This window comes from Carya illinoinensis, chromosome 7, assembly GCF_018687715.1.
Source record: "Carya illinoinensis cultivar Pawnee chromosome 7, C.illinoinensisPawnee_v1, whole genome shotgun sequence".
Lineage (NCBI taxonomy): Eukaryota > Viridiplantae > Streptophyta > Magnoliopsida > Fagales > Juglandaceae > Carya > Carya illinoinensis.
Window position 1 is genome coordinate 39,751,484 of NC_056758.1, and position 70,156 is coordinate 39,821,639.

At 35.0% G+C, this 70,156-nt stretch overlaps 3 protein-coding genes across 6 annotated transcripts; all 3 read left to right on the forward strand.

Moving 5' to 3' along the window:
* Positions 1-3,574: 3,574 nt before the first annotated feature.
* On the forward strand, positions 3,575-9,077 carry LOC122316826 (afadin- and alpha-actinin-binding protein). Of its 4 annotated transcripts, none has more exons than XM_043133629.1 (16): positions 3,575-3,729; positions 3,807-3,838; positions 4,020-4,131; positions 4,224-4,321; positions 4,873-4,969; positions 5,048-5,137; positions 5,214-5,300; positions 5,447-5,521; positions 5,609-5,674; positions 5,749-5,826; positions 6,064-6,174; positions 6,260-6,337; positions 6,441-6,560; positions 7,172-7,215; positions 7,312-7,339; positions 8,800-9,077. In XM_043133629.1, the coding sequence occupies exons 1-16, from the start codon at positions 3,697-3,699 to the stop codon at positions 8,812-8,814; spliced, it is 1,164 nt and encodes a 387-aa protein (XP_042989563.1). In that variant the 5' UTR covers positions 3,575-3,696; the 3' UTR covers positions 8,815-9,077. The 4 variants fall into 4 exon arrangements, with proteins under 4 accessions (XP_042989563.1, XP_042989566.1, XP_042989565.1 ...); XM_043133632.1 differs by having other exon boundaries at positions 7,335-7,339; XM_043133630.1 differs by having other exon boundaries at positions 3,576-3,729; positions 5,238-5,300.
* A 17,204-nt stretch (positions 9,078-26,281) lies between these two features.
* On the forward strand, positions 26,282-30,762 carry LOC122315895 (replication protein A 32 kDa subunit B). Its single transcript, XM_043132187.1, has 10 exons — positions 26,282-26,482; positions 27,029-27,139; positions 27,228-27,325; positions 27,432-27,473; positions 27,965-28,042; positions 29,574-29,652; positions 29,763-29,852; positions 29,935-30,014; positions 30,185-30,253; positions 30,342-30,762. Exons 1-10 carry the CDS (start codon positions 26,381-26,383, stop codon positions 30,424-30,426), a joined length of 834 nt encoding a protein of 277 aa, XP_042988121.1. The 5' UTR covers positions 26,282-26,380; the 3' UTR covers positions 30,427-30,762.
* Positions 30,763-33,895: 3,133 nt separating this feature from the next.
* Positions 33,896-37,515, forward strand: LOC122315894 (AP2-like ethylene-responsive transcription factor AIL5). Its single transcript, XM_043132186.1, has 9 exons — positions 33,896-34,344; positions 34,476-34,824; positions 34,990-35,072; positions 35,490-35,498; positions 35,707-35,795; positions 35,921-35,994; positions 36,178-36,228; positions 36,334-36,410; positions 36,509-37,515. Exons 1-9 carry the CDS (start codon positions 34,227-34,229, stop codon positions 37,186-37,188), a joined length of 1,530 nt encoding a protein of 509 aa, XP_042988120.1. The 5' UTR covers positions 33,896-34,226; the 3' UTR covers positions 37,189-37,515.
* The last annotated feature ends 32,641 nt before the right edge of the window (positions 37,516-70,156 follow it).

The following is a 70,156-nucleotide window of genomic DNA, read 5'->3' on the forward strand; positions in this document are numbered from 1 at the left end:
TTGTTAGGACTGTTAGTATGATCTGTCATTTTATTCTTTATTCATTATTCCATATTTGTCATATATATAGTAGCACACGTTGTGCGTGTAAGAATATTATGAGTGAATACAATTCAATCATTCAACCTCGCCTTTGGTTCGTCTTCTTCATTGAGTCAGTGTTAATAAGTTTCAATCTATAGATACGACGAATTGAGAATAATGAAATGAGCTGAAAATTATGCAAATAATGATGAAATGGTTTATGAATAGTAATAAAATGATTTGAGTTAAGATTTTTTATTAAATTTTGAAAAATGAAAGGCAAAAAGTTGAATACAAATATTATAAAGTTAAATATTTTTATAATATTGTTTTTGTTTTAAAATTTGATTTTTTTTTTTTTTTTAAGTTTGAGAAAGTTATCTGATTGAGTAATAACTAAATGAATAAATTGAAATTTTGAAATCGAAAAATATTTGGGTGTGATTGATGTTTGAGAAAGGAATTAAAAAATGTTTTAAAATAAGACAAGATCATATCACTTCCCAAACAATCCCTAAGATTAATGTTGAAAGTTGGAGAGTTACAATTGAGAAATGTTGTTCTCAATTTTAAATTTTATTATTTATTATATATTTTATACAGTCTCATTCATTAACTCATTATATAAATATAATTAATAATTATTGAACCCAAGATTTTAAGTTTTGTATAATTATATATCTACACATGAATTTTAATGATAACAAATGAATTCAAAGAATAAAAGAGTTTCAAACTTAAGTTGTCTACACAATGGAGTCAAGCACATCAAGGAAACAAGTATGAGCAAGAAGGGAACAAATTCACATTAAAGTGATAGAGTAATGTTATAAATCTCTTAAAAATTTGAAATTAGGATTAAGGCTCAAAATTAATATTTTATCATAAAGCATTAAAATACATTTTTAACATGTGCATGAATATTTTTTAAAATTAAAATTGAAAATTTTGAAAGATGATTAATTGTCATCTTTCACATGTGCATACCTTGATTAAAGGGTTGAACTTTGAAAATATTAAAAATGATTGATTGTCATCTTTTACATGTGCATGTTTTATTTGAATATTTTTAAAAGTGATTGATGCTTTTTTAGACTTATACAAAAAGTAGATGATTTTGTTTGAAAAATTTGAAAAGTAAAGTGTGCTCCTTTTGTCATATGCCAAAAGTAAAAGATTAGGTTTGATTTTTTTGAAAAAGTGAATGATGTTATCTTTGACATGTGAATCTTTTTAAATTTGAATATGAAGTCTCATATGTCTATAAATAGATCATTTGAGAGTTTCACATTGACAACACCAAAAGCATACAACATTCATTCAAAACTTTCATTATCTCTTCTCTAAGCATTGAGCCTTAATCCTTGTTCATTTTGAGAGATATAGTTTACACTGTATTATTATTATTTCACTCATTGAGGAGTGTTTTCTGATAACCTACCCACTATCAGTTCTTGTATCAGAAAAATGGTGTGTATAACCCTTGTGCGTGTAGAAAGTATTCTACACGGGAAATAGTTGAATCACCACGTGTAAGGTGATTGTAAGTGTAGAGGGTGTTCTACACGGATCCTTTGTAGCGGTGTTGTTCAAAGATGTAATAGATTTCTATCTTCACCTGAAAGAGGTTGAATAGTGAATTTGGGAATCCTCAAGGGGTAGCTTGAGGCGAGGATGTAGGCAGTGAGACTGAAGCTCGTTAACATACTGAGTTTGCTTCTCTCATACCCTTACTCTTTATATTTATTGTTATTTCATATTTTGTTTATATTTTATATTATATATTTGATTTATAATTGTTATTTTTTTAATACAACTCAATTCACCCCCTCTCTTGTGTTAGTCATCTGGGCAACAATAATAATAAATTTAAGATAAATAAATAGTATTGTTATTTTAAAATTTCTAGAACACATACTATTCATATAATATAATTATATTTGTAATATTAAAATTATAAAATATATATTCAAAATCAAATTATGTCATAGAGATATTTTTAAATGGGCCTTTCTACCTTTCTTTTCTTTAACGTTAAAAAAAAGAATTAATTGTAAGAATCGATGTATTTCTTAGTGCATATTTGAGATTGCGGTGAAAAATATAATTTATAGTTTTATAACTTATAAATTATAACTTATTATATTATTAAATTTTTTTTACTGTTTGGTAATTATATGTTTAAAATAAGTTCAAACATATTAAATTTATTTAGAAATAAATTAAAAAAGTGATTTCTGATGTAAAATTACAATTATTTAAGTTTTTAAGAATTATGATCATATATTTAAAATTTTAAAAATTATAATTATTTAAAAGTTGTATGTGCATTTTCTTCCATCGATATTTTTTTTAAGTTATGTTTCATAACATCTGAAAAAACACATGTGAGGAAAAATATAAAGATGATACTTTTTGTCAAATGTATATTTTAATTTCTTTGAGATTTAAAAATATTTTAATATATAACATACAAATAATCTGATTTTGATATTAAAAAGTTTTTAAAATTATTTAAACATTTTTAAAACTTATGCTGCAATCCAAAGTTGTCATTATTAATTTAGTAGACCTCTCGTAGCATTTTTCTTCTGAACTAAGTAGCATCGTTCGTTACAATAATGTTGCTAACTTAGTTCAGTGGCTTGCGGCGCCATTCCCGAGTAAGCAACAAGTGCCACGTAGACACCATTCGTCCAAATTTCCCAAGGTTCCAATAACATAGCATATTTTAAAAAGAATCCTAGTTATATTCTTAGGATATGTGCAAGTCTCATGTATTTATTTTATAAAAAAGTAAAGAGTATTATTTAAAAAATAATTTTTTATATAAATCTTATATTTATTTAATTAAAATAAAAAACACACAAGACTTATATATTCTAATAAATATTAATAGATGTGGCCATGGGGATACAAAAATATATGCGAACCGAAATGTGCAAGTCTTTATATTTTATAATAATGTTAATCTCACCATAAAAATGTAAAATAATTATTTTTTATTTTATTTATGAGTTTATATTTTTATATTTTACAAAAGAACTATATAAAACATATACATTCAGAACTTATCCCTCCAAAACTTTTTAACTTTAACCCATCATTTGTCCTTAGTTATTTGGATTGAGAAACTTTTAATTCGCCTTCTTTAATCTTTATAATCCTCTCAAATTTTGGTATTAAATAGAATAAATAATTTAATTTTTTAAAATTTTAAAATAAAAATAATATTTTATTTTATTTTTAATTTTCATTTCATATTGTTTCATCTTAACTCGTTATCTAAATCTATTAAAGAAGTTTAATTTTTCTTTTTTCTTTCTGGAAATAATTTGTTTTCTAATTTTTATATTAAAAAATGTTATATTTATCGAGAGTTGGGCTTCGATACTTTTTTTTACTTAATTATTAAAGAAATGTATATTAATAATGTTATAATTTTTTTAAAATATTTATGATGATTTAAAAAATACATCAAACAGATAGAAGAAAAAAAAAAAAAATACACTTAACCAAACATTTTATTGGGACATTTTATCGGTGGCTAAAGTGCCAATCTTTTAAATTTCCCCACCGCTCAAATCTCAGATCTACCCGACTACCCGAGGGAGACTCCAGGTTCACACAGTAGACGCGCGCTCACTCCTCTCTCTGAGTCAAGTCTCAAAAATGCCGGCGACTGACGCGGAGTTCGATCACAAAGTACAGTTCCTCTACACATTAAAAATGCGCTTTGAATTCTCTCTCATTTTCTCTTTAACACTCTCACTTCTTTGCAGCCGTCCCCTCATTCCGCTTCCTTCACGATCGGGTTAGCTTTTCTTCAATTTAGGGTTTATTTTGCTCTATATACATTTACGTTCAGTTATTCACTTCCATATTCCGATCTCGAGGATTTTGTTGTCATGCTCGTACTTCGGAGAGTATACATTATGCGTGTGTGCCCTGCTGTGAGTATGCCTTGATGTTTAGGGTTTTGATTTGTGCTTTAGAGAGTACGCATTTGCTGATGTTGGGAATCTGGAGCACTGCACCAAGTACTTGAACCAGACGCTTGTTACTTATGGATTTCCGGCTTCTCTCGATTTGTTCGCAAATGATCCGGTGCGTTTTGATGTTGATCGCGGTTTGGCTTGGCTTGGATTTTTACATGATATTGTTTCTTTATTTTTATCTGTGTTTGTTGTGCTGTGTAGGTCTCCGTTGCGAGGACTTGCAATTGTATATACTCGTTGCTTCAGCAGAGGCTGCGGGACGTCGAATTTAGAGACTCTGCTAATGAGCAGAGACAGCGGTAACTGAATTTACCTCAATTTCTGAACAATTTTGTTGTTTTAATTTGTCTGATTAATTATCGTTTAGTGGATCAGTGATTCTTAAATAGTGCATTTTTGTTCATCCTAATTGCGTTGATCATTTCCAATTAAATGGTTATTTCACTTATAAATCTATCATCTAATGCCACATCATGGGATGATGAGAAAAGAGATGATGAATAGTTTTTTTCTTTCTTAAATGGAGTTAATGTCTTTAAGTTCAATTCATTCATTTGGCATATAAAAGTAACTTGCCATGTTTACTCACTACTTGCATTTAGAACTTGTAGATTTTTTAAACTTTTGTAATGAACTTTAGGTAAATTTGAATTTCGCATGTGTGCTTGATGGAACCCACAGATTTTTGGTTCATTTTATAGTGGCATCCCTGAAACAATGCATTTTAGAATGGCATGGTTGATGTAATTAAAAAAATTACAGTGTAAATCCTTTTTTTTTTTTTTTTAAATTATTACCGTGTAAGTCTAGGAATTCTGGAATTCCAAACTTATTGTTTTTCATGTTGTAGCTTACTGTCGGACATATCAAGATTGGAGGCCAAAGTTGAGAGGCTTGAGACACAGTTGCAATCCAAAGATAGGGAGATAGCAACCATTACCCGAACGGTTGGAGCCTCGCATTCAGAGTGAAGTTTTTAAATCAGTTGATCTTGTTGATATCTTTTGTTTGTCTTGCATGATTAGGAAGCTAAAGCTACAGCAGCTTTTAAGGCTCAAATTGAAAAGCTACAGCAGGAGCGAGATGAGTTTCAAAGAATGGTCATTGGCAATCAGGTTAATATTTTGTGATTTAGTGGGTGTGGTTTTGATATGTACTCATTGAAAGCAAATGAATCCTGATAAGTATCAGTGTCATATTCTGATGTTCCAAAAGCAAGCAAGAACTCAACAAATACATGAGATGAAGAAAAAGGAAAAAGAGTACGTCAAGCTGCAGGTAGACTATTTTCTAAATGTTTTTTTATTTTATTTATTTATTTATTTTAACTTGTGGGAGTGGGATAAATCGAAGGTTTACATGAGTGGTCGAGAACTTGAGATGACAGATTTTGTAATGTGGGAATCATTTTGTTTTGTCTCCAGGAAAGGCTAAACCAAGTGTTGATGGAAAAAAAGAAGGAATCTAGATCGGGCATGGAAATAATGAATTTGCTTCAGGTATTTACTGGCCAATGCTAATAGTCATAATATGATTGGTTGATTTCAATGTTATCTACCTCATGAATTTTGTGAATGTGTAAACAGAAAGAAGGGCGGCAGCGTGGAACATGGAATGGGAAAAAGGCCGACAATGATTTCTATAAAAAAATCGTAAGCTGCCTGATTGAATTTTATCATATTCTTCACAACGAGTAGTTAGCTTATACCTTGCATACTCATTGCAGGTAGATGCATATGAGGCAAAGAATCAAGAGTTGATGGCAGAGAATGCTGATTTAAGGGCATTATTACGATCAATGCAGGTATATTCTTAGAAATGGTAATGATATACTTTACAAATTTATTACATCAAACACATATTTGTCTATGCTTTAGTGTTATTCGGACAACAAAATGATTCCATTTGACAAAATTAAAATAGTAGTTTTATTTAGAAAGAAGTTTTCCCCTTCCTTCTAAACCAACCTCCATATGAGAAGCTTCCATTTCTGTTGGTGGTCTGGCAATGAGTTCTTACTCGAGGCATGATCTGCTCACAGTTGGACATGCGTGACTTTTTTAATGCTCCTAATGGATTGTCCAAACAATCAACGGCTGTCAATGAAGGAGTTGAAACTGACCCCTCAAAGTCCCCATTGGGAGGGAGGACGGTATGATGACTTTCTGAATGATTAAAGTGTGTTATTTTGCGTTGGCTATGGTGCTATATGTAAGATTTAAGAGGAATGCTAGCAGGATGTCTTTGACTTGCCCTTTCGCATGGCTAGAGATCAAATAGAGGAAAGCCTCCGAACTAAGATGGCTTCCATAAAGGTACCTCTTTTTTTTTTTTTTTAATCGGTTACAGATCATCTTGTGGTTACTATGTATGATAAGGTGTTCACGTGTTTTCTTGGTCATGCTTTGAAATTTGAAGGAGCGTATGGTTCAATTGCAAGATGCACAGAAAGGTGCTGAAGTTACTTCTGAAGCAACTGAGAGGGAGCTTGAGCTTGAAGCTCAACTTGTCGAGGCTAGGAGCATAATACAGGAGCAGGTACTATACTCCTCTAATGCTTATCATAATGCATTTTTTTAATGATGTGGATCACCTTCCAATTGAAACCAATATGTTACTGAGTTGATGGTTCAGTACCTATTTGCATGGTGATCCCTGAAAATTCTCTCCATTCAAATGAGTGCTAGAGTGTTGCTTGCTTTCTTCATCTTATAGCTTCACATTAATTATTGTTTATGCGGATCACCTTATATTTCTTGTTTCACAAGCAAGCTTTTAATCTAAGAGTCTGAATACTTTACACAGTGCAAGATCAGGTTTGGTGTATTGTTGTTGCTCCTTTTGGGTTATTTAGTTCAGAATATAAATCTGTAAAGCATTAGCTTTTGTAGAAGTTGTTCAATGATCCCTAAAGTATTCTATTACTTCCCAAATGAAGAAGTAAAGTGCGACTATAAGAGGCTTGCCAGTGGAGTTAAAATTGTAATTTAGAGTTGGCAAAACATGTTTCTTTTTCAAACAATGTATGCTTACCTTCCAGTTCATATAACTAAAACCATGTGGTCTTCTAACTGCTCGCATTTAAACATCTTATCTTTTTCTGTTTTGGGGGGGTTACTATTAACAGAAATACAATAATTTGTTCACAGGCATCGATAATGTCTAAACATCTTGCTAAGTCTGAGAGGCCAAGGTATTTCCAACATCCCTTACATATTTCGGTGAAGTTCATATCAAATATTTAGATATTTATGCTGGAGAGAGTAAATGGCCATATTAATTCTAACAGGGATTCTATCATTTCATCACCAGTTGAGGTATAATTATTTCTATCCGTGATATTTCTTATTCTTTTAATTTGGACTCCAGCAATGAATCTGTTAAATTGATGCTAGTTACATATTGACATTGTCTTGCATTGTACTAAGTGCTTGTTGTTTCTGTTTGAAGTTTATGGGATCAGGCTTAGATGAAAGAAAAGTTCATTCTAAATAATGCTATGTTAGGAAGTATGGAGTCGCTGCATGGGGGATGTTAACTTCTTGTCTTTGTTTGAAAGTTCTAATTAAAATGATCAGATATCAATTGCTTTCTCCATGTATTTTGACTTTGACATTTGAAAGCCATGCCCACATATCTAGAGTGTATGAAATGAAACAAATACTGAGATGTTAAATGATTGGTTTCAACTTTCCTGCAACACTTCACCACAACCCTGAAATATGAGGCTAGGAGTTTGGGTCGTAAAGATATTCCAGAGGATATCTATATTTTATGTGGTCATCTCTATTTAATCTCGACGTTAGCCTATATGCTTTCGAGGTATAATTAATTATGCTTTTTAATTATCTTTAAGTTGTGTACTTATAAAAAAAAAATTATCTTTAAGTTATGTTCTCTATTCTTGTAATTTTGTCAAGTGTGCTCCCTGCCGTGCTTCTCTCACAGCAACAGTAACTATTTGGCTAGCATCAGTGGCTTTTCACCTCTGAGTTCTATTAGTTACCTAATTTAACCCTTACGGGCCTGGAGTGTTTACAAAGATAATGAAGATGGGGCTGAGATGGCTGTTGTTGGCTGTTCAACAAATTGTTGATCAATCCCAGCCTGTAGATATTGGCAGTATAGATTTTCCTAATAGCCCTTATTAGGACTATTTAAGTGCTAATTTCATTATACGATACAAGGCAATCCCGATAGGTGTGCAACTGGTATGGGTTTATAAGGGTGGCTAATGCACTCAATCTAGGTACCCAACAATTGGGTTTTGTCGCGAAAGAATGCAACTTTGCCCCCACAACTCTCTTCGCTCCCTCTGTGTGCTTGTGTCTGATGTAGGCTTCTTATATGATGATTGCCCTTATTAGGACTATTTAAGTGCTAATTTCATTATACGATACAAGGCAATCCCGATAGGTGTGCAACTGGTATGGCTTTATAAGGGTGGCTAATGCACTCAATCTAGGTACCCAACAATGGAGGTTTTGTCGTGAAAGAATGCAACTTTGCCCCCACAACTCTCTTCGCTCCCTCTGTGTGCTTGTGTCTGATGTAGGCTTCTTATATGATGATTTACATCCCTTCTATGTTAGTTATTATTTAATTAAAATCCTTTCCTAGTAATAGAATACATCTTGTATGATAAGTAAACTTTGTGCTGTCAACAATAACAGCCACATTTGCAGTGGCAGTGGCGTTAGTCTGACTTGCTTCTTTTTTTTTTTTTTTTAATAATTTTATTTTTATGAGTAGTCTGACTTTCATGCTTGATGTTCAGGGGGTAAGAAATTAACAAGCACGTGAGAGTTTTGGCCCGCATCGAGAATCAAAGTGAGCTGTATGCAGAGATGAATTGCAACTAGCAATCCTGTAATTTTGTATATTTATTTCGAACCGGTGAATACACATCATATTGTTCATTCGGTTTGTAAGACCTAGTAGCCGCAGTTTTCAGCTGCGATGTTATTATGTAATGGAAAGTAGCTTTCGCTTAGTGTTGTATGCTTACAAAGTTGCGAGTTGCAAGCTCCTTAATGAAATTATATTCATGCTGTACGCACTATTTGTTTTCGTGTTTTTATTTATTTATTTATTTTTAGCAAATGCAATTCCGTTGCATTTGTTTTAATTTATTATGCAAATCTGTTGCAAAAGCACATATAATGAAATCTCTCATTGTTACGCGCAATGTATGGGACCTATACGGGTAAGCTCTGGTTTAAGATATTTCTGTGAGATGATTGAAGGAAGGATCAGCTTCAAGCGATTGGCCAACATCTTGGTGATGATTTTATAAAGAACATTGCATAGATTTATAGGTATGTACTCAGTAATTTTCACTGGATTCTTGTTCTCTGGTATCATAACCAGGCATGTAAAGTTTATGGCTTAAATATCTTGATTTGAATTTAGAAAGGAAAGGATAGCTTCACATACCTCATCTCCTACTACAGACCAGTATTTTTGATAAAAACAAGCCCCATATCCATCACGATCACACGCTTTGTATGCACCCATTTGAAAAACTGCACTCCCAACCTCATCTTTTGTGAAAGGTCTTATGAGATCGTCATTTATTTTTTGAGTGACCTCTTTTTCAAGTGCACTGAGAGAAGCCTCCATGTTACAAGCCTTTCAGAGGTTGCATACCCGTCCAGTCTTTATAAAATTCCTTATAATTTAATTCAAAATTATATTTTTTTAAATTTATCCTTAAATTTTATTAATCTTCTAAAAACTTCCTACATCCCATTTTTCATCTTTATCTCTATTCTATTAAATGATATTTTTTCATTCTTTTTTTATTACTTTTCTCTTTTTCTTCCATTTATAATATTAACTACTAACTCTTTTGTCCTATGAGCCTATCCGAATCTATAAGAGCATCCACATCCGGCTCCGCATCAGTCCCTATCTCTATATTTTGAGGAAATATTTAGAGTTTTTACATAAAACCTTTCTCCATCCGGATCCCCAAATTGCGGTCCAATTTTAGGGGCGCTACAGTGATTCCCCATATATGAGGATCCATTGTACATCCCTATCCCACTTTTTATTAATATTTTATTCTAATTATTTACACTTTCTACTATATTTATCTACTTCCAATCATCTACATTTTCTATTATACTCATATTTATTATAGTTTTAAATAATAATTTAAATAATTACGAAAATATAAAAAAATTAATTATAAAAATATTATCATACCCACAAAAAATATTTTAAATTTTTGTTTAAAATATTCACTAGAGTAATATTGAGTAGTTAAATTTGTAAATAGAAGTGAAAGAAAAAAATAATAAAAAAAGAATAGAAAAATATTATTTAATAGAATAGAGATAGGAATGAGGAATAAGATGTAGGAGGTTTTTGAAAAATGAATAAAATTTAGAAAAAAATTTGAAAAAATGTGATTTGAATTAAGTTATAGGAATGGAAATGAAGAATGAGATGAAGATACTATAGGAAAAGAGATTTATCAGAAAAATAAATCAATTAAATACTGGAAGTCTCCATGAAAAACAAAATGGGAGACCAATCAAACCCCCAGAGGGCTTGCAAAAACATTATTTTTATGAGTATTTTAAGGGTAGGAGAAAATAAGTAATAATTTAGACGCTTTTATTAGTGTCAAATGGATAACCCAACGGCAATATAAAAGACGCAGTTGCAGGGAAAACTGATACAGCTTATGAAAGAAATTAGAAAGAAATTATGAAAAGGAAAACAGAGAAAAATTTTCTGAATATAATATACTCGACAGAGGAAGAAGAGGCCAGATTCATCTTTTGAGCCAGACAGTTTCATTTCATTACAAGCGCCAGTTTTGCCCTTTACAGAGAGGAAGACAGAGTGGAAGATGAAGGATTAAACAGCCAAAAGACTTGCGCTTTTTTTCTTTTTTCTTTAAACCCTTGGCCGAGGATCAAATCTCGATTACACCATTCAAGAAACAAAGATTTACCTTTTCGAGTTTCTTCGATTCGGGGAAACTATATACCATCAAACAGTACATAAATGAGCCGAGGACATCAGAGATAAAGAAACAGAAAGTAGATCGAAACTCCTAGAGTACTCTTACTGTTTCAGAGATAGCGTTGATTAAAAAGTGAATGTTACCCTGCAATAGAGTTAAGATCTTGTGGACTCGGGTTAACGAGAAACAGAATGACATTCAGTGACAGGAAATGAAACTGAGTCATTCATTTTTCCAAAAACGAAAATAAAGAGGACAACAGAAAGAAAAACAGAGTTCATACGAGAAAAGCAGGACAATGAAAGAGAGAAAAACGAAGGTAGTATATTGTGTTTCGCGAACAGGGGTCAACGACATTGCTAGTTAGAGATGGATTTATGAAACTTCAGCGGAAAAGAAAGACATAATCAAGACTGGAAAAGGTAATTAGACCAAAATGGCAAATAGAGAAGAAAGTTATCAAACAGGAAGATCGGTAAAGAAAAAAGAAAAAGTCGGAGATGCACATGCACTTACAGGAATCGACAAGAGACGGAGTGTTGCAAAGAAGGATCAAAGTGTGCGCGTGAGATTGACACGACTTCATTTTTATCGAGCTATCCTTTTCGGCTATGGTAGGAATTGCCGGTGGAGACCTGCAATCTATGGTGGAGCGTTGCGAGGGAGGGGCCAACGGTTTACCCTAACAACAGAGAAGAAGAAGCGGGATGGAAGGGGATTTCGTTGGGGCTTTGGAACGATGGGGATGTACAGTCGTTTTCCATATATGAAGAACTTCTGTACAAACCGTAAAACATTTTTGTAAAATGGGGATTGGGATGTGGATGAGTTTTTGGCCAAAATTCCAAAATATTCTCTAAAATATAGGGATAAATATGATACACAGAACCGGATGTGAATGCTCCACAAGCCTTTATAGTATTGTGTAAAAACTTTTCCTATATGACTATGATCAGAAATACTCACTCCATTGTCATCAATAATCCTTGAAATTGTATTCCTTTTCTTTTTTCGACTTGCACAAAGGTGATAATATTTTGTGTTTCTATCCCCTTTTTGTAGCCATGTCACCTTAGCTCTTTGTTTCCATTTCAAATGCTCTCCTTCTAGCAGACCATCAATATCCACTAGAAGGTAATATTACTTCCTCCACTGAATCAGCTGTCAGGGATTGTTGTAGATCTTGCAACCTTTTTGTTTTCTTAATCAGAGTTCCTTTTTGAGTCATATTCTTTTTTGTTGCTCCACTTTTTAAACTCATGCAACAATCAAGTTTTGTTGTCAAACCTCCATTATTACACCCAGGTCGATGACATGCCTTCCTAATAACATTTTCACAATTTGTAAAAGTTGACCATCTATCTTTATATCTGCACACAGGTGTAATACTTCTTGAATTTTGATTCCATTTTCCAGCTGACAGTAGTAGGATGGGGCAATGGTTAGATGTAGAAGAGGCCAAAACTTGAACCTATCCCCCACCAAACTTTTCACACCAATCAGATGTGGCAGTAGTTCGATCTAACCTTTCCCTAGTGAAAGTTTTACCATTTATGTTGTTAGACCAAGAATATTTACCGTTTTATGACCCTAAATCACTGAGTTTGCAGTCTTGTAGCACCTTTCTAAATAATTAAATTTGTTTTTCATTCCTTTTATCCCCTCCATGTTTCTCACTGTGAAATAGGATCCATTAAAATCTTCTATGCAAAGCCGCCATTTGGGATTTTGAAGATTGAGGTGTCTCAATATGCTCAATCGTTCCTGTCTTTCCTCTGTTTCAGGATTACCATAAAAGCACGTCAGTATCCAAGATAAGTTTGTTTGTTCAACCCATGAATTGATGTCTTGGAGAATAAGTGTTGATGCTAAGCCTCACATAATCTTTTCCATAACAAAGTCGTTCCTCCACTTATTCCTGCACCTTCAACAGTAAACAGACAATTGAATCCTAGACTATGTTTTATCATTTCTAACTTACTATTATGCATTTTTGTCTCCATAAGAAACAAAATGCTAGGTTTTTTTACCTTAACCATAAGGGTAAGATCTGAACTGTCCGAGGGTTGCCAATCTCTTGGCATTTCCAACTTAAAAGCCTTATTTCTCTCGGCAGGGCTGATTAATAGCCTCTGCCGATATATTCATTTCAGACTCCAACGATGGTTGTTTCCCCTGGCACCTGGGTTGTTCTCCAAAACAAAGAGATTGCTTCCTTCATTTGTCTTCCTTTTCCTGGTGGAATAAGGATTAGTTGGTAGCATCTCAGAATTACTATTTTGTCCCCTCGCCCTCTTCCATTTAGTTACACTTGAATCAGGAGCTATCTGAGAGATGATATTATTGTGCTGATCATTATCCAAATCTGTCCTGACATCAATATTAGTAGTCACCGTAGCTGTAGTGAAAACAGGTTCTGATTTGTCCATTGAAACATTTGTATTTCCAGAGTCACCATGGGTAGTTCATTCAAAATATTATTTTCTGCCTTGCTATTCCCTTACACAATCATTATCTCCTTAAAGCCACCTTCATGTGTGTTTTCATTTGTTAGAATCTGCAACATTATCTCCCTTCCAGAATCATTATCTTTAGTCAATGTTCTTTTATTCTCAACAATGCTTCCACCAAATTCCTTTAACCATTTTTCAACTTTATCCTGCCTTTCAGACGTAGATTGATTCATTCTTGCCATCTGTTTTCCTGGGTTGAGACCAAAACTGAAACTTGTACCAGAGATATAAGCCCTTAACCATGATCCATATTGTTGTGTACTTGTCATTCTAGATAATATCATTTTGTTCTGTCCTGCACATCCACTCGTAGCATGTTTGAGTACACCACACTTGCAGAAATGAGGCAGCCTTTCATATTTGAATTGCACAAACACTCGTTGGCCTAGCAGATCCATCAGTTTCCCTCTTGCGAATGGTTTCATCAGATCCACTTCTGTTAGAACTCTTAAACATTTCTCCCAACAAATATTATTATAGTCAGCATCAACCTGTATAACTTTTCCAATAGTGGTGCCTATCCTTGTTCCAACTTCCTTGTTCATGCATCCAAATGGTAAATTGTGTAGCTTAACCCACAAATTAGTATGAGTGAATGATAAATCTGTCGGTGGAGTAAAACCATCAAACTTTTTTAAACACAACAGGTTAATATCAAACATCAAGGTTGACCCTCCCAGACCCTACTCAAATCGTCTTCAGATTGAAATTCAAAGATATAAAGGTTCTCTCCTGCTTTAAAAATCTTAATTCCAGCACAAAATTTCCAAACTTTCAATATGGTATTCTTGAAAGCTTCTTGGTTTATTTATTTATTTATTTTTATCAGCAATAACTTTCTCTACTAGGCATAGTTTTCCTTTTTTCATGGTCTCTTGTATATCCTTCCTGGTAATCACAATCTCATACATTTCTAATTCATCTGTAAGGAAAAAGTTTGTTCCATAATTATGATAAGTCTTCTTCCCTTTAGCACCCTGTACACAAGCATAGAACGTGAGAGATCATTTACTGACCAAAACTTGCCCTAGGCAAATAAGCCTTCCACCTAAAGCGAAGGAAAGACTTCTAGCTCCTCGCTAGAAAAGCTAGAAACGAGAGGTAACTTGTCTTCTAATATTTTCTTATAATACTCGTAACGACTTGAGAAATAGCATTACTTTTTCCCCATGTATTAACGTAAGAAAAAATATATTTATCATCCTAATTCTTATCATCTTATGATGTGGCATTAGATGATAAGTTCATAAATGAAATATAATAAATAATTTATAATAATCTAATATCACATCATATGATAATAAGAAGATGATGAAAATTAGGATGATGAGTAGCATTACTCTTAACGTAAATGCTCTGAAAAACTTTTAAAACAACTTCGTATTTAGAATTAAAATCATATTATTATTTTTTTTATGAGTAAGCTGATATAATAGCTTCCAATTCGTAAATATATATATATATATATATGTTTGATATGTTAACAAACGTATTACGTACGTATTTGTAAATTAATACAAATTTTCAATATAAATTTATGGAAGCATAGATGCAATTTAACAAATGAGAATTACTATCTATCAAAAAAAAAAAAAAAAAAAAAAAACAAATGAGAATTACTACAAACATAAAAATATTATAATTACTGATGTGGTTTTATAAAATCTGTTAGATCTACTAATTTATAATAAAATTAACTTTACAATCTGATGTATCATATCAAGTCATATTAGTTTACAAATTTAATTTTATATAATCACTTTGTGACTAAAAGTTTTTCATTAACAAATCTTCTACAGGTTAAAATTAGGTATGACACATCCATGCGATTGGGGTAATCTTTTTTGATCATGAGGACCTTTTTTTTATGCCAAATCGCCTATTGGTTGTTTCTTGAAGCTGGTGAGAATTATGGAACAGCTAGCTTATATATAAAAGACCAAAATTTCATGGTCTATTCTTCTTTTATTTAATCTTTGCCGTAAAATGGAAGCCAGTTTTGTTTTCTAGAATTTGGTTAACTACCACGCCTTATTCTTATAATCGATATAAATCATTAATCATCCCCATCCCCATCCCCGCCCACTTGTTTATGTGATATCACTTTTAGAAGTAGAAGTAAACCTCCAAAGTCAACTCATCTACTTGTGGACCTTTCCTGTATATTCAACGAATCTGGTCCCCTTCCCTAGCTAATGAAGTAATGAGCCTTCAAAATATTAAAAACTACTTTTTATCCAACAAATTAATATGGGAAATAAAAACTTGCATAAACAACATGCAGTCTGCATAGTTCTAGCATTAATGTTGGGGGACTACTTCTGTGTAAAGGATATAATACAAGTAAATGGATTTTTACCTTCTCATTATTTTAAGTTTTTGATCAGATAAGCGATGATTTTACAAGATAGAAGTTTTGAGTTCGAATCCTGATTTGATTTTACATCCTGGCATTTTCACTTGGTGACAAGTGGCTAATTAACTCCATCGATATATACACCAAGCTACTATATCCTCCATGCAGAGAACAAATAAGATTAGAAAGGTAAACAGGACGCAAAGTTAATTAGATTTGTCTTGAGGAATTGGTAATTGCACATGCAGAAGAAGAAGAGCAAATAATATTTAACCCAATTGTGTAACGTGACCTTAAGAACAAAGGTATGGTTCTTCCTTTTTTCCTCTGTTTGCATGTTAGTTGCTATTAAAGAATTCTATATTCACTCAGAAGAAAGCAACACAAAACAGCACACAAAGAAAGGATGGAACCAAAAAAAAAAAAAAAGGAGCAGAAAAGAAGAGGAAACTACAATAATTAATACAAAATCAAGCTCGTCAATCGTCATCATAAAAGGATCATGCACCCTAAGACCTCGTCATTCACCTTAGAATTCGGACTATCGAATTCTGTCTATATATACTATCAGCTGCATGCCACGAATTTGCAGAAGTGTAGTGCAGAGAAATTCATAAACCTATCGCTTCAAATTCCAAGAAAAGCCAACAGCCAAAACCGTTTGATCACTACTGAAAATGGATTGTGATCAGCGTTGCAGGGGTGCTGGTAAAAGATATTCTTTACTTCAAGGAGATGAATTCAACCATAAAATCCTGTCGAGGAATTCTTCTGTGGGATACTCTTCTCGTATCTATTACCACCGGAGCACTGAAGGAGTTCCCTTTAAGTGGGAAATGCAGCCCGGGACACCCAAAGACCCACCAAAGGATGAAGGAATTCCCCCGCTCATTCCTCCACCGGCTGTGCTGAGCTTAGGCCTACCTAAGCCATGCATCGAAGTACAGCCTAATAAGGCAAAAACCTGGCCAAGGATTAGGTTTTGGAACAAAAGCAAGAAAAACAAACAAAGATCAGAAGATCATGTCAAGGCAGGGCCACGGCGGTGTCATGACTACACGACTGGCTCGGACAAATTTGAAAGGTTTGAGTTTTGTAGTGTTGCGCCTAAAGCCGCCCAGAAATCACACCCACAATAGATAGAGACAATATTTAAGTGGTTCGGCAATTTGCCTACGTCCACTGAGCGGAAATACTATATTCAAAACAACTCTATCTCAAATGGCACACTACACACACTTCTCTTGCTTCTCTCTCTCAATGGGATGAATTTCCCTTCATATGACCTCTCCTATTTATAGGAGAAGCTCAACCCTTCTCCCTCCACATATGTGCTGGAATGCACAAGCTAGACACTCAATTAAAGCACTTAGTGAGGAATATCATCATGTGAATTGGACACCACCAACACATGGGCACACATAGTGGATGGCACACATGGGGTGGGTGGATGGCACACATGGGGTGGTCCCTCAACAATCACCCCCTCCACCCAAGTGTGCCACATTAGGATACTGCATTTTGTATCCTTCCAATGATTTCATCCCTTTATCGAAATGTTCGCTTGCCATGAGAGATCTCCGCTACCAAATGCGCCCTAAGGCGCCAATGCACCCGTGGGTGCTCAGCAGTATGAGATATTAATCAAGTCCAAACAGTGTTGGAACTTGATCCCGGTGACGACCTTTGTCAACATATCTGCTGGATTATCTTCAGTGCCAATCTTCTGAAGTAGAATGTCCCCTTCTTCCAATATCTCACGTACGAAGTGGAAACGGACATCTATATGCTTTGTTCGAGAGTGATATACTTGATTCTTGGCCAGATGAATTGCACTCTGACTGTCACAGTAAACGATAACCTCTTGCTGCTTAAAGCCCAAGTCTGTTACCAATCCCTGTAACCAAATGGCTTCTTTCACGGCTTCTGTTACAGCCATGTATTCAGCCTCAGTTGATGATAGTGCAATTGTCGACTGCAAAGTTGATCGCCAACTAACTGGTCCTCCAGCCATAGTGAACACATATCCAGTTGTCGATCGGCGTTTGTCAAGATCACCTGCATAGTCTGAGTCAACATACCCAGTTACTAGACTATCTTCACTCTTCTCGAACTTCAAACCAATATCTACGGTTCCTAAAATGTACCGTAGAATCCACTTAGCCGCATGCCAATGAGTCTTTCCAGGATTATGCATATAGCGGCTAATTAAGCTAACGGCCTGGGAGATATCAGGTCGTGTACACACCATGGCATACATTAAGCTTCCTACAACACTTGCATATGGGACATTTCTCATGTAGTCCCGCTCTTCATCAGTTTTAGGAGACTGCAATGCACTGAGCTTGAAATATGGGGCCATTGGAGTACTCACCGGCTTCGTCTTTGAGTCGATGTTGAAGCGTTGTAGTATTCTCTTCAGATACTGCTTCTGAGTAAGGTGAACTATACCTTTCACCCTATCTCTGCTGATCTCCATCCCCAGTATTCTTCGAGCTTCTCCCAGATCTTTCATGTCAAACTCACGACTTAACTGAGTTTTTAAGCGATCTATCTCCCCCTTGCTTTTACATGCAATTAACATATCATCTACATATAAAAGCAAATAAATGAAAGATCCATCTGCAAGTTTTCTGAAATATACACAATGATCGTATTGGCAACGAGTGTATTTCAGATCCATCATAAAGCGGTCAAACCGCTTATACCATTGCCGAGGTGACTGCTTCAAGCCATAGAGAGACTTCTTCAGACTGCATACCCAGTTTTCTTTGCCAGCTTCTTTGAATCCTTCTGGTTGAGACAGATAAATCTCCTCTTCCAGATCACCATGCAAGAAAGCTGTCTTTACATCAAGCTGTGCTAACTCAAGGTCATATTGTGCAACTAAAGCTAGCAATATCCGAATGGATGAATGCTTCACAACAGGAGAGAATACTTCGCTGTAGTCAATTCCCTCTGTCTGAGCGTAGCCCTTGGCTACCAACCTAGCTTTGTATCGCACTCCATTCTTAGCAGCTTGATCATCTTTCTGATTGAAAATCCACTTACAGCCAATTGTCTTCTTTCCCTTTGGAAGTGGCACAAGCTCCCAAGTCTGGTTCTGGTGAAGAGACTGCATCTCTTCATTCATTGCCTTTGTCCATTCAACTTGTTCACTAGACTGTATGGCTTCTCTGTAAGTGGTTGGGATCTCATCCCCTTCAGCTGGTAATGCATATGTCACATAGTCTGCATAACGTGACGGTACACGTTTCTCTCTTCTCGGTCTGTTGGTTGCTATTGATTCAGGTTGTATTGGAGGTACTGTGACTGGACTATCTTGTCCATGCTCTCCATTTGTTTCTCCTGAATCCTTTCGAGTGAAAAACTCCACCTTTTGCGAATTACCAGGTGTTTCACTATCATGGCTGCATTCACGGGAATCTCTATGCTTATGTGACTTAAGCATCTCAGATTCGTTGAAGGTAACATCTCTACTGATGATCACCTTTTTAGACTCTATGCACCAGAGTCTATACCCTTTTACACCAGTACTAAAGCCCAAGAATTTTGCTTTCTTGGCTCTAGGATCAAGCTTACTCTCTTTAGCGTGATAGTAAGCAGGACATCCGAAAACGTGTAAAGAGTTATAATCAGTAGCATGTGTACCTCTCCACATTTCAGTGGGTGTCTTCCCGTCATTGGCAGATGAGGGTAGTCGGTTGATGAGGTGGCAGGCATATGTCACAGCTTCAGCCCAAAATTTCTTACTGAGTCCAGCATTCAGTAACATACATCGCACTTTCTCTAATAAAGTACGATTCATTCGTTCTGCCACACCGTTCTGCTGCGGCGTACCTCGTACTGTGAAGTGTCTGACAATTCCCTCTCTCCGGCATACTTCCATGAAGGGATCTGAAGTGTATTCACCTCCATTATCAGATCTGAGCCGCTTAATCTGTTTGCCGGTCTGAGTCTCAACCATTTTCTTCCAATCAAGGAAGATTTTCAGCACTTCATCCTTATTCTTCATCGTATACACCCACACACGACGAGAATAATCATCCACAAAAGTCACAAACCAATGTTTACCTCCCAAAGATGCATTTTGGGTAGGTCCCGAAACATCAGAGTGCACATAGTCAAGTATTCCCTGTGTATTGTGTACTGCGGTTCCAAACTTAATCCGTCTCTGCTTCCCCAATACACAGTGCTCACAGAAAGACAGTTTACCAGTCTTGGCACCTTTGAGTAAGCCTTGCTTCACCAGTGTTTGCAAAGCTTTTTCTCCTGCGTGTCCCATACGCATATGCCATAGACTGGAGGTGTCATCATCAGTCTCATCTAGCTTCTCACAGCCTGTGGAAGCTCTTCCAGCAACAGTACTTCCTTGCAAGAAGTACAAGTTTCCTCGCCTCAAACCCTTCATAGCCACCTGAACTCCCATTAGTACTTTGAGAGTTCCATCTTCAATGGTGATTCTGAATCCCTTTGAATCCAGAGCTCCCAGTGAGATGAGATTCTTCCGCAAGTCCGGAATGTACCGAACTTCTGTCAGAGTCTTGACGCTACCATCGTGCAGCTTTAGCCGGATGCTACCTATTCCCTGAGTCTTACAGGCACTGTCATTGCCCATAAGTACTGTTCCACCTTCAATCTTTTTGAAGTCAGTAAACCAGTCCCGATTGGGACACATGTGATAGGTACATCCGGAATCCATAATCCATTCATCAGAATGACAAATGGATGATGAACTTATCAAGGAAAAATCCGAATCATCATCTCTGTCCACGACATTGGCTGTGGTGGGTTGATTCTGCTGTTGTCCCTTCAGCTTGGGACAATCCTTCTTCCAGTGTCCTTTGTTGTGACAAAAGGAACACTCGTCTCTGGCGAGCTTTCTTCCGACTGATGAACCACGTGATGTGGCTCGGGTTTTCGATTGAAAACCTTTCTTCTTTCCGGGATACCTTGACTGGGGTCTCCCTCTTGCTGTTAGCGCTTCACTTGATGTATCTTGTTGTACCTGTTTATCTTTTCTCCGGTACTCATTGCTAATTAAAGAGCTAGATACATCTTCAAAACTAATCTTTTCCTTCCCATACAATAGAGTAGTAATCAAATGCTCATATGTATCAGGCAAGGAATTTAGCAAAAGTAAAGCTTTATCTTCATCTTCGATTTTAACATCTAAATTTAACAAATCAGCAAGAATTTGGTTGTAACTATTCAGATGTTCAGTCATTGAAATACCTTCACGAAATTGGAATCTGAAGAGCTTCTTCTTCAAGTGCAAACGGCTCTCAATGCTCTTCTTCATGAACTTATCCTCCAATTTCTGCCAAAGTACCCTAGCATTTGTCTCTCTCATGACAAAATACTTTTGTTCTTTGGTAAGGCATAACCGGATTGTACTACAAGCTTGAGTATTAAGCTTCTTCCAACCCTGATCAGTCATGTCGTCTGGCTTTCCTTCCAACGCAATATCCAACTCTTGTTGGATCAAAACGTCCATGACTTCACACTGCCACATGCCGAAGTTGCTTGTTCCATCAAACTTCTCAACTTCAAACTTAGCATTTGACACGGTGGACCTACGTCCAGAGCTACTGGCATTTTCAGAGCCCCTATCTGTTCCAGATCTTTCCATTTGAATTTAGAAAATTTAGACACAAAATTTCAAAATTCTAACCGTACGGATGAGTCCGGAATGATCCAAATAGTCGGAAAGCACTATTTGATCGTTGAAATCGGATTCCAAATGGCTTAGATCAAGCCCAAAATAGATCTGAAAAACGGACGGTTCTGATCTGTCTGGTGCGTGAGATGCACGCTCCAACTTCTAGAGGCGCGTGCGGGCTCCTCCGGTGTTCGTTTTCGATGCCGTTTGCGGCAACGGATCCGCCTTGACGAGAGGAACGTTGTGGTGTGATCAAAAGTTGATTCCGATCAACTGCAATTTTCTGGGTAGCACGAACCGAAGCTCTGATGAATTTTTACGGTAGAAATGAATAGTACCACACTAAGTCAGTTCCCAGGAAAGATTGGAGGGTCACAATGGACACGCTTAAAATTTCCAATCTCCTAGACAGAACCTCCTTAGACTGTACGTATCCACACTACCACAAAAATCCACCCCTAAAAAAACGAGCCTGATTGGCTCTGATACCAATTGTTGCGCCTAAAGCCGCCCAGAAATCACACCCACAATAGATAGAGACAATATTTAAGTGGTTCGGCAATTTGCCTACGTCCACTGAGCGGAAATACTATATTCAAAACAACTCTATCTCAAATGGCACACTACACACACTTCTCTTGCTTCTCTCTCTCAATGGGATGAATTTCCCTTCATATGACCTCTCCTATTTATAGGAGAAGCTCAACCCTTCTCCCTCCACATATGTGCTGGAATGCACAAGCTAGACACTCAATTAAAGCACTTAGTGAGGAATATCATCATGTGAATTGGACACCACCAACACATGGGCACACATAGTGGATGGCACACATGGGGTGGGTGGATGGCACACATGGGGTGGTCCCTCAACATGTAGCTCTGACCATGAATTCATGACATCACCGCGAATATCAAGTTCTTCATCCTCCTCGTCTTTGTCCTTTTCAAATGGCCCTTCATTGCAGTCATCAAGGCTACAGAGTCCGGGTAGGGATTCGTTTCGAGTGCCTTTAAGTTGCAGTCCTTGGAATATAAGCACGATTCTAAGTTCGATTGCAAGGCATGTTTGATTTTCTGTGAATCTGATTGTGTTAGGCTCCGGCTTATTATTTTTTCTCTTTCGTTATGCTTTGTAATATATATATATATATATATATATCTCAAATGGTTAATGAAAATATAAAATACCTATTCGATCACTTGTGTTATATATATATATATATAATATATATGACCCCCTGACATTCCGAAAACGGGATTCCTCAAGTAATTTTCCTAAACTAAATCCTTTCCAGGCTAACATCTACAGGCGTACGTCCATTGATGGTACCATGTCACCGTTTTCCAGTAATTTATTTCTGCGAAAGTGTAGTCTTCCTGATCTGGGTTACCAAAGAGAAGAGGACAAAGGAATGGGACTTGGTGTCCAGAGAGAGAGAGAGAGAGAGAGATTTTATATATTGAATATTGGTAATTTAGACTTATAGAGGAATCGTGTGCGGTTAATTTTGGAGAATAATGAAGTACAAGACAGTATAATTGGTCCGAATTTTTTTGTCTGTGAATCTTCTTAAAACATATTTCCATTTGCTCCAAACGACGATTTTGAAACGTTTGCAAACATCCCTGTGCATTATCTCATACATATGTTTCGGGAACTATATATTGACATGACTGATCATTTGCTAAAAAGGAAAATTTAGAAAAAAGGAAGATGAACGTATCTCTGACAGTCCTCAAAATAGGAAGGGAGTATCAATCAGAGATAATGGCGGGATTGGGAAAGAACATTAATCCTAAATCCAAGCTGTTATGGATGTATTTCCTTTCCGATACATTTCGTACTCCCCCTACCGTAATTATATATAGTCAACACAGTAATTCTTTCTTCTGCACAAATAAACAATTAATGGACCCAGAGCGCTGCAAAAATGGTGAACAGATAACGCAATATTCTGTACTAGAAGCAAATCAATGCTTTGTAAACAGAATTCTGTCAAGAAGCTCGTCTGGTGGCCGGTCTTCGCGTTTCTATCACCGGAACCCTGGAAATGTTCCCTTTAAATGGGAACTGAGGCCTGGAAAGCCCAAGGATCAACCGCTGGACGATGATGATGATCATATTGTACAGCCATCCCTTGGTCCTCCGCCGGTTGCTGTCAGCAAACGCCTGTCCAGGCCGAGGGTTGAGTCCCCACGGCCAATAATATGGTTCTGGAGGAAGTTCATCAAGAAAAACCTGAAGTCGAAGAAGATCTAAGCCGTGTCTCGACTTCCCGGAGCGTGACATTGATGTTGGCGATTGGGATATATTTGAAAAATTTGAGAACTTCCGGTCATTGCGTAGTGGTTCAAGCTAGCTCTTCGATCATCGTTATCGAATAGGCGGTCACCCAACCAGTGTTCAAAATTACTAAACCTTGAAAAGGGCTTTTAAATTTATTGGACGAACAATGAATGATCCAACCTATAGATATTGATTTGGAATGTAGAGCTTTATGATCAAGATGATCACTAGTGCTTTTTACGCCCGGCAACCTCGTAGCAGATCAAGCACCGGACCATGCAGTGTTATTTTTTTTTTTTTTTTTTTTGAGATTATCGTGGAAACAGATATTTTCCTTGAGAGCAATATTACATACAGTCGTGAAATTGTAAACACTACGCAATCGCTTTAAAAAAGAGTGGGCTCCACAATTAAAAAGTTAGTTTTTTTTTTCATGTGGGTCTCATATTAATTCATTTTTTTCAAAGTGACTGCATGCCGCTTGTACAATTACGACTGTAAATATCATTTCTCTTTCCTTAAATCACTGCACGTATGTTAGGTATATATATATATATGTTAGATAGCATGTGTAACCCCTCGATCAGTTATGCATATGAGATTAGATGATATGATAAATAAAATATTATTAAAATGTAATTTTTTAATATTATATTTATTTTAAAATTTGAAAAAATTGAATTATTTATTATATTTTTATGTAAAAATTTAAAAAATTATAATAATTATATAAGATGAATCTCATTATCAAACCAAACAAGGCCTTAAATAAACTGGACTAGTTTTTATCTTATTTTAGATTTCAAACGTGAGAGATACTTATGCTCAATATTATAAGAAAAAATCTAATTGCAAGTACAATTATGTACTAATATGTGTACCAATCTATTGTAATTAGATAAAAAGTAGATTTTATTGAAAACAGTGCTAATTTAAAATTTAAGTACGAAGAAATCAGTATTGGTACGCAGATTAGTACGCGACTTTACTTGTATATAGCAAAACTCATATTATAAATATCTTACGGGTGCCCGCCCGCCCCGGGCGGCTCAAGCCAATGACTCATGGGGGTTTATAAATTATTTTTAGATTTAAAAAAAAAATTAGACTCAAATTATAACATAATTTAAATTTATACATTCAATTATAATATAAACTCATTAGAGTTTATTATGAATTGTTTTTGCCTCTTAAATTAACTTTTATATAAGAGATCAATATAATTAAATAGTCATATTTAAATAATGTGAGACGTATTGTAAAGTTTGCTCCCGCTAGGAGTCTTCTATGCGGAAACAGCCCTGCTGCCCACCCTTAATTTTTGTGTCTAACGGCTCGTTCTCAATCCGAATTTCTTCTATTATATATCCAATTTTCACCAACATTTTTTGGTTGCTATTGCAAAATCCAATCAAAGGAAAACCTGTTTTTAAACGATCTTAAATCATGTATATTGATCCATAAAATACCACCCAATCATATTAAAAAGATTAATTGCTTATTATAAAATGATTCTAATATTCAAACACTCAATTCTCAAATCACTAAATTCATTTCAACTTAAAATCTCTTAATACGTAAGACCCACAACCTTTTTTAACTTCCTATAAATATATTTAAAGTTATATAAATATCTAAATACATTTAAATTCAATTTATGTGGACCTCATAAAACTCATTCTACTAACTTAACTTATTACTATTCATAAAGAATAATTTATCTCAATTTAACTCAATATCTAAATGGGCCTATTAACACTTCTCTGACCTGTCCCTTCCTAAAATGTAACTTTTTATTTATTTATTTTTTATAAATGGGAGAAAATAAAATAGGGTAAATATTCCGGGGGTAGCTTGATGTTTTTTTCCTACGTATTAGAGCATCCATATCCGGTGTCTCAAAATAATGAATTTCTTATAATTTGAGATTTATTATACAGTTTTGATCAAAATACCTCATACATTCGAATCTCTATTTTAAGAAAAAGTTTATGGGATGAACAGTAATTCTCCATATAAATAATAATTTAAATAATTATGAAAATATAAAAAATTGATTTTAAAAATATTATCATACCCACAAAAAAATAATTTAAATTTTTATTTAAAATATTTACTAGAGTAATAGTTTAAAACATAACAAAAAAAATATTGAGTAATTAAGTTTGTAAATAAGAATGAGAAAAAAATAATAAAAAGATAATAAAAAAATATTATTTTAATATAATAGAAAAAATATAAAAAATGAGATACATGAGATTTTGAAAAGAAAAGTAAAATTTAGAGAAAACATTTAAAAAATGTTATTTTTAATTAAATTATATGAAATTTTATCGAACCAACGTGCATGCTCTTAACTTACAACTATCCGATCCCAAATTTAAATTTAGAGAAAACATTTAAAAAATGTTATTTTTAATTAAATTATATGAAATTTTATCGAACCAACGTGCATGCTCTTAACTTACAACTATCCGATCCCAAATTTCAAAGTTCAAACCACACCCCTCCGTCTTTCTCTCTCCATTTAGGGTTCGATCTTCCAACACACTCTCAAGACAATGTATGGAAGCCAATTCGATGGCAGCGCTGCCTTCTCTGGCGGTGGATTCATGCCCTCTCAGGCCACCCAGGCCCCCGATCCCTCTTTCTCTCCCTCCAAGGTAGCCCATCCCCCCAACCCCTCTCGTGCTCTTGTCTTTCCGCTTCTTTCAATTCAAAGTCTGTTTGGTTTCCGCATGGGCGGAGGAAAATCAAAATAATTTAAAGAAAGGAAATCCTGGAATCGCCCTTTTCTGCTCCGTTCAAGTAATTTGTACCTAATAAGCTGTACTGGGAGTCAAAAGTATTCTTCTAATTGGCGAAACAGAGATTTAGGTTTTTCTGTTTTTTTTTGGCAAGTGGTTATGGTTTAACTGTTGTGTAATTGCAATGCCCAACTTAACCAAATCTTCTTATTTGGCTCAGTTTCTGTGAATATTGTGGTTTTCTTCATCTCTTAGCAGTCGAAGCGGACATGTTCTTATTTTAACAATCGAACCTTTTGAATTCTCCTATTTACTTTTGAGAGGTGTGTGTAAACTCTCTCGTGTATATCGCATTAGTAGCAACCTAGTGGACTGTTTCTGGAAGAAGCTGAGATAAGTTGTATTCCTCTGACTTCACATCAACCAACGGTCATGCGATTTTCAGTTTTTTCCCTTTTGCAGAATCGTGATATCCAGTCCTTACTTCCACTGACCGTGAAGCAGATAAACGAGGCTTTCTTGTCGAGCGAAGATAAATCTAATTTTACTATAGACGGTGTTGATGTGAACAATGTGGGTTTTCTAGAAACTTGACTTTGAATGTGCCTATTTCTTTACATTTCTTTTATGTTGGGCCTTTTTGAGTTGGAACTGTGTTCAGGTTACTCTAGTTGGAATGGTTTGCAACAGAACCGGCAGAGTTACTGATGTTACTTTCATACTTGACGATGGGACTGGAAGGGTTGAGTGTAACAAATGGTAAATCTTTTTCTTCTTTCTTTTAATAATTTTCCTATCAAATTCTTATATGGGCCAATATGAGTTTTTGATGCCTTGACATTGATGGGTTATTGTCTATGCTTAGGGTTCAAGAATCCGCAGACTCAAATGAAGTGGAGGGAATTTTGTAAGATTTCTTTATAAATGCACATTCCTCATTTTGATAGGAGTACAAGTGCAGCTCTTATTTTCTCCATATACTTCTATTTATTGGTTTTTCGGTGTGGATATCAATCTAACATTAGTTTCATCAAGGAAGTCTGTAGAGAGTTCCCTCGTTCTATTTTCACCCTTATGTTAATAAATTTATCTCATTTATCTCCTCACCAATATTGTAGAGAGTTTGTTGTAGATAGGTTTGGGGGTAAGAAATGAAAATTAAAAAAGTCAGTGTAGCTCAGAGATTTGAAGGGATTTGTAAGATCCCAATTTATTCTCAACCCCCCGCCCCCTCCTAAAAAAAAGTCATTTTAAAAAGTGGAGCAGGAACGGTTCAGATTATTTGGGAGCAATTGTAAGTTTTACATAACCAGATGCATAAGAATTGCGTTTTTGCTTCTAAAAAGATCTGTGATATGCTATCCGTAATATAATTGTAATGATTATCATTAACCTCAGGGATGGAATGTATGTTCGGGTGCATGGACATTTGAAAGGTTTTCTAGGAAAGCGGAGCTTAAATGTTTTCTCTATAAGGTGTGGTTTCAAGTTAATATTTTGTATATGTTTGAGCTTTTATGGTTACATATTCATAATGTTCTTTTGTCCATTTTGAAATGTACTTTCTTTGTCTCATGTAAATTACTGTATTGGGTGTGTTTCATATGTTTTTGGTAATTGAACTCCATGCATTATATTTTTTTGTTTATAGGGCATATGCTGCTGGATAGAGTACAAGCTTAAATTTTGTTTGTAACTGGCTGAATGATTTGATTTATCTTGACCTTTGCTAACACTTGGAGCTTTAATATTAATGGTATTACCATTTTAAGAACAAAATCTGATCGTATGAACAAGAGAGAGAACCTAGAGTCCCGTCCTGTAGCTCCAACACAGATAAATTTCTCAATATGTTTGATCACTTAAGACTAGTAGAAATTAATGTATTGGTCTTCTGTAGGTAAACCATGACTTATCTTTGCACCATATTCTTGATGAAACAAGAAATTTGTTAACAGACCTGAATCGTTTATTTTTTTCACAGTTCAGCTTTCTAAGATTTTTTACTGACTATTTTGGTAATGCCTGTGTGACCCACTAATATTTTGGACGACATGGTGTTGTGGAACAAGAACATTTATTGCCAACTTTGTTACTTGTCAGAAAAAGTAATTACCAAATTTGTGGTCTACTGGTAGCCTTCAATACATATCATTTTCATGTACAGTTTCAAATAAGGTTCCTTGTGCATGCGATAGCATAAAGATTAATGTCACCTATGGACGTGGCTACTGTGCAATTTAGGATTGTGATTGGTCTATGCGAGGCATCTAAGAGTCTAGCTCTAGCTGGAAAGTTGTGGAGATTTCTCTTGGAACTTGTAGTGATAGCACCAGTAAAAAAAATGCGTTTGTTTTATACTCTTCATTCTTGTTTGTTGGTATTTAATATTAAAAAAGTGATATTGAAATAAATCCAAAATGCTGGACAATAGCATCAACGCTGAAAATAATGAGGACCAGATTGATGATTTGTAGAGAGTACTAAATATGTTCCCTTCAAAAGTTGGAATCCTCATGGAAGACCAACCGATTGGAAAGAAAGGTTATATAGCTACGGGATCTTTCAGGACTTGTTGACTTCTGAATGACAATAAAAATCATAGTATATCATTTTCGCCAAGAATATTTTTCTGTCAATAGGATTTCTTTCTTGTACACCTGCCTTTTATGACGTCATTCATTTGCCGTGCAAAGCTCCAGATGTGTGGGCTTGCAATTTACATCATGGGTGCAAGGATATGTTCCACAAAATGGGGATGTGCCAAAAGGCCTACGTTTGGATTTAGTTAGTTAAGCTACTCTGACCAAAATGGAACACCCCCCACCCCCCCCCCCCCCCCCCCCCCCCCCCCCCCCCCCCCCCCCCCCCTCTTTTTGTCCTTCTTAACCTCCTATTTTCCCATCGTCATTCAGTTTATCATATAATCATGTCAAGTGATATAAATTTCATTGTGAGAAGGTTTTTTTCTTTACTTTTCTGACATTGAACCTGTTGTTGTTTTCAGGCCTGTCAGTGACTTTAATGAGATTGCGAGCCATTTCATTGATTGCATATACGTCCATATTTATAATACCAGGTTACGGGTAATACTGAGAATTTTGTCTAAGCTTTACATGACATTAGTAACATCTACATGGATGTTATCCATGTATATGCTCTGGCTTTCTGAGGTTATTTCTATTCTTGCTCGTAGAAACTTCAAGGTGGTGTTACCACACAGCCACAGATTGCAAATTCAAGTGGTACACCTTTGAAGGGGTACCAAGCCGCCCCACCAAACCAAGTAAGAGGTCTAACTGAGAATTTAGTTTTGGTGAATTATTGATTGATATATGCTTATTGATCTTTACCCTTACTGTTTTTAGTTCTCTGGTCAACATAATGTTGATGGACAGAAGAGCATTGAACAAATGGTCTTAGATTTCTTGCAGCTGCCTTCATCCAAGTAAGTATTTATAATCCTGAAAGGAATTGTATGTTTTTCCTTTTTGATAATGATAGCGTAATCCTCCCTTTGGCAATAATGCCATTCCCCTTAAGTTTGTATGTGGGCGTCTATGCACTCTCTCTCTGTTTGCTCTACTGACACCTTTTTATGTTCCCATATATATTCAGTGTAGATGAAAAGGGGGTGCACTGTAACGTTATTGCCCATCAATTAAGAGTTTCAGTGGATAAGCTCATGTCTCTCTCTCTCTCTCTCTCTCTCTCTCTCTCTCTGGCCTTCAAACAGAAATGTCTTAACTCTAAATTCCCTGGTTGTAATTGACAGGTTGGCTATTCAAAATCTTGTAGAGGAAGGTTTGATTTACTCTACAACTGATGACTTTCACTTTAAGTCAACCATCAATGGTTGACTTATCCGATGTACAAATTACTGCAAACTTGGTCCAGGACGTCTAGCCTCTTGTTTATTTTGCATTGTCACAGCGCGTGATAGCCTTTCTGGCATATGGGAGACATTGGATGGAGTATTCTAAACAGCCACGTGTCTTTCGTTTTAGCAAATTGAGTTTTTTCATGAATGTCACCTATCTTCGTTGTTTTTATGGTGGGTGACCTCTGCTTCTCTACTAGGAACCGAGCTCCGATACTGTCAATATCATGAAATGCAGAACTGAGCCACCCATTGGAAACTTTTGAAAGCATTAATCAGTATTCTAACAATGAGATTCTTAGACTTTAGATTTTAACACCTTTCAATATTTGAATCTAACCAATTGAGCGGCTCCCTCTTTTAGAGCTAAGGTGCCTCTAATTTGACTGCAGCATCATCATAAAATGACCTCACGAGGTGGTTGCAAAATGTCCACTCTGGTAGTTTAAAGGTTTAGATATTTCATGATACCTGCCTATCACAACTGGATGTCTTGCTTATGAGTATGCAAATTCAGCATGTTTCCGCGTGGTGGGTTTTGCGCTCAAACTAACTGCTCCCAAGAACGCTGGACGACGCCAACTCAATTACGAACAACTTTGGTCTAAATTGTGGCAGCAATTTTAGGATCATATTTTCTCAAGTCATCTTTAGGTTTTTATTCAATTTAAACCTAACTTATTTAATCAAATGATTCGTCACTCAATATTTATTTGTTATTGATTTTATGTTGTGTTTATGTCGGGTTTGTAAGTTGTAATAAAAATTCAGTTAAAAAATTGTTGAATTCTGATAATTTATGTTCAATGTCAACTTGATTTATTTAATTAAAAAATTTGATGCCTCAATTGTTAGCTCTAGGTTATGATCTAATTCCCCCGCCATATAAGAACGACAATTCAGCAATGTAAGACTGACAAATGATCATGAATTAACACTTATCTTGGTCTGGCATTATTCAGGTCATCAACCCAAGCCTTTTATTTTATTTTTTTTTTAAAAGATACTTATAAAAAACATAAAAAAATGTATCCATAAATTGAAAAATAAATATTTCTTCCCCGATTTCATGCAAAAGCTAGTCAAGCCCATTAACAAAGTTGGGAGTATCAAGAGACAAGACATAAGTATATATAATTAATTAGTTCCGATATTGTTGACTCCACTTCTTATCAAAACTCAATATATCATCATCATCGCACGAAGAGGAATCGACATCAACACTGTTGGACCCACATGTCCGCACAAAAAGACACATTTCTCAATCGATATATTGGATCAGACAATAGACCTTTCCCATACATAGAATGTGAAGAATAATAAAGAATATTGTTCAACATTAATAATTATTATATATAAGAAGAAATTAAAAAAGAAAAGAGAGTTGATCATCATGTGAGAGTTGATCATCATCAAGTAATAATAAAATATTGAGGCAGCGAACGTGAGATATGATTCGTTTCACTGTCCGCAGAACCCACTCCCCCTTTTTAATTTATCCATAGTTTGACCGCCTTGGATTACGATCGAAAGAAAGCCAGCCAATTTCTCCCTTTTATTTTATATTATTATTTTTTTGCATTGTTAATTAGCTTTTTACAGTGGTCATGTTGCTTACTACTGGGATCAGAATCAAAATCAAATGCAAACACAGTACTCCCGCCGAAGTCTCTGCCAATCTGCTTTGCCTTTCCTTAATTTTCTTTTTCTCATCTTCCTTCACTTGCTGCCTACTTTTTTATATTTTCCTCCCTTGCTTTTTCAGCTTCCTTAGTGTAAAAGCAGTTTTAACTCTTCTCCGGGTTTTGAGGTCTTGCTGCCTGCTGTTTTCCACTCCCTCATACCTAATCACTATTTTTCTTTTATCTTTTCCTCTGAGCAAGTTTGTACTGCTCAATAATTAAAGATAACAGACCGTGGATGGAGTTTAAAATAAAAAGGAAAACAGGGATACCATTTGTTTTGGTTTTTTATTCCAATGAAGGGGTGCCATATAATATGTTGTGTCTCTCGATCACAATGGGTAAAGAAGTGCACTAAGATCTTTTATTTGGAAACATTCGATAGAGAATTTCATTCCTTTTATCTTTGACATCCTTGACATACATCAGCTTTCAATAAAAAGATGCTTCGCAACAAAATAAGGAAAAATCATCGGATCAAATGGTGTGATATAAAATATTTTTTACAATATATTTCACGGGAGAATAGTTAAAGCTGCAAGACTGCAACCATGCTTAAATGTAGATTAACAAAACCTAAAGTCCATGCATGGCACAGTCTTAATTTGTATCTCTATTATTTTAGAGATCGAAATATATATGGGGGATTAGTTTGAAAGTTTGAACGCATAGATCTGCAACTCCAAGCTGGATGGCTAAAGGATAGACACACTGAAAGCAAAATCCAGCAACCGGCCATTCCCCAGCTAACTACCCATCAGCTCTACCGTACTCTGTTTGCCATTTTTCTATTATTTTATTCTTCCGATGGGTTGTACTCCAGGTACCGCATATCTCTACACAGAAAAATATATTAACAAACCACAATCTGCAGGTCACATGCATCTTGGCATCTTCAGGACTCAGACGACGCGTGTACGTACTAAATTTTGAAAGAAAACATTATTCTATTGCAAACGTGTCAAGTCGGTGACATGCATGCACGTGGATATCAGGCTCTATCCTCTCGCAGAAAGGTAGCAGAACTCCCCCTCCATGCCTCCGTCAGTAGTACTCGTGTGTACGTGTGTATGTGGATACATATGTATTAATATACAGACGTATATATACGCTTTGGATCCTATTAAGGTCACCGTACGTACACAACTACTGCGACAAACAACTTCTACTCCCATCTTCCACGTTCACCTGCTTGCAACGCCCCCATGCACTGCTCAAGGATGTTCCTTATGATAATTATATTCTCAATATGTGAATGATATAAATATATATATATACACTTTAGACCAATTTTATCCCTCTTTTTTATTTTTTGATTTAGAAGTTCAAATGATAAGAACTTGCTTTGATGATTAAACGCGGAGGAGAATGATCTGGGTTGTCGTTTTTATGGAGCCAAAAAAAGGAGGTTTTTTATTTTTTGGGGGCTTTGTAGAAGACAAAAGAAAAGGACACGCGGCACACGAAGGACCAATTGAAATGATTTGGATACAACCTTCTCTTCAGGGGTCACCGTGTCCCCTCCTCTTCGATCCCCCTTGCTTCCCCACTGCCATACACATAGCATATCCACACAATCACACCCTACTCCCCCTCTCTGCCTTTACATCTCTCTCTCTCCTTTAAATAAATAAGAATAAATATGCTTTAGTTTAGTCGGTCAAAGAAGATATATACAAAGGGAGAGAGAGACGCACACCGCTAAGCGTCCCATGAAAAGCTTCCACTTGCAGCCTTGCTTTGCTAATCTCAAAACCCTTCAATTAATGTGGCATATAAAAACTATTTCTTACTGTATGTTTGCATGAATCATTTTCATTTTCCTATCTGAGTGAATAGCTTCGATCCTCGTGCACGGTGCAACTCTCTCTCTACCCCTTTTCCTTCGTAGTCATCTCTTTCTTCGACCTCTATATCTGTGTCATTCCTCCGCCCGTTTCCTTACTCATTTACCTCCCCACAAGGGTCTCAACCCTCCCTACCTCTCCCCGTAATCTCTCTCTGGGAGTTAAAAGAAGTCATTTTTTGCTATTTCCAAAGACAGAAAACCCCAAACTCACACACCCTCCCACGCATCTCTTTCACGCTCATCGACGACATGGATTCTTCTCCTCAGAACTGGCTCGGCTTCTCTCTTTCCAACCACACCAACTCCCACTTGCCCTCTGACTCGTCCCCACTCTCCCTCTTCCAAGCCTTCACCTCCTCTACACCAGGTTCAACATCTCTCCCAACATCCCCACTCATATGCATGCGGACACAATCACACCTGACGTAGAGATCGATCGATACGTATCCTTGTTCGATCATATCGTATCTTATTTCTTGTTTCTTTATTCTATCGCAGGTACTGTTGTCGACGCAAGGCCAGAAGAAGATGCAACCGCTGGTGCAACGGACCTCTCCATGTTCACCTCCGGTCCGAAGCTCGAGGACTTTCTCGGCTGCTCCACCATCACAGCCGGAACTGCAACGCTGGCTCAGTTTTCTAGCGAGACTCCCATGACGGTGACTATGTCCGAGCCCGAGATGTACGACTCTGAGCTCAAGACAATAGCCGCTAGCTTCCTCCGAGGGTTCTCCACCCAACAGCAAACCCAAGCCCAAAAGCAGCAGGTGGCTCCAGCTGACCTGCCGCCCAAGAAATCCGTAGACACGTTCGGCCAACGTACCTCGGTCTACCGCGGAGTCACCCGGTAATTTCATACTGGAGGAATATTTAAAACCAAGATAAAATGAAAAAAGTAGTGTTTTGTTTTTGCTTAATTATTCTAGCTCATCCTCATCATCATGGCTCGAGGTTCTTAAGAACATAAAATGACTAAAGAAGGTCCTTTTTCGTTTATGAAAAAAAATACTAGGCATCGGTGGACGGGCAGATATGAAGCTCATCTGTGGGACAACAGTAGCAGAAGAGAAGGGCAAAGTAGGAAAGGAAGACAAGGTAATTTTTTCCCCTTGATTTTTAGGGTTTCGGAACCGTTTCTAACGTGCGCCTAGGGGGCGTACTGTAATCTGGGTCCACGAGATCAGCTTCTGAGACTTTTCGAAGAGAATGGTCCAGACGGACGAGGTACCTCTGTCTCTCTGTGACCGAAATTAATGGGAGTAAGAATGTGACTCGGTGCGCCTCTCAAGGACCCCTACGAAAGGCTCAGATTGGGTCTCCTGGACTGGTTCCTCTGTGCTCCATAGGAGCGCGTTAAGTTTCTCCTAGCTAATTATAACATAGTGCGCATTTAATGTTGGCGTGAAGATTCTGATGTGGCTTCCGTTGTTTCTTTGATTGTTCCTTTACGTGGCATGTACACGACGGATGATTGCCGCCATGGATGTGCTCATAATATCATCATGATCTCAGTTTATTTGGGTGAGTTCTCTCTCTTGCAAGTAAATAGTAATTCTACATAATTATGGCCATCATGTTGTTTTTACTACGTCGACATAAATGGTCTTTCGTGAATGCTAGTACGAGGTGACCTTAGATTTTGTTTACTGTGGCAGATTCCATTTTGCATGAATGCGCAATCTAGCTTAGATTCCTAATGGATCTCATTCTGCCAATAATTGTTTTTTAGGTGGTTATGATAAAGAAGAGAAAGCTGCAAGAGCTTATGATCTGGCAGCTCTCAAATACTGGGGCAAGACCACTACAACCAATTTCCCTGTGAGTTTGCCTGATTAGACTCGTTGACGATCTAGTTTCCTTTAATTTGTTTGTTTCCTGGTCGCCGTTTGGATCCGACTTTCTAATTATTATTATTATTATTATTATTATTTTACTTTTTAAAGGTTTCTAACTATGAGAAAGAACTGGAAGAGATGAAAAACATGAGTAGGCAGGAGTTTGTTGCTTCTCTTCGAAGGTAAAATATACCACTTGATCAATATATATTTTAATTTGCTTTTAGCCACTGTTTTCCTTTCTCCTGGGTTTTTTTTTTTTTTTTTTTTCTCCGAATACTTTCAGTTGCAAGTCTTGTATCGATGTAGTGGATGATGTAAAGGTGTCACTGATACATTTTTCCTTTTCCTTTGTTTATGTTTAGGAAAAGTAGTGGGTTTTCCAGAGGAGCCTCTATCTATAGAGGCGTCACGAGGTTTGCTACATTATTCCCTCGTTCTTTGTTCAAGATATTTTGTCTGTATTAGTAGCAGCTAAAATAATGTGCTCACTTTATTTAACTTCTATTCTTTATGATCAGGCATCATCAACATGGTAGATGGCAAGCAAGAATAGGAAGAGTTGCCGGCAACAAAGATCTTTACCTCGGCACTTTCAGTGAGCTCTTTTCTTTCGCTAACCTTATTTGCTCTACTGTTTATCATCTTATTTGTATATGATAGGTTCTTTGTTGTTTTTGTTTGGGGGTTAAACAGGCACCCAAGAAGAAGCAGCTGAGGCATATGACATTGCTGCTATCAAATTCAGAGGCCTTAACGCTGTGACCAACTTTGACATGAGCCGCTATGACGTTAAGAGCATTGCCAACAGCAATCTCCCCATCGGTGGAGGCAAATCAAAGACTTCTTCGGAGTCCGTTTCTGATAGCAAGAGCATTGACGGAAGCCGATCGGACGACCGAGATCTTTCCTCGGCGTCCTCCGTAGCCTTTGCATCGCAGCCCTCGACCTCTGCCTTAAGCTTTGCAATACCCATCAAACAAGACCCATCAGATTACTGGTCCATTCTTGGTTACCAGAACAGTTCTCTTAACAATGCTAAGAACCCTAGCCTTGCACCACATTTATTCCAGTCTTCTGTCAATGGTTCTGCCTATCACAGCAACACCTCAGTACCCTTCAGCATGGATTTTTCTGTAACTTCCAGCTCTGCCAACGAAAGCAGTTGTGGGTTCTTCAATGGAGGTTATGCTCAGCAGCAGAACAATGCTACTCCAATCCAATATGCCACACCAGTTACCATTACTAGTAACATTAATGGTTATAATGAGAGTTCCTCCAATTATGCAAGTAGCTGGATTGGCCCGGCTCTGCACACATTCCAAACTCATGCAAAGCCAACTCTTTTTCAGACGCCAATTTTTGGCATAGAATGAACTAGCGCACAGGATCAGGGGACGAGAATCCTGGCAAATTATGAAAGCGAAGTGTTTTAACAAATTAAGCATATGGGGTGTCAACTTTAGTTGAAAATAGAGTGGCGGACTGACAATCATAATTCGTAGGAGCACAGCTTGCTGACACTGTACTGACTGAAGTTCTTTTTTATGGTCCTGGTGGTTCTTTTTCTGGCTTTTCCATTTTTATTATTTTGCCTCTCTTTTTTACTGACATGATTTACATGGGTATAACGGGAAAGAATACTTTTGTAATCCTTCCATCTTAATGTTGGTATTAAATTTTCAATGTGAAAAATTTCAGCACTCTCTCTCTCTGTGGCCGTGTCGTACTTTTTAGATTTTCGGGGATTTAGGGTCATCTTGCTGGAGTATTTGACAATGGCGTTCTCCATCCACTATAGGATCGGATGGCTTATAGATTGTAAGTGCCTTCTGACTTGATGCGGCATATAACGCTACTGTGACATAAATCCGTCCGTTGAGCACTCTTCTTCTTCGAATCGAGATTGCATTAGTTTCAAAACAAGAATACACGTGATCAGGAGAGCCTGAGTGGTCCAAAAAACAAATTAAATCTCGTTGTAATAAAGTTGTAGAATATAAAATAGAAAACGGGTAATATTGGGTTCAATCAACTAGATCCGAATTTGTTTTCCTTGACTACTCTATGGAGAAGATTGTTAAAGAAAAGCTGCAACTTGTATTTAGTCCAACCGGCGGGCTACTTCTAAACGCTAATTGAGATTGCATTCAAAGAATTAATGGGTCTTTAAATCAATTGTTCTAGCTAGTACTGTTATCCATTGGAAGTATAAATATAGTTGGATGTATCATATATGGTTATATGATTACATAGCCCAGATTGGTATAGATCAGCAAGTACTCATCAGGGATATGAAGCTCACCAACCAGTTGAGATGGAGTACTGTAGTTAATTAGGGTGATTTGAAAGATATGGAGGCAAGAAATCCGTTTGTGTTGGCAGTCGACAAATGGGTTAAGGTCATGTACATCTTTAATTTGCTACGGAGAGTTAAAGTTAAGTTCTGCATGGCATTGGATGTTTTAGGCGCGGCAATTGCAAATGGGTTCAGGTGATTGGCAGTCGACAAGCATAGTGGTGTAGCAGGCGTGTTGTTTTGGCGGCCAAGGACAATAATCGAGTATATTTCGAACTAGAGTTAAAAAAGGTTCTTGTGTCATAATGAATTTATATTTGCTCCTAGCCATTATATATAATATCTACTTCAGGAAGCTGCATTGCTATATATAATGAATATGCATGCAAGATGATTTAGTCGCATGTTCGTCCGATTGAAATGGTGACTTTAGGAGATCGAGCGCTTAATAGATTGAGTTTGTCTTAAATTCTTTATTGCGCCCCCCACCCCAACAGGTAAAAAGAAAAGAAAGCAAAAGGCAAAAAGGCATTTTATCGGGCTCTTAATTAAGAGCGGGAGGACCACAAGCTTGACCAAAAGCAAGAGAACAGACTTTCTAATTTAGATGAGCAATAATAATATACAATAAGACAGAAACAAAACCCACCTTGCTGTACATCTTTAAATTGGGAGCTTTATTCGGAAGGGTGGAGTCCCTTTCAAAATGGAAAGAGGTTGAATTCAAAAAATAATGTCCTTCTTGTCTCTTATAACCCCCCCTATTAGATGATGACTGTCCTTTGCACCTTTCGGCGCTTATTAGATAGATCTTCACCCCACCAACGTGCTCTCATCTTTGACCATGTTTTTGACCCTTCTATCTATCCAAATAATGTTTTCACTATTATTTCCTAAGGCTATTTATATAGTACTGTATATTTGTTTCTTTTCCTTATAGGCCTCGATCCCTTTGAGCCCCTTTTTTTCTTTTAAAAAAAGAAAAAGAAAAACGTGGTTGTCTTTGGACCCTTGATCCTTGCAGTACGTGACATCCATCCGAGCTCGAAATGATGGAAAACGAAACCCAAAAAAAAAAAAAAAAAAAAAGAAATGAAAGGAAAGGAAAAGAATATCCTAATCAAGATAAGTTTTTTAATTTTTACCAGCTACGAGAGATTGGGACCCTCTCCTTTAAATTTAGAGTATGCTCTCTAAAATAAGTTTGTGATTTATGTTTTAAAATGTATCACATCTGTTTTTATTTTCCTTCTAGCTCGATCTTAATAATAATAATAAATAAATAAAAAGCATTTATTGAGAAAAATAATATGGGCGAATGATTCATATCGTTTGAAACTTGTTCAAATGGGTTAGGTGAGTTTTACAACAAGTTTACAGTAATTAAAGTATATAGTTGGCCGAGTGTTAGCATTATATTATAATATATATAGGTTCACATTGTCCAAGATTTTTATTTCTTAATTAATTCCTGAAGAATATATATCAGATGTCATAAGTTGTCCCTTCATTAATATACCTCTAAATTAGAAATAGTAACACGTGATTTGGAGGGGACGTACAGTATATTGTTTGATATGGAACAATGCTGCCCAGCGGTCTAGCATATATTGTTTGGTATGTTTTGCACCTTATTTTTTTTTTCTTCTAAATATTTTTTTAATCTTTTAAAAAATATAGTAATTCATTTATTTAATTATTAAGGAAAAAAATTAAAAATAAAATACACGAAAAATGTCAAAATGAGTAGACAAAACCACGGATCCAAAGTAACATGATTTTTCATATGCATTATAGACTAAAAAATTAATAGGGATTTATTTTATTAACTTATATATATATATATATATATATATGATTCACGTATTAATAAATATCTAATGTACGTGAGATTTGTTATCTATACATGAAGTACCCTTCTTTAAAAAAAAAAGATTTACGCACATAAAAAATTATTTTTTAATGATAAATTCTATTTTTTAAACACAAAATAGATACAAGAAACTTCCACGACTTAATATTATATTTAATATTACTCGATAGTTTGCATTAAGAGAAATATTAATACCTCATTATTTATTATTCTGGCCCCACACATGTTGGAATATATTAAGGTACTTGTCTGTCGGGCTTATTGTATATTTAACCAATTAAATATTGTATTTGTTGGGAGATATGTATAATTAATTGTATGGTGCTTTAATAGAAAGTTAAAAATTGCTTAAATTTGTCGTATTACTTGACCTATAAATTGCCCTGTGATCACCACTGGTAAAATCCAGGTCCACGTGCTGCATGCATAATATATTCAAACTTCCTGATATCAACTGGTGCAGCCTGGCCTACATCTGTCTAGCTAGCTTTTAATAGGCGTAAATTAGACATGATGTCGTATACTTTAACCAAGCAAAACGAGCGTGGCAGTACACTAATCTCATATTTGTGTTATTTTGATGGGTGGCAACATTGTAATATATCATGCTGATCAGCTTCCTAGCTAGGTTTTTGTAAAGAGATGCAGGTACATAATGGAAAATTTTGCCGTAGGTTAACCAAGTAAGAACAAAGACAAACAAAACCCACTTGCAATTGATTCTATTTCCGAATTAAAACTAGTCATGATATCCATATATACCAAATACGTACGTACACTCATAAATCCATCTATTCCAAATCAGCTCCTGAGTTATTTTGTCCCATTCTCTCTGTTGGCAACTAAGATTAGATCATGATAATTAATTAATGTAAAATGAAGACAAAGTCGACGTACGTACTTTTCTACATACGTACACTGCCTTATATAATTCAATGTTCATATATATATATATATATATATATAAATGGTGCTAGCATGAATGTCTTTGAATAGTATTAGAGAATATAAATATAAATAATATTTAAATTTATATCTTTCTATCGAGTAAAGTTCTTGGGACAAGTAGTATTGATTTTACGTGATATTAGTTAGGACAGAAGTCATGAATTCAAATATTGACTTTACATTATATCTCATTTAATTAAATATTATTTTTATCAATTTAAAATTTTTGAAATTTCACACCGTACTTTTTTTTAAAGTAACAGGATTAGAAAGAAACCCGTCCATTACAATTAGTATTTCAATTATAAACAAATTTCATGCAATCATCCGTGCATAACGGAGAATTTGAGGGAACAGTAGTGCTTGAAACATATGATTCTTTGCCAAGTACTATATGTTGATCATGATAGTACTGGTTCGACGTCGACCCAACTAACGTTTGTTAATGATAATGCCTTGTCATTAAAGTACGTACGTACTAGTGGATCGAAGATAACCAAATTAACACTTTGTTGCAATAGTATAAAGTTTTGAATTTCTTCAAAACATGAAGTACTTCACCGGCACATGACATTTCCTGAAAAGGCTACGTTTTAATTAAAATGCATGCAGCATGCAGCAGCAAGCAAGTATAGTCAAATGCAATACTGCAAAAGATAACCCTTTTGCTTTTCTTTATTCCCTAGCAGCTAGCTTTAAACCTCGAGGGGGCCGGGGACCCCTTTGGCCTTTTCTTTTTCTTCTTCTCTGAGTTTAGTCTCAATCCGTGTTTGCCTTTTATTTTGCCTACAAACAAGTAATGTCGGCCACACTTGATGACTTTTTCTTCATGTGATGCCTTTGACCGATATTAAATATTGGAAGCCCCAAAATCAGTATCTTAGCAACAAAAACTACTGTTAATTTCTGCTATTTTAATCATGATCACCAAGGAATTAATCGGGTGGAATGCAAACAAGGAATCATGGAGCTAGCGGACGGGACACATTAACAGTACTACTTATATTAATCTTTAGTTTAACTATTCATTATTTTCACAAAAAAAAAAAAAAGTTTAACTATTCATGCCTAGTTGGTAATTATTATATATAAATCATTGGTGCACATTAGTTGGAAATTATAATAATCAGGCAGTAATGAGGCCCGCGCGCACGTGCTGGCTGACTGATCCCCGGAGCATGCGGTACGTACGTTGAATGTTGGAGTTGGAATCCCTTTTGAGCTATCTTCCTTACTTTGATAGGACGGGTGTTAATAGCTTTTCCATCTTAGAGAGAATATCGCCTGCTTTATATTATATATATTTATACAGAAGAAAATGTTACTCTTATCAAATTTTCAATCACTGGTTTCTACCGCTGTGATTTTTTTACTTAATTTAAGTAAATATTTTTTTTAATAATATTATAATTTTTTTTATTTTTAAAAAATATTTAAATATATTAAAAAATATATATAAAAATAAAAACAAATTTCAAAAGCACAAGTGGGAGCCGAGCTCCCAGCGGTGTGAATAGCACCACCCATATATATATATATATATATATGTATATATGTATGTATCTATAGTCTGAAGTAGTACTGGTGGTGACTAATTTGTGCACATGATCATCGCCGAGGACGACCATTAAGGCCTTGTTTAAAATCTACTAGCTAGCTAGTAAATTAGTAATACGAACTGTGGCCAATGCCTTGACAAGTAACAAGTGTTTTAGAAGTTACATATATGCAGTATGGCATCTAATTTCCTGTTTAAACAGTATAAGCCATTTCAGTACCACTCAATTAACTTCGTATTCTGTTGCCAGCTTTGTTGATCGAAGACTTTCTTGTTATCCCGGCCCGCACGTCATTTTGTGTTTCTTTTTTTTAAGATCTTTTGGCTTTTTCCCAGTTAAATCAACTTATTCTTTCAACGAGAAAAAATAGAAACATATTCTTTCACTTTATCGTTTGAATGTTTAGGATTCTAGGAAGGTGCTTTTCTTGCAAAAGAAAAAAAATAAAACAGATCGAATCTTACAAAGTTTTTGTAGAAAAATCATGTATATTCAAATTTGTCTGCTGAATTACAGGAAAATCTTATAATTAATTATATATATAATTAAATAGACCTACAGTAAGTAAATAAGAACATACAATTAGAACATAATTACATATATATACAATCAACATTTAATATCAGAATATTCCAACCTAAAAATATTATCCAAGATACAATATTGAATCATAAAGATATTCTGAAATATACTAAAAATATTCTTATAATCGTATTCTCTTAAACTTTAGGTGACAAATAAAATCAGAGACACGGTTAGGGCTGAAAGTCGAACGGTCCGGACCGGAAAAACCGATCGGACCGGACCGGACCGAATGAGTCCGGTCCGGTCCCGGTCCAATTTTTAAGGGACCGAACGTATTCGGTCCGGTCCCGGTCCGGGGGTTTTTCACCCCGGACCGGACCGAATAGATTAAAAAAAAAAATTATTATTTATATAATAGTTGAATTACTAATAGTCTAATACTAATACAATTATATAGTTATACTAATTATAAATTCATAATAACTAAATCATTGTAAGTGTGACGCCCCCAAATTCCGTTTGGGATTGGACGGACATTTGAAGCGTCGAGACATGCAACACAAGGTTACCTGCCCCCGTTCATGACATATAAGATGCAATAATCCTAACATGCATCTAACATTATGCAATATTCGCAGCGGATAATTTTTTTCTTTAGCAATACTATGCACCAAATTAAAATATCCCAAATACTTAAAAACATACTTCATATATAAAGATACATTGAATAACTAAGATCACAGAACTATTCCAAAATAGTTATGATCTAAAAGTACTGGAGATGCAACTCCATCGTACAAGTAGTAATTTAACTACTATATTAACCTTAACGACGCACCGTCGTTCAGTCGACTGTACCTAGTTGGTCAGCTCCTGATCTTCTTTCAGGTCCTGTAACAAGATCTACCATTCGGGGGGAATGGTAGTTGGGACTACCACAGTGAGATTTGATTACAAATCTCAGCAAGTTAACAAAAAACTTCCATACAGACTAATGATGCATGGATGACAGTAAAAGCATAAATGCATAATCAAATTCATAAGTAATTAAAACATAACTTAGTATACAACATAACATAATTGACATAGCTTAAATTGAATCATGAAGTGAACTTGACTTAGCATGAACTTGCTCTGAAACTTGAATTAACATGAAAAATACATACTCCACAGTTGTTGTGGCCCCATGTATTCTACGTGTAAATACATACTCCACAGTTGTTGTGGCCCCATGTATTCTTCACAAACTTGACTTAACATTAAAAATACATACTCCACAGTTGTTGTGGCCCCATGTATTCTACACAAACTTGACTTAACATGAAAAATACATACTCCACAGTTGTTGTGGCCCCATGTATTTTACGCATCACATTTGTAGTTAAATACATACTCCACAGTTGTTGTGGCCCCATGTATTCTACACAACTTGACTTAACATTTAAAAATACATACTCCACAATTGTTGTGGCCCCATGTATTCTACACAAACTTGACTTAACATGAAAAATACATACTCCACAGTTGTTGTGACTCCATGTATTCTACGTGTAAATACATACTCCACAGTTGTTGTGGCCCCATGTATTCTACACAAACTTGACTTAACATTAAAAATACATACTCCACAGTTGTTGTGGCCCCATGTATTCTACGTGTAAATACATACTCCACAGTTGTTGTGGCCCCATGTATTCTACACATCACAATGCAGTTAAATACATACTCCACAGTTGTTGTGGCCCCATGTATCCTACATAAACTTGACTTAACATGAAAAATACATACTCCACAGTTGTTGTGGCCCCATGTATTCTATGTGTAAATACATACTCCACAGTTGTTGTGGCCCCATGTATTCTACACAAACTTAATATGAAACGTGACTGGAATACGAAAGGATTGAAGCCCTAACGTAACATAACGTGATTTGAACATAACTTGAAATACATGACCAACTTGAGATAGAAACATTTCATAACATGGCATAACATATAACAGACAACATATTTAACATGACATACTTGTAATGTACAGTAATACATGACAGAATATATTATGTAACAGATAAAAATTGATGACAGAATAAATTCTGTATAATAGACAATTACGTGATAACTTGGCATGGCATGACATATTTGATAACATACATACATACACTGTAGTTCCTTTACTTAGCACACATACACAGTAGACTGCTAGTAAGTTAAAAGCTAACTTACCTCGATCTCCACGTTTCTTATAAAACTTCAAGTGCGATCACGAGGAACTGTAATTAGTGATTCTAAAAGTTAGAACTAAATCACTAATAATTTGAAATATGGAAAATACTAACTTAAAGAGTAAAATTTTCATTTTACTCTCTACATGTGGGAAAATGACCGTTTTACCCATAACTTAAGGATTTTGCATACTAACTCCAAAAGTTTCCAAAATTTACATTCATCATGTAAATTTTGTCCTAAACTTAAATATCAACTCAGAAAAATTTAAAACAAAACACAACTATGAAGAACACATTATGGCCGAAACATCCATAGGCCATTTCCATTGATTTTTGTTGCAATTCCTTCAAATTTCAAAACTCATGCTTAAACCAAAATTTTGCAACAAACATCTTCCAATCCTAAGTTCAAAATCATACTTAAAACATCCATTTAGAAAAAGCTAATAATTAACACCAAACTTTTTTGTAAAAAGATCCAAGCACTTGAATCACAAGTTTTGACATTAAATCAAAACATCTCCAAGAGTTTCAAAAAATCAAATCTTACTTCTAACATATTCATAATATCATCCTAACATCAACCATGCTTTAAATCATCAAACCAAAGTCACCAAAATCACAAAATAACATTTGGAGTTTTTGGTTTTACACTTAATCCAAAAACAGAAACTTTTTCCTCAACTAGTTTTGATAAATATCTTGATCTATGACTTATAAATATATGATCTTCAAACCAAACCATAACATGGTTTAAAAAGATGTCCTAAAACATATATAAGCTTCTAATTCAAGATCACATGGTTAGAAATTAACCAAAACATAAATTTAGCCAAGAATATCCACACTTTGGCTTGTTTGAATATCTCTTTGCATAAAATTTCATATCTTTGAAACTAACATCAAATATCTTCAAAATAATAATATAAAATGTATATAAGATACTTAGGATCCTCCAATAAAATTATTAAAGTCATTAGAATAGGTTTAGACCACCAAAGAGTTAAACTTTCTCAAAACAGAAACTGTTTTTCTTCTTCCAGTTTCTAAGTTTCTAAATCTAAGTAAATCTTTCATCAAAACCTTTAATCATGCAAAAATCCTCAACCAATAGTCACATATACATGTTAACAATACTCCATAAAAATTTCGGACCAATATCTATCCATTAGCTTGGTCAAAAACTCCAAACTATAACATATTCTCCAGTTTATCTCCCAGAATGACCTTTCTATAGTTTATACAATATTTGACTGACCAAATGATCTTCAAATGGGGCAAATAAGATATCCATGTAAACTAGACTCAAAAAGGAACAACTTATATGAAGGAGGCTTTATGATAAAACACTTAAAACAGCTTCGAAATGGGCGTGCAAATGACCTCCTAAAAGCTGTCCGAGAGAGAGTGTTTGATAATCTTTTATTGGAAGGTGTAATTAGATAATTTCGTGGGGAGAGGTGGCTGGAGATAATTATGGATGAGATATGGAAGAAATGAGGCTGGAGTTGAGAGTTGAGTGTAGTTTTCTCCTACCCAAAATATCTATAAAAGATTATCTCATAATATTTTATCTAATAATATCTATAAAAATCAACTCAAAATATTTTTACCCAATAATATTCATGAAAATTACCTCAAGATATTTCTTTTTATCCAATAATATCTACAGTTTTAAACAGACGTTTTGACCGAAAATATGAAAAAATGTTATTGCGCCATAAGACTTTAAATAACCCTCCGAGTCTAATGGCACAAACCATAATACATTTTGACACTTCTAACTATCTCCAATAATCAAAAACACACTTCTGATACCATAGTAAATAATAACACTAACTATGTAATTAGACAAAAACCTATATGATTAATGGATTCGTGAAAACTTATGGGGTTTTCACGAGGTTCTTAAAGTTAATAGAAATTTCACAATTAAATTTCTAGCGGGCTGTTACAATCTCCCCTCCTAAAAAAAAGATTTCGTCCTTGAAATCGAAGTAAGTAAGAAATAGCAATTTAATGAAGAGGTGTTGCTTACCAACCTATTGTCTATCCCGTATATATATGCCTTCGAGATTATGTCATTCCTTAACTCTCTTACTTAAATCAACAATTAGATTATACTTCTTTGCACAAGGTTGGCCAAGTTGTAACGACATACTCTCCAAACCTAAAACTTTAAGTAAATAATCTTCCGAAACTCTTCTTTAAAAAAACATAGGTGATATACTTTAAATGTTCTTGTAAATACCATAGTTAGTAAAAAATTCATCAAAATTAAACCGTTAACCTCTCTCTCTCTCTCTCTCTCTCTCTCTCTCTCTCTCTCTCTCTCTCTCTCTCTCTCTCTCTCTTTTTAACAAAATCGGTGGCACTCTGTTTTAGACCAGACAACTCTGATCCGCGTGATTTTTATAGGTCTTCTGTAGTTGTCAGGCGCCGCATAGCTATGACACTACTTTGTTCTTCTGTAATTGTCAGGCACCGCAGCTATGATACTACATTGCCCTTGTCTTTTGTAGAGAAATGATTCACGAGAGATAATTCGTCATAATTTTCTCTATAAAAGAATTATTCAGTTCATTTTCTTTCTCATCTCATCTTCTTCACTTTTCTGAAATTAATCTGCATTCTTACTCTGCAATCTCTTTCTGCTTACTCACTTTGCAATGGCTCAGCAATCTTCTCATTGCCAAAACATGAGGTATTCTGCACCTCGTTCCCCAGTTGTTTCTGCTTCTTCCATAGGTGCTATTATGCAATCAAATAATGATCTGACTAATAAGTCAGAAAATGAACTTATCTACGAGCTTGTGAGTCTCGGTACTCGATACTCATCAGCCATTGTCGCATATTCTCAGAGACTGCAATCCAGGACTGGTGGGGTTGACAAACTCCACGAGAGTATTTCTCTGCTTCAGAGGCTTCTTATGGAATCCAACATGAAGATAGAAGTAGTAAAGCGAGAGAACAGAGATTTAAAATCTTTGCTTAACTCTTCTTTTCGAGTGGCTACTCCTTTAGATAGGAGAGGCATGCAGATTTTTGAAGAGCAAGAACGTTTAAAGATTGAGGCAAAGAGCCTCAAATTTCTGTAATTTTGCTTTATGATAATAAAATAATACTTCACAAATATTCATATTTGTGTTTCTATCTTCTGGTATATGTTTTATGTACTCCATTTTATTTCTTTCAGGGATTTTCATATATATGACATGATCCAATGACTCATATAAATATGCATTTAATCATGCATATCCAAACTCTCAGTAATCTTCAAGTTAATAAAAACCTCAAGGAGTTCTACTGGTCTAGGACTAACTTACTTCTTTATAATCGCAACAATCAGTCATCTTCCTAGGTGGTACTTTGATAACTGACCAGTTAATAACTTAAACTTGAAACTTTCTCTCTTATGATTGTCATAACTCTTCTATCCATCATAAGTTATCAATTATTCTAACTCTACTCTTCTATCCATCATAAGTTATCGATTATTCTAACTCTAAATAATTTGTTCCTAATGTTCACATAAATCCTCAAGACCAATATTTTACTCTCCATATAATAGTCTTCAAAAGAAGATCGATCTATGTATCCATAAAGATAGTGCTTTGCCAGAAATCATTTACTGGCGGTGTGGTAATACTATTATCATAAATGAATCCTACTAAGGCTAAAGCTTCTCCTAATCAAATTACTCTTCCAAACACAATTTCTATCGTATTTTTAGAATCAAAATAATTCTCCAAATATGTGGAATACCATTCATCAATCCTACATATCCTTTCTAATATTACTAAAATGTATTCTATATCTACATTGGTATGAACAATAATACTTCTAATGACAATTGTTACTCTTACCACTAGGGTAACAATTTAACTTCCAAGCTGAATTCTCAAGCACCACAATTAATAGAAACAATGACTCGTTTGAATCAAACAATGTACAATTTACCAACTCCAATGACTTGACCTACTCCAAAATAACAATAATGCAATACTACCATCAATTGCAATCAGATCAACGTTAACTATGTTTACCTCAACTAATTCTTCATCCATCGGGAAAATTCTGATCTTCTTGATTGTTATCTCCCTTAGGATTCCGAGGTATTCTATCACGAGTCATGTGTCCCTTCTTGAAACACACGAGCATATATATTAAAACCACATACTACCCTTCGTACCTTAAGAAATTCAAGCCTACTGACGACTAAAATTTCAAGCCTAATGTTTGGTGCATTTCCTAAGGACATGTGGATTTACTGCCCAGAGACGTATTGCTCTGATACCACCCTGTGACGCCCCCAAATTCCGTTTGGGATTAGACGGACATTTGAAGCGTCGAGACATGCAACACAAGGTTACCTGCCCCCGTTCATGACATATAAGATGCAATAATCCTAACATGCATCTAACATTATGCAATATTCGCAGCGGATAATTTTTTTCTTTAGCAATACTATGCACCAAATTAAAATATCCCAAATACTTAAAAACATACTTCATATATAAAGATACATTGAATAACTAAGATCACAGAACTATTCCAAAATAGTTATGATCTAAAAGTACTGGAGATGCAACTCCATCGTACAAGTAGTAATTTAACTACTATATTAACCTTAACGACGCACCGTCGTTCAGTCGACTGTACCTAGTTGGTCAGCTCCTGATCTTCTTTCAGGTCCTGTAACAAGATCTACCATTCGGGGGGAATGGTAGTTGGGACTACCACAGTGAGATTTGATTACAAATCTCAGCAAGTTAACAAAAAACTTCCATACAGACTAATGATGCATGGATGACAGTAAAAGCATAAATGCATAATCAAATTCATAAGTAATTAAAACATAACTTAGTATACAACATAACATAATTGACATAGCTTAAATTGAATCATGAAGTGAACTTGACTTAGCATGAACTTGCTCTGAAACTTGAATTAACATGAAAAATACATACTCCACAGTTGTTGTGGCCCCATGTATTTTACGTGTAAATACATACTCCACAGTTGTTGTGGCCCCATGTATTCTTCACAAACTTGACTTAACATTAAAAATACATACTCCACAGTTGTTGTGGCCCCATGTATTCTACACAAACTTGACTTAACATGAAAAATACATACTCCACAGTTGTTGTGGCCCCATGTATTTTACGCATCACATTTGTAGTTAAATACATACTCCACAGTTGTTGTGGCCCCATGTATTCTACACAACTTGACTTAACATTTAAAAATACATACTCCACAATTGTTGTGGCCCCATGTATTCTACACAAACTTGACTTAACATGAAAAATACATACTCCACAGTTGTTGTGACTCCATGTATTCTACGTGTAAATACATACTCCACAGTTGTTGTGGCCCCATGTATTCTGCACAAACTTGACTTAACATTAAAAATACATACTCCACAGTTGTTGTGGCCCCATGTATTCTACGTGTAAATACATACTCCACAGTTGTTGTGGCCCCATGTATTCTACACATCACAATGCAGTTAAATACATACTCCACAGTTGTTGTGGCCCCATGTATCCTACATAAACTTGACTTAACATGAAAAATACATACTCCACAGTTGTTGTGGCCCCATGTATTCTATGTGTAAATACATACTCCACAGTTGTTGTGGCCCCATGTATTCTACACAAACTTAATATGAAACGTGACTGGAATACGAAAGGATTGAAGCCCTAACGTAACATAACGTGATTTGAACATAACTTGAAATACATGACCAACTTGAGATAGAAACATTTCATAACATGGCATAACATATAACAGACAACATATTTAACATGACATACTTGTAATGTACAGTAATACATGACAGAATATATTATGTAACAGATAAAAATTGATGACAGAATAAATTCTGTATAATAGACAATTACGTGATAACTTGGCATGGCATGACATATTTGATAACATACATACATACACTGTAGTTCCTTTACTTAGCACACATACACAGTAGACTGCTAGTAAGTTAAAAGCTAACTTACCTCGATCTCCGCGTTTCTTATAAAACTTCAAGTGCGATCATGAGGAACTGTAATTAGTGATTCTAAAAGTTAGAACTAAATCACTAATAATTTGAAATATGGAAAATACTAACTTAAAGAGTAAAATTTTCATTTTACTCTCTACATGTGGGAAAATGACCGTTTTACCCATAACTTAAGGATTTTGCATACTAACTCCAAAAGTTTCCAAAATTTACATTCATCATGTAAATTTTGTCCTAAACTTAAATATCAACTCAGAAAAATTTAAAACAAAACACAACTATGAAGAACACATTATGGCCGAAACATCCATAGGCCATTTCCATTGATTTTTGTTGCAATTCCTTCAAATTTCAAAACTCATGCTTAAACCAAAATTTTGCAACAAACATCTTCCAATCCTAAGTTCAAAATCATACTTAAAACATCTATTTAGAAAAAGCTAATAATTAACACCAAACTTTTTTGTAAAAAGATCCAAGCACTTGAATCACAAGTTTTGACATTAAATCAAAACATCTCCAAGAGTTTCAAAAAATCAAATCTTACTTCTAACATATTCATAATATCATCCTAACATCAACCATGCTTTAAATCATCAAACCAAAGTCACCAAAATCACAAAATAACATTTGGAGTTTTTGGTTTTACACTTAATCCAAAAACAGAAACTTTTTCCTCAACTAGTTTTGATAAATATCTTGATCTATGACTTATAAATATATGATCTTCAAACCAAACCATCACATGGTTTAAAAAGATGTCCTAAAACATATATAAGCTTCTAATTCAAGATCACATGGTTAGAAATTAACCAAAACATAAATTTAGCCAAGAATATCCACACTTTGGCTTGTTTGAATATCTCTTTGCATAAAATTTCATATCTTTGAAACTAACATCAAATATCTTCAAAATAATAATATAAAATGTATATAAGATACTTAGGATCCTCCAATAAAATTATTAAAGTCATTAGAATAGGTTTAGACCACCAAAGAGTTAAACTTTCTCAAAACAGAAACTGTTTTTCTTCTTCCAGTTTCTAAGTTTCTAAATCTAAGTAAATCTTTCATCAAAACCTTTAATCATGCAAAAATCCTCAACCAATAGTCACATATACATGTTAACAATACTCCATAAAAATTTCGGACCAATATCTATCCATTAGCTTGGTCAAAAACTCCAAACTATAACATATTCTCCAGTTTATCTCCCAGAATGACCTTTCTATAGTTTATACAATATTTGACTGACCAAATGATCTTCAAATGGGGCAAATAAGATATCCATGTAAACTAGACTCAAAAAGGAACAACTTATATGAAGGAGACTTTATGATAAAACACTTACAACAGCTTCGAAATGGGCGTGCAAAAGACCTCCTAAAAGCTGTCCGAGAGAGAGTGTTTGATAATCTTTTATTGGAAGGTGTAATTAGATAATTTCGTGGGGAGAGGTGGCTGGAGATAATTATGGATGAGATATGGAAGAAATGAGGCTGGAGTTGAGAGTTGAGTGTAGTTTTCTCCTACCCAAAATATCTATAAAAGATTATCTCATAATATTTTATCTAATAATATCTATAAAAATCAACTCAAAATATTTTTACCCAATAATATTCATGAAAATTACCTCAAGATATTTCTTTTTATCCAATAATATCTACAGTTTTAAACAGACGTTTTGACCGAAAATATGAAAAAATGTTATTGCGCCATAAGACTTTAAATAACTCTCCGAGTCTAATGGCACAAACCATAATACATTTTGACACTTCTAACTATCTCCAATAATCAAAAACACACTTCTGATACCATAGTAAATAATAACACTAACTATGTAATTAGACAAAAACCTATATGATTAATGGATTCGTGAAAACTTATGGGGTTTTCACGAGGTTCTTAAAGTTAATAGAAATTTCACAATTAAATTTCTAGCGGGCTGTTACAGTAAGTCTATAACTATATTATATATATATTTAGTATCAATGTATTACTATATTCTTTAATATATAACTATTAACTATAATATATAGTACTAGTATAACCGATCAAAAAAAAATATAGTACTAGTATATATATTAATGTATTAACATATTATAAAAGTTATAGTATAAATTATAATATATCATATATTTGTAAATTTATAATAGTATTAGTATAGTTAACTTAATATGTAATATGTTAGCATTAAATCACTATAACTACATAGAATATTAGTAATAAGAGTATTACTATTATTTAATATAATATTACATATATTATCACTATCATTACATATATTTATTAGTTATAGTATCAGTACTAATAGACTAATAGTATTAGTTATTAATATTACATATAGTTACATATATTACTATTATTACTATTATTATTACATGATATAGTTACATATATAATTATCACTATTACTAATAGTAGTAGTGTATTACTAATATATATAATAGTATAGTATATGTATATATATTAACTATGTCACAATATAATTACATAAGTATTAAACAAAATGTCATTAAAAAAAAAAAAACTCATAGGGTGGACCGAACGGACCGACCAGACCGGACCGGACCGTATGAAGTTCGGTCCGATCCGTAAAACCTCCTCGGACCGGACCGGATCGGACCGAATTCACCCCTAGACACGGTTCATTTTTACATGAAAAATATTTTAACTATAAAAGAATTATATAAAAGTAAACTTATAAATTGATATGACTTAATGTGGTACATCAGATTATAAAATTATTTTTATTATTAAATAAATCTAATAAATTTTATAAAATTACATCAGTTTGTATGTTTATTTTATATAAATTCTTTGTATCAGTTGCAGTTCGACATATTTTATATTTTATTCTGTTTTTGTATTTGGTATTTTATTCCTTGGCCTTGTATATAACAACAGTTCTTTTTTTAACTTTTAATTTATCAATGCAATTTACAGTTCCTTTTTTTTTTCTTATATATATGCGCGTAAAAAACAGTATCCACATGGAGAACATTTGATGCGCAGAGATTAATATACCGTCATCATCATCCGATGCAATCTTTTTACTTTTATGGCAGCGCCCTGTAGTATTTATGCAAGGAAAACGACTGTTACTACTAACTACAACTTATCTGTTACTATTTTTGTATTTGATTTTTTTTTAATTTTTTATTTTATTTAATGATTAAGAAAGTAAATATTAATAAAGTTATATTTTTTTAATGATTAAGGATATTAAAAAAATACTTAAAAGAAAATAAAAATAAAAATAAAAATTTAAAATACATTTAAATAATAGATAAATAATAATAGAGTGGTAACCCTATCACTGTGTTAGAGACCTCGGTCTAGTCCCTAAATACTATGGTTCTCTAGATCCGCTTCACCCAACTATGACCGATGAGCCTATCCTTCTTGCTCGCCTTCTTACTTGAGTCTAGACTTGAGTGATGAGATTTAGTGAATATGGATGATGGGTGTTTGTGATTTGTGAATTGGATCTTGGTGGGATGATATGGTGTATGGGATGATGATGGTATGGTATGGTATGATGATGGCCGAATGGTGTGATTAGGCTATGGTAGGAGCCTTTTTGGTGGTATTATGGTAATTATGGAAGTGAGGTTAGGGTTTAAAGTTTCCTAATATATAGGAAATCCTTATGGAGGTTAGGGTTTATGGTAGAGAATATGGAGGCACTAGATCTAGTGTAGATCTAGGGCTTTATGATGAAAGGGGTTTAAATCTAGGATTATAGAAGGTATATGGATGATAATATGGTGATGAAATGATATGGAAGTGAAGGAAATATGAAGGGAATAATCCAACAAGGCTAGATCTACGTGGCAAAGTATATCTAGTGTGTTGGGATGATATGGGGCGTGTGATATGATGTTAAGTGCAAAAAGAGTAATGCAAATAACAAGTAAATAACAAGATTGAAACTCAATAATGGAAAAGAGAAACAAACTTGCTCATAAATTGATAGATGAAGCAACACTCATCCACAAACGTCAAGGTGTTGAATTTCTATTTGGGATTCATACGGGTTGCACCCAAATAGCCCAAGTGCCAAGCAGCGAAGGAGATCTCAAGAACAAATAAGCCAACCACAAGGGGAATTTGTCAAAAGATAATGAAAGATGGGACTAGGGTGGCCTTTATATAGGCTTACAAGGGGAGAGTCCTAATGGTGCTTGAACAAGGAAATAAATCCTAGAAATGAATTAATTCCTAGTAACACTAGTCTAAGGAATTAATTCCTAATTGTACTAAAACAAGAAAATAATGAAATATATAAATATTATATGATTTTATTAAAATAATAAAATGCTAATAAAATTCTGACTGGTGCTAGTCGGTACTGAAAATGGCCCATGGCATGGGCCATGGTGCTGGCTGGCTGGTCTGGTCCGTGGGCTTGCCATGGCATGCTGCTGGCTCACCATGGGGGCTGACTAGGCATGTCAGTGAGTGTGTCGAGACTTGTCCCGATACAACTTTTCTAGAGGGTCTAACACTCCCCCTCCCTTTAGGAACATTCTTGCCCTCAAGGATTAAATTTGAAAATGCCCATACCCTCTCCTCATTCTCTTTCTTAGCTATCTCCATGGCAAAACAATGTGCTCCTCCTTTGTCCAACTTTTCTAACATTGATGCCTTACTCGACTTGGCCTCATTGGATGCTAAAGTTACCCATACATTCTTCTTGGACCCTAGCTTGAATTCCATGGTCCTTTTGTTGTAGTCAAGCACTACCCTTCCAAGGCTCTTGAGCCATGGATTGCCCAATATAATATCAAACTCCACCAAAGGAAGTATGTGTAAATCCGCCACTACTCTCACTCCTTGCACATTTATTTTTACTTCTTTCACTAGCCATTCACATTTCATCTTGTCCCTACTAGCCATCTTTACCTCAAATGACTCTATAGCAATCGGATTCAACCCAACCTTGGCAGCAAGGGTGGTGTTGATGAAGTTGTGTGTGGAGCCACTATCTACCAACAAAGGGACTTTTATTGTTCCTATCCATGCCATTACCCTCATGAAGGTATGTTTTTGGGTTCCTATCAAAGTATTAAGGGACAACTTGGCCTCCTCATAATTTTTGTTCATTTTGGTCTCCTCTTGGTTGTTTTCTTGGTTAGAGGATTCCACAAAATAACCATTATCCTCTTCCTCACTTCTCTCATCAACCAACATGTATACTTGCCCCAATCTACATTTGTGCCATATGCCCCATTTTTCTCTATACTTAAAACAAAGGCCCTTCTTTATTCTATCTTGGACCTCTTCTCTTGAAAGTTTCTTCACTTCAAGTGGCTTAGATTTAGAAGCATTCCCTGTTTCCTCCTTGCCTTTCCAAGGAACATTGGTTTGCAAGGGTGTAGTAACCTTACTTCCTATTTCCTTAGATTGACGTTTCTCTATATTAGTGCTCTCTTCTAGGATTTCCGCCATCTTCATAACTTCTTGAATCTTTGAGGGTTGCTTCAACTTAACTTCCTTGGTTATCCAAGACTTCAACCTATCCACAAATGTGCCCACAAGGGCCTCCTCGGACCACCCTCTCACAAGAGTTTGTAGTTGCCTAAACTCTTCAATGTAACTATGCACTTTACCTTCTTGCCTCAACTTGGCAAGTTGGCCATGGTGGTTAATAGTATGAGATGGCCCAAATTGCATGAGGAACTCTTTTTCAAAATCCGTCCAACCTAATCTTCTCCTCTCCTTCTCATATTGGTCCCGGATCCACCTCCACCACTTGCTTGCTTTTCCTTCCAAGTAAAAACATGCCGTTGACACTCTTTCTCTCCTTGGTACTTCATAAGTGTGAAAGTAGTGATCGACCTTATCAAGCCATTCATAATGATCCCCACTATTGAACTTAGAAAAGTCCACCTTTGGTCTCTTGGGTCCTCGGTCATAAGGCCGGTTTCCTCTTCTATTATCATGGTACTCATTATCATATCGTCGTCCATAATGTCTGTGACGCCCCCAAATTCCGTTTGGGATCGGACGGACATTTGAAGCGTCGAGACAAGCAACACAAGATTACATGCCCCCGTTCATGACATATAAGATGCAATGTTCCTAACATGCATCTAACATTATGCAATATTCGCAGCGGATAATTTTTTTCTTTAGCAATACTATGCACCAAATTGAAAATATCCCAAATGCTTAAAACTTACTCCATACATAAACACCCATTGAATAGATCACAACACTAGTCCAAAATAGTTATGATCCAAAAAGTACTAAAGATGCAACTCTATTGTACAAGTAGTAATTTACGTTAACTACTATATTAACATTGACGTCGCACCGTCGCTTAGTCAACTGTGTCTAGTTGATCAGCTCCTGATTCTCCTTCAGGTCCTGTAACAAGATCTACCATTCAGGGGGAATGGTAGTTGGGACTACCAAAGTGAGATTTGATTACAAATCTCAGTAAGTTAACAAAAAACTTCCACACAAGCTAATGATGCATGGATGACAGTAAAAGCATAAATGCATAATCAAATTCATAAGCAATTAAAGCATAACTTGGCGTACAACATAGCATAATTGACATAACTTAAATTGAAACATGAACTGAACTTGACTTGACATGAACTTGATCTGAAACTTGACTTAACATGAAAAATACATACTGCACAGTTGTTGTGGCCCCATGTATTCTACGTGTAAATACATACTCCACAGTTGTTGTGGCCCCATGTATTCTACACAAACTTGACTTAACATGAAAAATACATAATCCACAGTTGTTGTGGCCCCATGTATTCTACACAAACTTGACTTAACATGAAAAATACATACTCCACAGTTGTTGTGGCCCCATGTATTCTACGTGTAAATACATACTCCACAATTGTTGTGGCCCCATATATTCTACACAAACTTGACTTAACATGAAAAATACATACTCCACAGTTGTTGTGGCCCCATGTATTCTACGTGTAAATACATACTCCACAGTTGTTGTGGCCCCATGTATTCTACGGAAACTTATTCTTTAACTGCTTAAATACATACTCCACAGTTGTTGTGGCCCCATGTATTCTACGTGTCACAATTGCTGTGTCTCACGTAGTGTATGCATCACAATTGCTGTGACCCCATACATAAGTAATCAAGATGAAACGTGACTGGAATACGAAAGGACTGAAGCCCTGACGTAACATAACGTGACTTGAACATAACTTGAAATACATGACCAACTTGAGATAGAAACATTTCGTAACATGACATAACGTATAATAGACAACATATTTAACATGACATACTTGTAATGTACAGTAATACATGACAGAATATATTATGTAACAGATAAAAATTGATGACAGAATAAATTCTGTATAATAGACAATTACGTGATAACTTGGCATGGCATGACATATATGATAACATACATACATACACTGTAGTTCCTTTACTTAGCACACATACACAGTAGACTGCTAGTAAGTTAAAAGCTAACTTACTTCGATCTCCGGGTTTCTTATAAAACTTCAAGTGCGATCACGAGGAACTGTAATTAGTGATTCTAAAAGTTAGAACTAAATTACTAATAATTTGAAATATGGAAAATACTAACTTAAAGAGTAAAATTTTCATTATACTCTCTACATGTGGGAAAATGACCGTTTTACTCATAACTTAAGGATTTTGCATACTAACTCTAAAAGTTTCCAAAATTTACATTCCTCATGTAAATTTTATCCTAAACTTAAATATCAACTCAGAAAAATTTAAAACAAAACACAACTATGGAAAACACACTATGGCCGAAACATCCATAGGCCATTTCCCTTGATTTTTTTTTTTGTTGCAATTCTTTTCCACTTCAAAACTCATGCTTAAACCAAAATTTTACAACAAACATCTTCCAATCCTAAGTTCAAAACCATACTTAAAACATCCATTTAGAAAAAGCTAATAATCAACACCAAACTTTTTTGTAAAAAGATCCAAGCACTTGAATCACAAGTTTTGACCTTAAATCAAAACATCTCCAAGAGTTTCAAAAATCAAATCTTACTTCTAACATATTCATAATATCATCCTAACATCAACCATGCTTTAAATCATCAAACCAAAGTCATCAAAATCACAAAATAACATTTGGAGTTTTTGGTTTTACACTTAGTCCAAAAACAGAAACTTTTTCCTCAACTAGTTTTGATAAATCTCTTGATCTATGACTTATAAATATATGATCTTCAAACCAAACCATCACATGGTTTAAAAAGATGTCCTAAAACATATATAAGCTTCTAATTCAAGATCACATGGTTAGAAATTAACCAAAATATAAATTTAGCCAAGAATATTCACACTTTGGCTTCTTTGAATATCTCTTTGCATAAAATTTCATATCTTTGAAACTAACATCAAATATCTTCAAAATAATAATATAACATGTATATCAGATACTTAGGATCTTCCAATAAAATTATTAAAGTCATTAGAATAGGTTTAGACCACCAAAGAGTTAAATTTTCTCAAAACAGAAACTGTTTTTCTTCTTCCAGTTTCTAAGTTTCTAAATCTAAGAAAATCTTTCATCAAAACCTTTAATCAGGCAAAAATCCTCAAACAATAGTCACATATACATGTTAACAATGCTCCATAAAAATTTCGGACCAATATCTATCCATTAGCTTGGTCAAAAACTCCAAACTATAACATATTCTCCAGTTTATCTTCCAGAATGATCTTTTTATAGTTTACACAATATTTGACTGATCAAATGATCTTCAAATGAGGCAAATACGATATCCATGTAAACTAGACTAAAAAAGGAACAACTTATATGAAGGAGACTTTATGATAAAACACTTACAAAAGCTTCGAAATGGGTGTGCAAAAAACCTCCTAAAAGCTGTCCGAGAGAGAGTGTTTAATATTCTTTCAATGGAAAGTGTAAATGAAGATAATTTCGTGGGGAGAGGTGGCTGGAGATACTTATGGGTGAGATATGGAAGAGATGAGGCTGGAGTTGAGAGTTGAGTGTAGTTTTCTCCTACCCAAAATATCTATAAAAGATTATCTCATAATATTATATCCAATAGTATCTACAAAAAATCAACTTAAGATATTTTTATCTAATAATATCTATAAAAATCAACTCAAAATATTTTTACCCAATAATATTCATGAAAATTATCTCAAAATATTTCTTTTTATCCAATAACATCTACAATTTTGAACAGACGTTTTGTCCGAAAATATGAAAAAATGTTATTGCACCATAAGACTTTAAATAACCCTCCGAGTTTAATGACACAAACCATAATACATTTTGACACTTCTAACTATCTCCAATAATCAAAAACACACTTCTGATCCTATAGTAAATAATAACACTAACTATGTAGTTAGACAAAAACCTATACGATTAATGGATTCGTGAAAACTTATGGGGTTTTCACGAGTTTCCTAAAGTTAATAGAAATTTCACAATTGAATTTCTAGCGGGCTGTTACAATCTCCCCTCGTAAAAAAAAGATTTTGTCCTCGAAATCGAAGTAAGTAAGAAATAACAAGTTAAGAAATATGTGTTGCTTACCAACCTGGTGTCTATCCCATATATAATTGCCTTTGAGATTATGTCATTCCTTAACTCTCTTATTTTAATCAACAATTATATTATACTTCTTTTCACAAGGTTGGCCAAATCACACTCTCCAAACCTAAAATTTCAAGTAAATAATCTTCCGAAACTCTTCTTTAGAAAAAACATAGGCGATATATTTTAAGTGTTCTTGTAAATACCAAAGTTAGTAGAGAATTCATCAAAATTAAGCCGTTATCCTCTCTCTCTCTCTGTTTTATTTTTTTATTTTTTTAAATCGGTGGCCCTCTGTTTTAGACCAGATAACTCTGATGCGCATGATTTTTATAGGTCTTCTGTAGTTGTCAGGCGCCGCATAGCTACGACACTACTTTGTTCTTCTGTAATTGTCAGGCACCGTAGCTATGATACTACATTGCTCTTGTCTCTTGTAGAGAAATGATTCACGAGAGATGATTCGTCATAATTTTCTCTATAAAAGAATTATTCAGTTCATCTTCTTTCTCATCTCATCTTCTTCACTTTTCTAAAATTAGTTTGCATTCTTACTCTGCAATCTCTTTCTGCTTACTCACTTTGCAATGGCTCAGCAATCTTCTCATTACCAAAACATGAGGTATTCTGCACCTCGTTCACCAGTTGTTTATGCTTCTTCCGTAGGTAATATAATGCAATCCAATAATGATCTGACTAATAAGTCAGATAATGAACTTATTTACGAGCTTGTGAGTCTCGGTACTCGATACTCATCAGCCATTGTCGCATATTCTCAGCGACTGCAATCCAGGACTGGTGGGGTTGACAAACTCCACGAGAAAATTTCTATCATTCAGAGGCTTCTTATGGAATCCAACATGAAGATAGAAGCAGTAAAGCGAGAGAACAGTGATTTAAAATCTTTGCTTAACTCTTCTTTTCGAGTGGCTACTCCTTTAGATAGGAAAGACATGCAGATTTTTGAAGAGCAAGAGCGTTTAAAGATTGAGGCAAAGAGCCTCAAATTTCTGTAATTTTGCTTTATGATAATAAAATAATACTTCACAAATATTCATATTTGTGTTTCTATCTTCTGGTAGATGTTTTATGTGCTCTATTTTATTTCTTTCAGGGATTTTCATATATATGACATGATCCAATGACTCATATAAATATGCATTTAATCATGCATATCCAAACTCTCAGTAATCTTCAAGTTAATAAAAACCTCAAGGAGTTCTACTGGTCTAGGACTAACTTACTTCTTTATAATCGCAACAATCAGTCATCTTCCTAGGTGGTACTTCGATAACTGACCAGTTAATAACTTAAACTTGAGACTTTCTCTCTTATGATTGTCATAACTCTTCTATCCATCATTAGTTATCAATTATTCTAACTCTAAATGATTTGTTCCTAATGTTCACATAAATCCTCAAGACCAAGATTTTACTCTCCATATAATAGTCTTCAAAAGAAGATCGATCTATGTATCCATAAAGATAGTGCTTTGCCAGAAATCATTTACTGGCGGCGTGGTAATACTATTATCATAAATGAATCCTATTAAGGCTAAAGCTTCTCCTAATCAAATTACTCTTCCAAACACAATTTCTATCGTATTCTTAGAATCAAAACAATTCTCCAAATATGTGGAATACCATTCATCAATCCTACATATCCTTTCTCATATTACTAAAAGGTATTCTATATCTACATTGGTATGAACAATAATACTTCTAATGAAAATTGTTACTCTTACCACTAGGGTAACAATTCAGTTTCCAAGCTGAATTCTCAAGCACTACCACAATTAATAGAAACAATGACTCGTTTGAATCAAACAATGTACAATTTTCCAACCCCAATGACTTGACCTATTCCAAAATAATAATAATGCAATACTACCATCAATTGCAATCAGATCAACGTTAACTATGTTTACCTCAACTAATCCTTTATCCATCGAGAAATTCTGATCCTTTTGATTGTTATCTCCTTTAGGATTCCGAGGTATTTTATCACGAGTCACGTGTCCCTTCTTGAAACACACGAGTATATATATTAAAACCACATACTATCCTTCATACCTTAAGAAATTCAAGCCTACTGACGACTAAAATTTCAATCCTAATGTTTGGTGCATTTTCTAAGAACATGTGGATTTACTGCCCAGAGACGTATTGCTCTGATACCACCCTGTGACGCCCTCAAATTCATTTTGGAATCGGACGGACATTTGAAGCGTCGAGACATGCAACACAAGGTTACCTGCCCTCGTTCATGACATATAAGATGCAATGTTCCTAACATGCATCTAACATTATGCAATATTCGCAGCGGATAATTTTTTTTCTTTAGCAATACTATGCACCAAATTGAAAATATCCCAAATGCTTAAAACTTACTTCATACATAAAGACCCATTGAATAGATCACAACACTAGTCCAAAATAGTTATGATCCAAAAAGTACTAAAGATGCAACTCTATTGTACAAGTAGTAATTTACGTTAACTACTATATTAACATTGACGTCGCACCGTCGCTTAGTTAACTGTGTCTAGTTGATCAGCTCCTGATTCTCCTTCAGGTCCTGTAACAAGATCTACCATTCAGGGGGAATGGTAGTTGGGACTACCAAAGTGAGATTTGATTACAAATCTCAGTAAGTTAACAAAAAACTTCCACACAAGCTAATGATGCATGGATGACAGTAAAAGCATAAATGCATAATCAAATTCATAAGTAATTAAAGCATAACTTGGCGTACAACATAGCATAATTGACATAACTTAAATTGAAACATGAACTGAACTTGACTTGACATGAACTTGATCTGAAACTTGACTTAACATGAAAAATACATACTGCACAGTTGTTGTGGCCCCATGTATTCTACGTGTAAATACATACTCCACAGTTGTTGTGGCCCCATGTATTCTACACAAACTTGACTTAACATGAAAAATACATACTCCACAGTTGTTGTGGCCCCATGTATTCTACGTGTAAATACATACTCCACAATTGTTGTGGCCCCATATATTCTACACAAACTTGACTTAACATGAAAAATACATACTCCACAGTTGTTGTGGCCCCATGTATTCTACGTGTAAATACATACTCCACAGTTGTTGTGGCCCCATGTATTCTACGGAAACTTATTCTTTACCTGCTTAAATACATACTCCACAGTTGTTGTGGCCCCATGTATTCTACGTGTCACAATTGATGTGTCTCACGTAGTGTATGCATCACAATTGCTGTGACCCCATACATAAGTAATCAAGATGAAACGTGACTGGAATACGAAAGAACTGAAGCCCTGACGTAACATAACGTGACTTGAACATAACTTGAAATACATGACCAACTTGAGATAGAAACATTTCGTAACATGGCATAACATATAATAGACAACATATTTAACATGACATACTTGTAATGTACAGTAATACATGACAGAATATATTATGTAACAGATAAAAATTGATGACAGAATAAATTCTGTATAATAGACAATTACGTGATAACTTGGCATGGCATGACATATATGATAACATACATACATACACTGTAGTTCCTTTACTTAGCACACATACACAGTAGACTGCTAGTAAGTTAAAAGCTAACTTACTTCGATCTCCGGGTTTCTTATAAAACTTCAAGTGCTATCACGAGGAACTGTAATTAGTGATTCTAAAAGTTAGAACTAAATCACTAATAATTTGAAATATGGAAAATATTAACTTAAAGAGTAAAATTTTCATTTTACTCTCTAAATGTGGGAAAATGACCGTTTTACCCATAACTTAAGGATTTTGCATACTAACTCCAAAAGTTTCCAAAATTTACATTTCTCATGTAAATTTTGTCCTAAACTTAAATATCAATTCAGAAAAATTTAAAACAAAACACAACTATGGAAAACGCACTATGACCGAAACATCCATAGGCCATTTCCCTTATTTTTTTTTTGTTGCAATTCTTTTCAACTTCAAAACTCATGCTTAAACCAAAATTTTACAACAAACATCTTCCAATCCTAAGTTCAAAACCATACTTAAAACATCCATTTAGAAAAAGCTAATAATCAACACCAAACTTTTTTGTAAAAAGATCAAAGCACTTGAATCACAATTTTTGACCTTAAATCAAAACATCTCCAAGAGTTTCAAAAATCAAATCTTACTTCTAACATATTCATAATATCATCCTAACATCAACCATGTTTTAAATCATCAAACCAAAGTCATCAAAATCACAAAATAACATTTGGAGTTTTTGGTTTTACACTTAGTCCAAAAACAGAAACTTTTTCCTCAACTAGTTTTGATAAATCTCTTGATCTATGACTTATAAATATATGATCTTCAAACCAAACCATCACATGGTTTAAAAAGATGTCCTAAAATATATATAAGCTTCTAATTCAAGATCACATGGTTAGAAATTAACCAAAATATAAATTTAGCCAAGAATATCCACACTTTGGCTTATTTGAATATCTCTTTGCATAAAATTTCATATCTTTGAAACTAACATCAAATATCTTCAAAATAATAATATAACATGTATATAAGATACTTAGGATCTTCCAATAAAATTATCAAAGTCATTAGAATAGGTTTAGGCCACCAAAGAGTTAAACTTTCTCAAAACAGAAACTGTTTTTCTTCTTCCAGTTTCTAAGTTTCTAAATCTAAGAAAATCTTTCATCAAAACGTTTAATCATGCAAAAATTCTCAAACAATAGTCACATATACATGTTAACAATACTCCATAAAAATTTCGGACCAATATCTATCCATTAGCTTGGTCAAAAACTCCAAACTATAACATATTCTCCAATTTATCTTCCAAAATGACCTTTCTATAGTTTACACAATATTTGACTGATCAAATGATCTTCAAATGAGTCAAATAAGATATCCATGTAAACTAGACTAAAAAAGAAACAACTTATATGAAGGAGACTTTATGATAAAACACTTACAAAAGCTTCGAAATGGGTGTGCAAAAGACCTCCTTAAAGCTGTCTGAGAGAGAGTGTTTGATATTCTTTCAATGGAAAGTGTAAATGAAGATAATTTCGTGGGGAGAGGTGGCTGGAGATACTTATGGGTGAGATATGGAAGAGATGAGGCTGGAGTTGAGAGTTGAGTGTAGTTTTCTCCTACCCAAAATATCTATAAAAGATTATCTCATAAGATTATATCCAATAGTATCTACAAAAAATCAACTTAAGATATTTTTATCTAATAATATCTATAAAAATCAACTTAAAATATTTTTACCCAATAATATTCATGAAAATTACCTCAAGATATTTCTTTTTATCCAATAACATCTACAGTTTTGAACAGACGTTTTGTCCGAAAATATGAAAAAATGTTATTGCGCCATAAGACTTTAAATAACCCTCCGAATTTAATGACACAAACCATAATACATTTTGACACTTCTAACTATCTCCAATAATCAAAAACACACTTCTGATCCTATAGTAAATAATAACACTAACTATGTAGTTAGACAAAAACCTATACGATTAATGGATTCGTGAAAACTTATGGAGTTTTCACGATGTTCCTAAAGTTAATAGAAATTTCACAATTGAATTTCTAGCGGGCTGTTACAATGTCCACCATCTCTATCATGGTGATGACGTCTTCTCTCTTGGTGGTCTCCACGGTCGTAAGGCCTCTCTCTCCCATGAGCATATGCGGCCTCATGCTCTTCTTCTCTTTGTGGCTCTTGAAATCTCACATCTTGTGGTTCTTCTCTCATACTAGGGGATCTAGTGCGATGTAGTGGATTCATGATCCACCTCTCAAACGCCACATGGTCATTCTCAACACGACTACCTCTTCGAAACTCACCTCTTTGTGGCTCTTGCATGGACTCGGTAACACTTGTCTCAACCCCATCAACAAAGGCATCGTGCCTTGATTCATTGGGCTGAGGTGGTGGTCCTTGGCCACGCCCTTCGGCTAGTCTCCTTTCAATTCTTTCTATGTCTTCATGCCTTTCTCTCTTCAAACTTTCAATGGCCCTTCTATTCTCTTCATTGTTCTGGTTGCTCACATTCATGGCCATCCTTAATTCGGCCAAAACAGTCATGACCTCATCAAGGACGCTATGGATCCGTGTACTTTGTCCTTCTAGTGCTTCAATTCGGTCCCTATGGGAACCACTTGGCCTCTCGGGCCCCGTTGCACTCTCTTGCATGGTAAGGACTTCTCTTGATCTCCTAGCAAAGTAATACTCACAATGAAATGGGTAAGACTATCAATGAAAAGAGACAAGCCTTAATGAAATAGGCAAGCCTCTCAACGAAAGCACCAATTAATGTTAGGGACCTCGATTTAGTCCCTAAATACCATGGTTCTCTAGATCCACTTCACCCAACTATGACCGATGAGCCTATCCTTCTTGCTCGCCTTCTTACTTGAGTCTAGACTTGAGTGATGAGATTTGGTGAATATGGATGATGGGTGTTTGTGGTTTGTGAATTGGATCTTGGTGGGATGATATGGTGTATGAGATGATGATGGTATGGTATGGTATGATGATGGCCGAATTGTGTGATTAAGCTATGGTAGGCGCCTCTTGGGTGGTATTATGGTAATTATGGAAGTGAGGCTAGGGTTTAAGGTTTCCTAAAATATAAGAAATCCTTATGGAGGCTAGGGTTTATGGTAGGGAATATGGAGGCACTAGATCTAGTGTAGATCTAGGGCTTTATGATGAAAGGGGTTTAGATCTAGGATTATAGAAGGTATATGGATGATAATATGGTGATGAAATGATATGAAAGTGAAGGAAATATGAAGGGAATAATCCAACAAGGCTAGATCTACTTGGCAAAGTATATCTAGTGTGTTGAGATGATATGGGGCGTGTGATATGATGTTAAGTGCAAAAAGAGTAATGCAAATAACAAGTAAATAACAAGATTAAAACTCAATAATGGAAAAGAGAAACAAACTTGCTCATAGATTGATAGATGAAGCAACACCCATCCACAAACGTCAAGGTGTTGAATCTCTATTTAGGATTCACACGGGTTGCACCCAAATAGCCCAAGTGCCAAGCACTGAAGGAGATCTCAAGAACAAATAAGCCAACCACAAGGAAAATTTGTCAAAAGATAATGAAAGATGGGACTAGGGTGGCCTTTATATAGGCTTACAAGGAGAGAGTCATAATGGTGCTTGAACAAGAAAATAAATCATAGAAAGGAATTAATTCCTAGTAACACTAGCCTAAGGAATTAATTCCTAGTTGTACTAAAACAAGGAAATAATGAAATATATAAATACTAGATGATTTTATTAAAATAATAAAATGTTAATAAAATTCTAGCCGTGGGGCCATGTGGGACCCACGGCCTGACTGGTGCTAGCAGGTGCTGAAAATGGCCCATGGCATGGGCCATGGCGCTGGCTAGCTGGTCTGGTCCGTGGGCTTGCCATGGCATGCTGTTGGCTCACCATGGGGGCTGACTAGGCATGTCAGTGAGTGTGTTGAGGCTTGTCCCGAGGTAACTTTTCTAGAGGATCTAACACACTGCCTTTATGCAAAGTTTCAACCCACCCAACTTTGCAGGGAGACAGAAAAAAAAAAAAAATCCAGTTAACTTCTGACCCAAAGACAAAACCCAACAAGTAGTGATATAGATTGTCCATTGATCCAAGTGCATTGTTTAGAGTCAATATGATTGCAAAAGTGAGAAAATGGGTTGGGCTGACAATTGGTTTGATGCCCAGTGTAGTTGGGCCTGTCAATCAAAGTTATATGATGTTACCCAAATATCCAGATCATAACCTCATTGACTCCAATAAAACTTTACACATCTAAATTTCTAATGATGGAATAAGAACGCGTTCTTTGAAGAGAAACGGTCATCGAATGAAATCATGGTTTTAAAGAGAAATAGTTTAGCACGTAGTTGACTATAGGGGGTTGGAAATTGGGTACTTGAATGATTTTTGCCCAACTTGGGACGACTTGATTACGCGTATCTGAGGACAAGGTGAAAAATGTATCACAAACCCTTAAAGAACGGTCGGCTAATCATAGTGTGAAAGAAATATTTCAACAAATGGACTAGAGTGAATTGGAAATTTGGAGTTTGAATGTTTTGTGCCAAACTATACATGTTTTTTATTTTTGTTTTGTTTGAAGTGGCTTATCTCTGAACATAGGGTGAAAATGACCCAAACACATCAAAGAATGACTAGATACATATACACGGAAGGAATCCTTAGAACATATCGAGTTAAGATTTCATAAGGAAATTGTTAAAATTTGTGTGCTCACGGGGCATTGAGACATGCTTCATTCGTGCAAAGTATGGTGTCCTTTGTCCACTTGTCGTGGTAAATGCGTTACGGGCTTGTTCATGTTTAAAATCAAGGGATGGTACATTGCTTTTCTTTAATTTAATTTCCTCGAAGCAGTCAATGGGCCTACATATTTGACCGCAAATATCTACATTTTGACGAGTAATGAAAATGGGCTTGACAAACAACAGCATTCAAAGTACTCCTCATGAGTTTTGCGTCCCGGAAGACTGAAAGTGGCAAGAAACCGCATGACAAAAGAAAACTACATTAAAAACAAAACAAAAAACCAAAAAGAGGACCTTTGGGCTTATGTTTGTGTAAGATGCGAAAAAGCAAAAAAGAGTGGATATTCCCACGAAACCAACAGACATGATCGGCAGCCAACACTACTTACGGTCTTTTACTTCCTTGAAGTCTGTAGCTGAACCTTTACATCTGAATTTCAGGACAGACAAGAACTATGAGTAATGATACACCTAATAGTTTTTATAATATTTTTATATATAAATAATCATGTTTTAAATTGATGTTAGGTATATAAAATGATATAATTATTTTTATAAAAATATCCCTAATTAAAAGAATTTTATGAGTTGCTTAATTAAAACACGTGAATGGTAAAAATGGATAAAACTGAAGATGATAGAATCATTAAATTCAATTTATATACATAACAATCCTTTATTTTACCCACAGAAAATGCTTATTAATTTGGATTTAATTAGTTTCAAATTAGGCAACTTTACTGCTTTTCAACCGCAAATTAGAAAAAAAGTACAAAACTTTGAACGTGTACGTACTTCAATTATTAATTTCTTACTAATGGGAAAAGCTTGATTTGAATCAGGTAGCAAAGCAGCTGCCAAGCCTTCTTTAACAAGCTAGCTTACAAAACTTCAAAGCTTACACATAAACTTTATTCTTTTTTGGCAAAAATGCTGGCGTGTATTGCACTCAGAAATTGTCCGATTGATTC

Coding starts and splice junctions, on each gene's coding strand:
- LOC122315894 (XM_043132186.1), top strand. CDS start 34,227: ATGGATTCTTCTCCTCAGAACTGGCTCGGCTTCTCTCTTTCCAACCAC. Junction 35,995..36,177: donor TTTGTTGCTTCTCTTCGAAG/GTAAAATATACC, acceptor GTTTATGTTTAG/GAAAAGTAGTGGGTTTTCCA. Junction 36,229..36,333: donor ATCTATAGAGGCGTCACGAG/GTTTGCTACATT, acceptor CTTTATGATCAG/GCATCATCAACATGGTAGAT.
- LOC122315895 (XM_043132187.1), top strand. CDS start 26,381: ATGTATGGAAGCCAATTCGATGGCAGCGCTGCCTTCTCTGGCGGTGGA. Junction 27,474..27,964: donor AATGAAGTGGAGGGAATTTT/GTAAGATTTCTT, acceptor CATTAACCTCAG/GGATGGAATGTATGTTCGGG. Junction 30,015..30,184: donor TTGCAGCTGCCTTCATCCAA/GTAAGTATTTAT, acceptor ATATATATTCAG/TGTAGATGAAAAGGGGGTGC.
- LOC122316826 (XM_043133629.1), top strand. CDS start 3,697: ATGCCGGCGACTGACGCGGAGTTCGATCACAAA. Junction 5,827..6,063: donor CATTATTACGATCAATGCAG/GTATATTCTTAG, acceptor ATCTGCTCACAG/TTGGACATGCGTGACTTTTT. Junction 6,561..7,171: donor GGAGCATAATACAGGAGCAG/GTACTATACTCC, acceptor ATTTGTTCACAG/GCATCGATAATGTCTAAACA.